At 35.0% G+C, this 69,174-nt stretch overlaps 1 protein-coding gene and 1 pseudogene across 2 annotated transcripts; both read left to right on the top strand.

Annotated features, from left to right (window-relative positions):
* Positions 1 to 14,366: 14,366 nt before the first annotated feature.
* LOC131155058 (ABC transporter C family member 5) lies at positions 14,367 to 35,655 on the top strand. 2 transcript variants are annotated; one of them, XM_058107967.1, is made up of 13 exons: positions 14,373 to 14,822; positions 14,997 to 15,083; positions 15,179 to 17,300; positions 17,393 to 17,713; positions 17,793 to 17,879; positions 20,470 to 21,165; positions 21,293 to 21,457; positions 27,491 to 27,785; positions 28,351 to 28,565; positions 32,961 to 33,266; positions 33,715 to 33,778; positions 33,872 to 34,111; positions 34,995 to 35,655. In XM_058107967.1, exons 3-13 carry the CDS (start codon positions 15,195 to 15,197, stop codon positions 35,105 to 35,107), a joined length of 4,608 nt encoding a protein of 1,535 aa, XP_057963950.1. In that variant the 5' UTR covers positions 14,373 to 14,822; positions 14,997 to 15,083; positions 15,179 to 15,194; the 3' UTR covers positions 35,108 to 35,655. The 2 variants fall into 2 exon arrangements, with proteins under 2 accessions (XP_057963949.1, XP_057963950.1); XM_058107966.1 differs by having other exon boundaries at positions 14,367 to 14,822; positions 14,997 to 17,300.
* A 1,566-nt stretch (positions 35,656 to 37,221) lies between these two features.
* LOC131155954 (peroxidase 52-like) lies at positions 37,222 to 38,378 on the top strand (annotated as a pseudogene).
* The last annotated feature ends 30,796 nt before the right edge of the window (positions 38,379 to 69,174 follow it).

The raw sequence follows: 69,174 nt of genomic DNA, 5'->3' as shown, positions 1-69,174 counted from the left end.
TGAGTGGTTGCTCAAGGCGAAGACGTAGGCCAAGTCGGTTGAACCTTGTAAAAACTGTGTCTTCTCTCTTCCCTTTACTCTTTACTTTCAGCACTATATTTAAATTGTGTATATTGCATCTATAGGTTGGATAACATTGCACACAATGAGTTCAGTCGTATATTGCATCTCTCTTCCCTTTTCTCTAAAATCCTTGAGTGGATGTAGTTTGGGTGTTTATTGGTGGTTTATCTGGTTTATTGGATGTATAGGCTTAAAAATTTGAATATCATAATTATTATGGGAATTTAGTTGATTGACTTGGGAGTATATGAGTAATTTTAGAGTTTTGAAATCACAAACGCCGTAGGCGTGAGATAAAAAAATAGTAAACATGTCTTAGTTAGTCAAGTAAGGGAAATATGTTATGCCTGTTAACATAAAGATTTTTATCAGTAAAATATTTTATATACAATTAAATGTTATTGGGTTATGATTTTTTAAATTAATTCATAATATGAGAATGCGGGTTTGAAATTATGCGATTTTAGGACAAATACTATAGCTTATAAATCATTTTTATAAAGTAGAAAAATACAGATTATAGTACATAAGATTTATTTATTTAATTGCGTGACATGAGAAATATTAGCCTAACGTAGAGTTTCATACAACTTTTACAGAATTGTGATTTACAATATTTTAGTGATATGATTCACAATTATTATAGAAAGTGATTTACAATTATTACAGAGATAAGATTTATAGTTATTAAAGTGCTATGATTTTTACAGAGGTTACAGAACCATGATTATACAGTATTTTCCATAGCCATGATTATACATTGTTTTACATAATCATGAGATATAGATTATAGAACCATGACACATAGAAATACAGTTTATACAGAAATACAGTTATTATAGCATCATGGTTAATACATGTAATTGCAGAATCATGGTTAATACAGTTGATACAGAATAATGACAAAAATGGATAGATATTATATAGAAATAGTATTACATAGTTTTAGACCCTGATGGACCAGAGCAGCTTACAGAGTACGGTATCGTAGCTATCGCAGTATAGTTAGTGCAACCATACATCTTAGATAGAGTATGGTGTTGGATGCCAATTGTGTCCAAGGAGAGTAGAGGGCTCCCTGGCATCTGGACCGGGTGGAGCAGGCCTTTCGTGCTATAGATATACATAGTTTGACTAGCACTGGTAAGCCAGCCAGTGTTTAGTCCAGCCTACAGACCACACAACCCTGTCATGAGGGGTTAAATCATGACATACAATTATCCATCTAGGGAAGTGTTCATAGTTATGTACATATATAGTTTCTACGAAAAATAGAAATTACATATTATAGATAGAAGTATGATTGAATAGATAATTTAGAAATTCTGTATTTTAAATGACATAGGTGTGGGTTATTGTATAGATAATTTTAAATGATATCTCATTTATAGTTTAATTAAAGGTTATGTTATGCGTATAATCTCTTCTACCACACACTGGTAATAACATATTTCTCCTTACTGAAAGGTGTCTCACCGTAGTATAGCATTTCAGGCAACCCAGAGAGACGAGCAGGGCAGACTCAGTGATAGAGAAGGCAACTGAATTGACCTAGATGGTGAGTTTTGGGCTGCATAGTAGGGTTAAGCAGCCCTCAACATTTTGGAATTTTTGGGAAGGTTGTATATGTATATATATAAGTGGATCTGTTAGTATTCTGGTATTGTGTAATTTGGTTTATGGTTTGGATATTTATGTTTTTCGCTGCATAGGTAGTATGCATGGAATGCACAGGTTACCACGACACCCACTTTGGGCCCATGATGATGATATGATTATATTTATAGAATATCAGAGTTATGTTATATAGCTTGTCAGTGTTTATAAAAAAATTGATATGAATTTCGGGGTCGTTACAAGTTAGGTATTAGAGCCTAGGTTGCAAGGTTCTGTAGACTTTATTGTACAACGGAAAACAATACCAAAGTATAGGAATGAAATATGGATAAGGGAAGAAATGAGTAGATTAGGATTTTGGAAAAGTTAATGTGAGGGATTAAGATGAGAATTTAGGGTTTTATCTTGCATTTTAGAGGCAGGAATTTTGGGGTGGTTTCTGTGATTATCCTAGGGTGATGATTTTAGGAAAACCATAGTAAACTATCATCGATTCCTATTTCCGAATGGTAAGATTGAACCTTAAATAAGTTAATGAGTGGTATAAGGATATTTTAGTTAGATTAATGTAAGAGTGTATTATGAAATCTGAATTCTCAGATTATTCTTGTATTATTGTGGGATGGACCCAGGAAATAGCAGTGCACACGGCGGTGGTGGTAGCGGTGTAAGGCCATCTAGTATGAGAGGCAATGACTCTGAACAGGTGCTGTGAAGTGTAGCATAGCAAGTAATGCATAAATCCCTCGGAACAGCAGAGAACATGGCTGCCCACTGACTGATCGGGGTTGCACCATCCAGTAGTTCACTGACATGAATCCTCCAGCGTTTTCAGGAGGAGCTAATCCTGCAGTTGTCAAAAAATGGATATAGGAGATTGAGAAAACACTGTTGGTGCTACACTGTACCAATGAACAGAGGGTCATATATGCTACATGTAACAACCTGCTTAACTTACCATATAATTAATCACATTTATAGACACCCTGATACCACTAACCAAACACAAAATGAAGTCAATCCAAACCCGTGGGTAACGGGGAGACACCTGCCATACACAGTAAAAACTTAGGCAGCAGTAAACATAAATTTCAAGCACTCAACCATATAATACAATATACCAGAGTTTCTACATTCCACCATATACTGTTTAAATAGATAGTTTTCAAAATCACCAAAAGGTGAACTAGAATCTCATACCAAAAACCAATTGATCCTATCTCAAAACTTACCCTTCTAGCGGGGTAATAAAACTGTCTCAAAGGCGGGCTTGCTCTGCTGGTCTCTGAGTTCCTTGAAATAGTTTAAGCTGGGGTGAGACGCCTCTCATTAAGGAGAATAAACTAAATACAATTGTGTGGCAATATAAATATTTACGTGTTATAATAAACATACAGTACATGTCACATGCTTGGAAAACTGATAATATCATAGCTGAATAAACATATCATTTCGTGAATATACTAATTCATACTACATTTCTCTATTCATAAAATCATTTGATATAACTAGTAATTTTGAAATTTACCCAGGATGCATAGCTAGCTGATGTCATGTATTATCCACCATTACAGGTTATGCAGCCCGAAGGCGGGATTCGACAATGGTTGGCTGATCACTGCCGAGTAAAAAATGTCTATAAGTACGATGGGCACGCCACACCTTGGTCCAGACTGCTAGGTGGACAGAACAACTCTACATTGAAAACCACATCGACTATCCATCTCCCACCCCTTCTACTAGCAGGGGCGGTTAACACAAGTCTGAACTGAACTGAACTATATAGCTACGGTACCGTACTCCTGAAAATGATCTGAACTATCATCCGGGTTCTGATAACATATAATACATGATAATATATTATTTAACGTAAATAGATTGATAGGATTTTCTGATTTTTGTAATAACATAAATAAATACGGCCTTGTGCCGATTATATTCATAACTGCGGCCTTGCGTCGAAAACATACATAATCCATGACCTTGCACCGAGCATAACATACATACTGATATGAGTAAATGAATAATTTATCTTGATTCTGAAATCATAATGTACTGCATTATCTTGTTATTTTTTAAAATCACTGAAAAATACTTTATTTGTAAAATTGACTTAACATAATACAATATGCATAAAATAATATTCATGCCACACATTACTGAGTAAAATCATAAATTCTATTCTAAAATCATATTTCCTGGCATTTCATGCTAAAAATATACATTCTTGTATAATAACAGTATTTTCCCAAATATGCATTTTCTTAATAATTCATATATATACATGCTTTTTGAAGATAAATCTATTAATAAATAATAATAATTTTTATGAAAAAATTATTGCTTTAGTTTATTCCTTACCTAACTACTGAAAAGCCCCTACAGTATCTAGTCCTACACCCGCAGAGTTCCCCGTTCAACACCCTGAAAACAATATCTTCCTAAACAAAACTTCAATATTTCTCCGAGTTCTACATTTCCTACAACAGTAAGAAAGCCAAATATTGAATAAAAAGTCTCACCTTGAATTTGGGATGAAATCCAAATTAATCCCACCAATGATCCACTCCAGTAGACTTGAAGAGAACTTTCCCAGGAGTGTCATGGTGGCCTCGAATCATCGAACCATCAAGAATTCGGCCCAAAATCTTAGAGAGAAGGGGGAAGGAGCGAATAGGAGAGAGAGAGAGAGAGAGAGAGAGAGAGGGGTTTATGTGTGATTTCTGTAGAAAAATTCGAGTTTAGGCCATTTATACACCTGCACTCGTCGACGAGCCACGTATGCCCCGAAGGAAGTTCGTCGACAAGCACTTATTCCTCATCGACGAAATTCAGAGCTGAGAAATAATCTCTGGGTATCTTCTCATCGACGAGACACGTCCTCGTCGATGATCCCAGTAGGCCTCTTCGTTAACGAACATGCTGTGTTCGTCGACGAGACCCTTGTTATATTTCAAATTTAATTTCCTTTTCTCTCCTTCTCCTATTATTAAATTACGATAATTATTCAGGTCTTTACACTACATATAAGTTGACAGGTGCAGCTAAGAGAAGGTGGACAGCTGTGAAGTTGCTTGAGGAACAGAGACTCGTACCAGTGGCCATGACTTGGAATCGATTCAAAGAGATGCTCTTTGATCGTTATTATCCTGCCACTGTTAGAGAAGTTAAAGTAGCAGAATTTCTGAATCTGACACAGGGGCAACTAATGGTCCAACAATATGCAACAAAGTTTATTGAGGTGTCACATTTTGCTCCCTACATCATCCCAGATGAGGCTAAGAAGGCGAGAATGTTTGAGAGGGGCTTGAGGTAGGAAATCTATAAACAAGTGGCAGTTCTAAAGGTGCAGGATTTCTCCGAATTGGTGGATAGGGCCACTGTGGTAGAGAAGAGTAGCTAGAGGGATGTGGGGACATCGAGTCAGAGAAAGAGGCCCATGCCTCTGAGATTCCAAGTAGGGTCCAGTTGAAGCCCTTGGAGGGGAGACAAATATGGTAGAGCTCAGAGGTAGGAGAGGGGAGATCATGGGTACTAGGGTGAGCTGGCATACCCTATTTGCCCCATATGTGATAGAAGACATATGGGAGAATGTCGGTTGGGAAACAATGTTTGCTATAAATGTGGAAGACTCGGACATATAGCACAGGAATGTCGTTGGCCACCGAACAGTGCACCAGCCCCTAGACAGATCCGAGGACATAACCAGGCATCCAGGGGTGGTGGCCAGTAGAGGAACACAGCCTCGGCGAGGGTATATGCGTTGATGTCGGGAGATGCTGAGGCTGCAGGAGACGTCGTGACAGGTATTATTATTGCTTTATCATATAAAGCTATTTTTTTATTTGACTCAGGTGCCACCCATTCATTCATGTCATTGGGATATGTGTTGATTGGAGTTGAGACACAGCAGCTAAATAATGATTTGCCATAGTTTGTGTCAACCATTTAGGCCAGGAGGCTACTCCAGGATGGTTGTCAAAGGTATGTAGCTTATATAAAAGAGATGCCAGAGGAAGAATTGAAACTTGTTGATATTTTGGTAGTTAAGGAATTTTCAGATGTATTTCTAGAAGAGTTACCTGGTTTACCACCAGATCGGGAAATTGAATTTGCCATGGATTTACTTCCAAGAACAGCACCGATATCTAAAGCACCCTGTAAAATGGCCCCAGTCGAGTTAAAGGAGCTGAAAGACCAGTTGTAGGAGTTATTAGATAAATAATTTATCATACCTAGTGTGTCGCCCTAGGGAGCTTCAATGTTGTTTGTAAACAAGAAAGACGGAATGCTAATGATGTGCATCGATTTTAGGGAGATAAATAAAGTGATGATCAAGAATAAGCATCCTCTTCCTAGAATTGATGATTTATTTGATCAGTTATAGGGAACCCAGGTATACTCCAATATTGATCTTCGGTTAAGATACCATCAAGTGAAAATTAAAGCAGAGGATATTCCAAAGACAGCATTCAGGACCAGATATGACCACTACGAGTTTCTAGTTATGTCATTTGGTTTGACTAATGCACTAGCAGCGTTATAGATTTAATGAATCAAGTATTCCATCAGTACTTGGATCAGTTTGTTGTTGCCTTTATTGATATATGTTGGTCTATTCAAAGAGTTTTAAAGAGCACGAAGATCATCTGAGACTAGTAGTACAGATACTGAGAGAAAAGAAGTTATTCACTAAGTTCAAGAAATGTGATTTTGGTTGAGGCAGGTCACTTTCCTCAGACATGTGATCTCCGGGGATGGCATATCAGTAGATCCAAGAAAGATAGAAGCGGTGGTGAATTGGGTGAGACCAGGAAATGTTCAGGAGATCAGAAGTTTCCTAGGTCTGGCGGGGTACTACCGATGTTTTGTGGATGATTTTTCTAGATTATCGAGTCCACTCACATGGCTTACAAGGAAAAATGTGAAGTTTGAATGGACTAATGAGTGTGAGCAGAGATTCCAGGAGTTGAAATAGTGGCTTGTCACTGCACCGGTGTTATCTATTCAATTAAGAGAGGATGGATTTGTTATATACAGTGATGCATCCCAGAAGGGACTTGGGTGTGTGTTGATACAGCACGGGAGGGTTATTGCATACGCTTCTCGACAACTTAAGAAGTATGAAAGGAACTTCTCGGTACATGATTTGGAGTTGGCTACAGTGGTGTACGCTTTAAAGATCTAGAGACATTATTTATATGGTAGAAAATATGAGATCTTTACTGATCATAAAAGTCTGAAATACTTTTTCACCTAGAAGGAGTTAAATATGAGGCAGAGGAGATGACTGGAATTTATTAAGGATTACGACTGCACCATCAGTTACCACTCGGGGAAAGCAAACGTGGTGGTTGATGCTTTGAGTTAGAAATTAGTGGGAGCAACACTATCAGCAATGATGATTTAGCATCCGATTCAGATGGATTTGGAGAGGCTCAGTGTGGAGTTGGTAGAGGGTGAGCACTAGGCATTTATTGCCAACTTGGTACTACAACCTACCTTGCAAGAGAGGATTAAAGCTGCTCAAAGGAATGATGCAGAATTATATGAAAATTGGATTTTAGATTATTATTATTATTATTATTATTATTATTATTATTATTATTATTATTATTATTATTATGAGTTGATTAAACTGGAATTTGTGAGCGTAGAGATTTTATAATAATTGTTATTTCAAAGATTAACTGATTAAATTGAGAATTTGGATGCCGAAATACTATTTATGATTTTTTTGAATTATTTAGGCATATGGAAATGATGATTTTTGGTTATTATATTATGGTTTAATGCTTAAATCGTGTGGCATGAGATTAATATTTTTTTTTAAATAAATGGGTTGTGAGCTATGGTGCATTTAACTAATATGCTATGGTGTTGTGTTGTTATTCATTTAAATTGCAGTATAACATTGGCACGAGTGAGGAGTTCGTTATATTGTACATGTTATAAATCGCATTATAACATTGGTAGGATTTGAGGAGGTCGTTATATTGTCATTTATATAGATGGGGTAAGGCGTTGGCAAGCATGAGGAGGTCGTCTTACTATTTTTACTATGAATAGGGATGTGTGTGTTGTGATTGTGGAAGTGTGTGAAGTAAGAACATGGGGGGAACGATGGGGAGGGATGCCCTAAGAACCACGGGTTGTGAAGTAAATGTGTATTTTCAATTATGGGTGTGAGTGCATGAATGTGGATTAAATGTATGGTAAATGTGGATGTGTTGTGGTGTATGTGTATGCAGATTTTGTGGTATGATTGATGTTGAATGTGTGTGATTATAGTTACAAGTGTCCTTACTATTGCTGTTAATTAATAAATGAGTATATTTTGCATACACTAAAACTCATGTTGTCACACACTAATAATAATTTATTTCATCCTTACTGAGAAGTGTCTCACCCCAATATACAACTCATTTTTCAAGACCTTCATGTCATCGAGCTTAGTGAGCTTAGGGCAAGGTTGGTTAGCGTGGTGTAGTGTGAGTGTTTGTAAAAACTTTAAAGCCTTTAAATTTATGTTGTTTTAAAATTCTAGTTATGTAATATGGACAGATGGGAATTCCTTTTTGGTTGTTTAATATAATACTCTAGTATTTTATTTGAGAATGTTTAATTATATTCCGCTGCTTAAGAAATATTTATGGTATCAGAGATAGGTGAATGGAACACATAACACCCCGGACCCACTTGGCGAGTTTGGGGCGTTATAGCATCCCTCCTACAAGGCATGGGAGGAGGATCATTTTGACGCCTTTAAAGAGCGTTAGTGTGTGCATACATTATAATTACAGTGGCATGTTGATCCTAGAAGCATTTTGTGGATTCAACGAGTGGGGTTCTATCTACTGTACTAGATTCAATACATTCGGCTTGACCACCACTTAATTAGCGTATTATTGGAGCGTTGGAGGCCTGAAACATACATATTTCATTTTCCCTATGGCGAGGTGACAATAACACTGTAAGATGTCGCCATCATTACGCAATTAACTATAGATGGTGACACTGTTATAGGGACAATACGACAGGATTGGGACATGCTGTGCGTTAAACTACTTGGATGCGAACCCCCACTAGCTGGAGCAGATGATCTGGCATGTCCCTATCTATCTCATGAATGGACAATGACCTACCCAATCTTTTTGATAATGCATCGGAGGAGCGAGTAATGTAGTACACTTGAGCATACATACTACAATCCATGTGCGGCTTGTTGTTCGTGAACAAGTCACAATACTATGTGTCATTGATGTTCCTACCTCTTCTCAGCGACTTGGAGAGGACATTCATGTATATCTGGGGTAGCGCTGCACTTGCATTGTTGTACAAAGATATGTCATTTAGGGGTGCAATTAGTTGGAGGTCTGCTGTTCCTCTTGCAAGTTTGGGCATGGGAGCGCATGCATTTTCTTGCTCCAATTAGACTTGGCCTGCCATATCTTCCTACTGATGCCAACGATGGCCAATTTCCACTTGTGGTCAAGTTAGAATGTGTTTTACTTTCCATAAATTTAAAATATTTAAGTGTAATGTTGTATAAATATAATATATTGCAGATGGATGAGTGGAAAGTGGAGGATGAAGGAGAATAAATAGGAGACGGCGTGGGGGGAGATGGGGCACACGGGTAGCTAAGGGGGAGGGGGGGTAAGCAAACACGAGTTGCATGGTTTGGTAAATGCATGTCAAAATCGACTTTCCAAATATCGATTTTGACTTGAATTAATTATGCATGTGCGGAAGCAAATGGATGGGGTGAAGCCACGTCAAGAGCAAACCGATTTTCCAAAAGTCGGTTTTGCCACTTTAATGTTTTTTTTTTTTTTTCCGTACTGCACGCAGGACAACAGTCTAATTCGCAGAAATCGACATAGAAATTCGATTCTCGCACTTTTACATTTTTTTTTTCCTTTGGTTTTTCGTGCGCTGACTAGCACATTGTCAGCACGTGTCTCGTCCAACTCAAAACCGACTTTCCAAAAGTTGGTTCTGTATTTTAATTTATTTATTTTTTTAAAATGCCCAACCAACCAACTTTCCAAAAATCAACTGAGTTTATTTGCGTAAAATTTTCCCCAACCGTACATATTTGTATTTTTTTTTCACTTAATAATTTCGTAAAAAACTCGAAATATGAATGCCGGAAAACCATGGTGGCTTGAAGACCACAAAGTATTTGCAATGTTTTTCATGTGGTGTTCCGACGGACAGCGGGTCCAAGCCCAAGATGTGAACAGGGGACTAATGGCTCAACTTAGGAGTCAATAACATTGAAAGGTTGTTAGATGTTTTGTCATGCAAAACCGTACTTCACTGTTTCATGCCAAAGCTATATGGTGGACATTGCGAGGGAGGCTTGAGCGGTAGCTGGGTTTTGTTTTGTTGAGACTTCTTTTGAGAAATGAGCTGATATGTAAGTACCTTTTTTCTGACTTGAATTTATTGAATACTGACATTAAATATTGAATTGAAAAATAATAAAAATTATAAATAAGTATTGAAACAATGTAATAAGTATTTTTTTTTTTTTTGGGTACGTCCCGGGTGTCCACTACCGTCAACGACGTCCGTTTTACGGTCCGTCGCACCGGCCTGTGACTAATCCCACGCCCTGTAATATGACCTACACACCACAGAGGGATAAATTCAGGCGCTCAGCCGCAGGAATCGAACCCGGGGTGGGAAGATCCCTGACCTCGTGAAAGGCAACCCCTGGAGTCCGCCCTGCCAACTGAGCTCAGCCCTGGGGGCTTGTAATAAGTATTTATTGTTAGTACTTATGGAATAACTAACATTTGGATATGTGACATCACTTTTATTGCAGTAAGTATTGCTTGTGGTAGCAAAAAAAAGAAAAAAGAAAAAAGAGTTGGTTGAAATATAATAATACATTATGGTATATGAGAAAATGATATATAATTATTAAATTATGTTAACATTTTAAATTAATAAATTTTAATAGTTTATTTATAAAATAAATCAATATTTATGCTAATTAATATTTTAAATAATATCTAGTTAATCTTTTCATTTAACAAGTGGTGCGCGGAGAAAGAGGCTCGCAAAGGCAGAGGAGGAGGAGATGATGGTGGAGGTAAAGGCAGCAATGAAGGAAGAAGCAATGTGAGGTAGAGAGGCGAAGACAATGATGTGTGCTTGAGCGAGACAGAGAGGTGAGTCTCGAAGAGTGGTAAAAAAAAACGAACAAGAAAATTATCAGTAGTTACTTATAAAATAGTTTTAAAAAATACAATACAGAAATGCTAGACTTATTTTCTATATATCACCTTTTTTATTTACCCACAACTTGGTCGGTGTTGTACTATATTATATGGTACAACTATTTAAAGTTGTGAATAAGAAAAAAATGTGATATTTCTTTTTATAAATTAAATAATAATTTTTAATAAAATTATTTACTTTAAATGATAAACAGTATAAAGATTTTTTTAAACCGTCTGAGATAGAAGTCAACATATTCACTTTTTCCTTTAAAAAGTAGTTTGAAAATTTTAAAATTTATTATCCCTTTTACTTCCTTCTTAGGGTGGGTGGTGGGGTGCAAAGGCAAGGTTCGAATTGTCTTAGAATTTTTATATTATAATAAGAGAGGATAAAGTCGTTAAGGCACTGATATGCTCTAAATATATCAGTTTATAAAAGGAAGTCAAAACCCAACAATCACTACCAAAATCCAATCATTTGATAAGAGCAATTAGTTCTAATCCAATAATGGAATGAGAGATCCATGCTAGCGCCTTAAACGCCTAGAATGATCCATGCTAGCGCTTTAAACTTCCGGAGTGATCCACGCTCCCACATCATGATGACGGATCACCCCAAGGGTCAAACCTCGCCACTATTAAAAAGGGTGATGCAAACAAGTCAAGGTAAGTAATTCTTAATCCAATCTTATTGTTGCATTCAACATCTTGGAAGCATTCCCTGACTTAGGCATCGAAGTGACCCCCCGGGTCCTCCAAGCCTGCTTTGTTTTCATCCTTTTCAGGTCATCGGAAGTTGGAAGAGCAACGGCCGATTAACCAACTAGGGGTGTGTAATCGGCCGATTCGACCAATTTAACCAATTAATCGAATTAACCAAAAAAATTTGGTTAACTATTCATCATAATCAAACCAATCGAACTATCCTTCTTACCCAAACTTTACCCGATTGAATGGAATTTTTGGTTAATTCGGTTAACCGAATCAAATCATAAGTCATTATGAGAAAAAATATGCTTGTGTGCTTTCAATATTTAATTATTAATTATATAATAATTATGAAATCAAAATTATAAATTATATAATTTATATTTAATTATTTATTAATTATATAATTCGGTTAAATCGGTTAACTGAAATATAATTTCTCCATAACTGAACCGAAAACCGAGAAAGTGATTTTATCGAAATATAAAATCGAACAAATTAAAAATTAACCGAACCAAATCGATCGAATTTGGTCAATTATTTCGATTAATTCAGTTTTCACGGAATTATTTAAACCCCTAGATACAGCTTGAATGATGAAGCATTATGCATCAAATATTAGAAAAAGCCGAATATATGCATGTATCATGCATGGTAGTATTCCCATAAACTAGTTAAGGCATGTTTGGATACTCATGATTGAACATTAAATTTGAATTAGTAATATATCATATTAATATGATAAAAAATATTTTAAATTCAACTTATTACATAATTCATGATTAATCATTTACTCACTCTCATGATAGACAAATATCATTTATGCTCGTTAAACACCGTCTACTGATAAGAATGAATAGGGAACGTTAAGAGGAATTAAATTCGATTAGATTATTCAATTTGTTTTTTAAGCGAACAGTATTAGTCACTTTAGTTTGATCAGGGGACAAGGGTTCAAACTCTAAAGAACCTCGACTACTCCAAATTATCGGTCATTATCACTGAAAACATAAAAATATCATAAGCACATTTACGTAAACCCCTTTTTTGCATCCTTTCATAAACGAAAGAATGTTTGATTATTGTAAAAAGTATTATAATATATTCTTGTAAATTAAATATGCTATTTTATTTTTTTTAGTAATGATAAAGAAAATGGTAAAGCAATATATATATATATAGTCAATTTTTTGTCACATAAAATACATTAATTTTAATTATATAGAATGATGAATGTAAACCATAATAGAATGAGTAAATCTAGGAAAAAAACATGTAACGGGGAAGAAGATAGATGAAATGGAATCATACCCTAAGTAAGAAATTTTATTTCAAATAAGAGAATCCGTGTTAAGTTTTTTTTTGTAAGAAACCTATTTTGATGAAGGCGCATGTTTTTATGCTACTTTAAATTATAACTTGCTATACATATTTAATTAAATTAATTATTTTATTTTTAAAAATCATATTTATAAATCCCAAATAATAAACACATGAGAGTGTAGGACTCTAATTATCCGAGAATTTAAAATTTGTAATCAGCTTCCTCCTAATTTCCTCAATTGCATTTCATTTTCAGTTTACAATTCATTTTGGGAGACGTAAGAGAGTTTGTAATGCTCCTGTGACTAGCGATCTTCTCATATTCAGTGGACCATGCACCTTGTCTCTTGTTGTACCATTGTAAGGTAGAGAGAGAAAGCGGAAGAGAGAGAGAGAGAGAGAGAGTGAGAGGGTAAATCTTTAGGGACAAGCTATAAGATTAGGCTAGGAAAAATTTACAGGGACCTCTCCTCTATGTATTCGTATGTTTGTTTTTTTAATTATACACTTATAAAAAATATATATATTTTTTTGATACGCTTGATTTCCTGAACTTACATGTCAAACTAACCCTACGCCCACGCCTACCGTGTTCACAGTCAACACCTAAGAAGTAAATCCGAATGTGCAGTACAAATAGTAGGGTTCGAACTCTAGATCTATCATTGCAAACGATCTTTTAGGAACAAGTCCTTACCATTTGACCATATGTCTGAGCGCAAAATATGCATCTTTTTTATATTAATGAATGTAGCATTAATTTATCATAAATATATAATTAAAAAAAGGGCCCACGGAGGATAAGGGGAGGGGGTAGGAAGCTGCATGAGACAAACATAAAGGGGCAATTTTGGTATTTTGCCAACTTGGCTGAAAAGCAGGGCTTTGGGGTACAATCTAAGGAGGGGTCAAATCACAAATTATAAAATAATCATAAACCCTAGAAAAGCTTTCATTGTGCAATCTTACTCATGCTACTAATTTGGAATCCAGCCAGTGGCCGGCCGGCCACTCATCACCAACACCAGTCTCTTAGACTCTCAACTTAAACCATTACCATTATGCAAAGGGGCCTTTTTTTTAGGTTTCTAAACAATTGCCATTGCCCCATCATAAACTAAACTTGAATAAAATTGAGTTCGTTGAACTCGAATCATATTCAAATATAATTGAGCTAAATCGAAATGTAGAGCAAATTGAATTTAAATAATTTTTAATTAAATTTGACCTATTTATATTCTTATATCGATTTGGTCTATAGTGAATTTTACTAACAAAAAAAAATATAATTTATGATAAATAAGAGTGTTATATTCGATCTATTAAATGAAAGATGGTCCAATATAAAAAAATTTGACTAATTTTTACAATTTACTGTGTTGGCTTAGCATAAAATAATATTCTCAGAGTTTGAACCCCACAAAAAATAATATTCTTGAGGTTACCCTTGCATTCCATTTTGCTCTCTATATGAGTTTCATGGCAAGGAAATGGGATGGCAGCGTCCGAAAGTGGGTAGCGGGCAACTCCTCCATCTGACCAACTTCCCATTGCCTCCTTCCCCTCTCAATTTCAACAGAGAGAATGAAACACAAAGCTACAACTATAGAAGAAGATCGGCTATAAAAAGTAAAGAGCATTTATATTAGGCGAGAGGAGGGAGATTGGATCTCTCTCTCTCGTTTCTACTAAAGACGTTTACAGCTCTTTCAGTAATTTTGCGTCTCTGTTATCGCCCATTCCTACAAATGGCAGCTTAGCTTTTGCTTATCTGTTATTCTCTGAGAAGCAGCTTCTGCTACTACTCTTCGCTTTCACAGGGCTGCCTTGGCAATCTTCACCGGCGCACTAAAAGATTTCTCAGGGAATACCCAGGTCAGTTTTTGGGATTTTCTGAGATGGGTTTTCTTCGGATTTCGATTTTTCTGTGTCCTTTGTCTGGTTCTGTTCTATTCACATGGCTTTCGCGCACTCTCTCTCTTCGTGTTCCGTGTTGCTTTCGTTTATGATAAATTTTTTTTTTTGTTTTCATGTGCAATGCGTCTGCAGATTATCTCTCTACAGGAAACCATTTGTTATCTCTCTGCGACCTGTCTCCATTTTCGCCCATTCGCACACACCGCCATTCGCTGCATGGTGAAATGCCCTTTACACCATTCGATCCCTATTGCTTAGAACTTCATACTTTTCATCGACTACCAATATTAATATTCAATCTTCTTCACACCCAGAAGATCATTACCAATAATGGGTATCGCCCTTTTGTTCAGTAGAACTTCCTCTCCATCGGCTTCTTCATCTTCGGGAATGAACGTGCTTTTGAGTGCATTCCAAGGTTTGCCAATATTGGAGCTTTCATCAATTTGCATCAATTTGATACTATTTCTCGTCTTTCTGTTTATCATCTCGGCGCGGCAGATATTCACATGTGTAGGCCGACCTCGAATCCTGAAGAACAACTCGGCCGCGGATTCGGTCCCAATTCAGCACAGTGTCGATGGGGAAATTCGGATTGTAGAAATCGGTAATGGGTTCAAGGTTTCTGTTTTCTGCTGCTTTTATATTTTGTTCTTGCACGTACTGGTATTAGGGTTTGATGGGGTTCGGTTAATAAGAGAGGCTGTAGCAGGGAAAGTTGTGGATTGGATCTTTATTTGCTTGCCTGCTTCTCAAGGTTTAGCTTGGTTTGTATTGAGCTTTTTGGCTCTCCATTGTAAATTCAAAGTTTCTGAGAAATTCCCATTGTTGTTGAGGTTGTGGTGGTTTGTGTCGTTTGTCGTTTGTTTGTGTGCTTTGTATGTTGATGGGAAAGGATTCTTGATAGAAGGTTCAAAACACCTGAATTCTCATGTTTTGGTGAATTTTGCCGCCACCCCTGCCCTTGGCTTCCTTTGTTTTGTTGCAATTAGGGGTGTTACTGGTGTACAAATTTGTAGAAACTCTGATCTTCAGGAGCCATTGTTGCTTGAAGATGAAGCGGGGTGTCTTAAGGTTACCCCTTATGGTGAAGCTGGGCTTTACAGTTTGACCACACTATCCTGGCTGAATCCCCTTCTTTCCATTGGTGCCAAGAGACCACTTGAGCTGAGGGACATTCCTCTTCTTGCTCCGAAAGATCGTTCAAAAACCAATTATAAGATTTTGAATTCGAAATGGGAGAAATTGAAGGCTGAAAATCCTTTGAAGCAGCCCTCTTTAGCATGGGCAATCCTCAAATCATTCTGGAGGGAGGCAGCTTGTAATGCCATTTTTGCCGGCATGAATACTCTCGTTTCATATGTGGGTCCGTACATGATTAGCTACTTTGTGGATTACTTGGGAGGAAAGGAGACCTTCCCCCATGAGGGATATATTCTTGCTGGAATATTTTTTACAGCAAAGCTGGTGGAGACTATAGTAACCCGGCAGTGGTATCTTGGGGTTGACATCTTGGGCATGCATGTGAGATCAGCCCTAACGGCAATGGTGTATCGGAAGGGACTTAAGCTCTCAAGCTCAGCCAGGCAAAGTCATACCAGTGGAGAGATTGTTAACTACATGGCAGTTGATGTCCAAAGAGTGGGGGACTACTCCTGGTATCTCCATGACATATGGATGCTTCCTCTGCAAATCATTCTTGCCCTTGCAATACTGTATAAAAATGTTGGAATTGCTTCTATTGCAACATTAATTGCCACTATTATCTCCATTGTTGCAACTGTCCCATTGGCAAAGGTGCAAGAGGATTATCAGGACAAATTAATGGCGGCCAAGGATGAGAGGATGAGGAAGACTTCTGAGTGTCTGAGAAACATGAGGATTCTCAAGTTACAAGCATGGGAGGATAGATATCGAGTGAAGCTGGAGGAGATGCGATTTGTGGAGTTCAAGTGGCTTCGAAAAGCCCTTTACTCTCAGGCTTTTATTACATTCATATTCTGGAGCTCCCCCATTTTTGTTGCAGCCATTACATTTGGCACTTGCATATTGTTGGGTGGTCAGCTCACTGCAGGAAGTGTTCTTTCTGCTCTGGCCACTTTCAGGATCCTCCAAGAACCACTGAGGAATTTCCCTGATTTGGTGTCAATGATGGCTCAAACAAAAGTTTCTCTTGATCGAATTGCTGGGTTTCTCCTGGAGGAAGAGTTGCCGGAAGATGCAACCATTGTTCTGCCACGAGGCATTACGAATATGGCAATAGAAATCAGAGATGGTGAGTTCTGCTGGGATCCTTCTTCTTTGAGGCCAACATTATCTGGTATAAAACTGAAGGTGGAAAGGGGCATGCGTGTGGCTGTTTGTGGTATGGTTGGTTCAGGGAAGTCAAGCTTACTTTCCTGCATCCTTGGAGAAATTCCAAAAATCTCTGGTGAAGTAGGTTTTTATTGACCTATGGCTTCATTTTCTATCCCATGTTCTCTTCTTTTTCTTGGTTATGAAATTCATTTTTTTTTTTATGAATTCAGGTCAGAGTTTGTGGTTCTGCTGCTTATGTGTCTCAGTCAGCTTGGATACAGTCTGGAAATCTGGAAGAAAATATTCTTTTTGGCAGCCCAATGGACAAGACCAAGTACAAGAATGTTATTCATGCTTGTTCATTGAAAAAAGATTTGGAACTCTTTTCACATGGGGATCAGACCATCATTGGAGATAGAGGAATAAATCTGAGTGGTGGTCAGAAGCAAAGGGTGCAGCTTGCGAGGGCACTCTATCAAGATGCGGACATTTATTTACTTGATGATCCCTTCAGTGCTGTAGATGCACACACTGGTTCAGAACTATTTAAGGTTGGTGTAACTTAACTTATCATCAATCTTGTGGTTTGAATGAAGAGGTTCTGGCTAATTGTATTTCATAAAACGGCAGGAGTACATATTGACGGCACTAGCAACGAAGACTGTGATTTTTGTAACTCACCAAGTTGAATTTCTGCCAGCGGCTGATATGATTCTGGTATGGAAATTTATTTTCATTTTTCTTCTATATGACACTCATGCAATAAAAGATCTAATAGATTGATGTCTTAGGCTTTGTGTTATATATGAATTAGCAATGTGGCTACACTCAAATTACTTTTATTTTCATATAAAATTGTAAACTCAATTTGTCATTTTTTTTTTTATAGAAACAGAAACTTTATTTTGACAAGAAATAATATACAAGATGGACAAGACATCCTCCTAAACAATAAACAAAAGAGGAAAAAAATTCAAATATAAACTAGAAATAAAGAACAAAATAAAGCTAGTAAAGCCACACAATCTTTCTGTATGTCAGACAATTGCACACTCCTGAAGCAACCAGATGAAAAGATCCACAAAGAATAAAAAAAATATTGTTCCAGATTGAAATCTACAGAGGAGACCTGATCTTGAAAATTATGACCATTTCTGTCCAGCCAAATCACCATCAGGACAGCGAAAACAGTGCACCACCAGAGTTTCCTCCCCTCCTTGTGCTCCCAAATCCTTTGAAGTAGAAACTCCTCCAAAGAACTACAGCGTATCCAACACTATTCAGACAAAAAAGAAAACTTCTTGTGTAAAGATCATTGAACAATGAAAAAAAAACATAAGCATGTGCGGCGTGCCTCATTACTAGTGTAGCCCATGATACACATATCAGAAAACAGAACCTTATTAAGGCCTCTAATCTGTGACAGATTGTTGGTGACTATTAAGAATGGCCATCAACACAAAAGCCTTAACCTTAGAAGGAACTTTAGCTTTCAACAAGTGACTGGTAAGACAAATAGATTTTGAGGATTGAAAAAGATGAGAATAGAAAGAATTAAATGAAAAAATGTCTTAAGAATCCATTTTCCAAATCCTGACATCCTGCTACAATAAATATAATGAAAAAACTCCAATAGTGCAGGAGGTAAAGAAAGCTCCTCTACCTCTCTATCATTCGGATTTCTGCAAAAATTGAAGTCCCATGAAATAAAGTCACTCTCAACAACCATAAAAGAAGAGAGAGGCATATCATGACAGAAAGATAGATGAGAGAATGAAGGAAAAGCAACTGAAAGGCACTGGTCCTCAAGCTGAAAATCCTCCCAAAAAGGCGATCTAAACCACCATTTCCCACTAAATTCAGTAGAAGGAAAGAAAAGGGGACCACTTGTGAAACGAATTTGGATGGGCTTTCGTGAGCAACTCAACATTAGCATCCCACCCATTTGCTTGCAAGCCAAATTTGCTCTTGGTTACTTTATGACACAGAATTAGTTTTCAAAGGAAAATTTTGTAATTGTTTACTGAGTTACCCTCAAGAGCAATGTTCTTAAACTCCAAATTAGCAAGACCCCAAGCCCCACTCACTTTTAGACCTCCTTATAATATTCCACCTCACAATGTCATCTTGCCTTTCATCCATCCATGACTGAAGAAAATCCCTCATAGTCATCTGCAACATAACTGCTTGTATCTGGGCCCCACTCACTTTTAGACCTCCTTATAATATTCCACCTCACAATGTCATCTTGCCTTTCATCCATCCATGACTGAAGAAAATCCCTCATAGTCATCTGCAACATAACTGCTTGTATCTGGGTTTTAAAAAATAAAGAAAATAAAAGGGAATCAACGAAATTCAAGTGAGGATTAAGTTTATACATCCCTCCAAAGAAAGAGGACCCTTCCACCTATATAGATCCGTAGAAATCTTATCCACCATCGGATCGCAAAATCTCTGTGTTCGGGAGCTTAGATTTCCGGCCTTGGATTTGGATTTGTGAGGATTTGGACAGAATGCTGCACAAAATAATATTGAGTTTTGTCCAAATCCATACAAATTCAAATCCAAAGTTTGAAATCCATGTTTGCAGACACAACCTAAAGGAAAGTCCTAATTCCTAAATAAGATATAGACTGTTCTTAGCAACCCAGAGCCCACAAGCGTGGCAAGCTAAAGTCACCTCCGCTCTCAAATAAAGAGCTCCTAGACGACATTTACCCAAGTTAACCTTAGGTCCCAAAACTAGCTGAAAAACCTGCAGAATGGAAAGAATGTCACAGGAGGAAGAACTATTATTAGACAAAAAATAAAATTGCATCATCTACAAACAGCAAGTGCAAAACAACTACAGATCCCTTCCCATTGCCATACCTTGAGCATAACATCTATCAAAGACTGTCCCAATTTTATTGAAAATTCTCCCAATTCGATGAAATTTTGGTCGCATTTGGAGAGTGATGCAAACCTGTTGGTGACTAACAATGTTGGCAACATTATAACAGTTTCTAATATGGGAATTCAGAAGTTCATTTACCATCAATTAAGGAATTAAATGTGTTCTGTATTGTTAAAAATTGGGATATTTTGGTTGAAATTCTAAACCATGTTGTTCCTAATCCTCCCAGATTTAATCAATTCTTCTTGGTTTTGAACTTTCTTTACTAACACCATCATCTTTAGTTACATGCTTCTAAGACTTGCGAATCCATTTTTTAGGACGATTCCATCATCCATCACAAGGCAGGAAAATGATATTGTAATTTTGTAATAAATCCTCTCTAATACTTGCTATCAAATTTTGCAGGTTCTCAAGGAAGGCCATATCATACAGGCTGGAAAATATGATGATCTTTTACAAGCAGGAACTGATTTTAAAACTTTAGTCTCAGCTCACCAGGAAGCAATTGAGGCTATGGATATTCCAAATCACTCATCAGAAGATATAGATGAGAGTCTGCCTCTCAATGATGCTGCTATTTTTAGTAAAAATTGTGACAATAGTGGAAATAATATTGAAAGTTTGGCAAAGGAAGTGCAAGAGGGTGTATCATCTTCAGACCAGAAAGCAATTAAAGAGAAAAAAAAGGCAAAGCGTTCAAGGAAAAAGCAGCTTGTTCAGGAAGAGGAAAGGGAAAGAGGAAGAGTCAACATGAAGATTTACTTATCATATATGGCTGCAGCATACAAAGGCATGTTGATCCCACTCATTATTCTTGCGCAAACATTGTTTCAGGTGCTTCAAATAGCTAGTAATTGGTGGATGGCTTGGGCAAATCCGCAAACTGAAGGGGATCATCCTAAAACAAGTGAAATGGTTCTTCTTGTTGTTTATATGGCTCTTGCTTTTGGGAGCTCTTGGTTTATATTTGTTAGGGCTGTTTTGGTAGCTACATTTGGTCTCGCAGCTGCGCAAAAATTGTTTTTAAAGATGCTTAAGTGTGTATTTCAAGCACCTATGTCTTTCTTTGACTCTACTCCAGCTGGGCGGATCTTGAATCGTGTAAGTACCTAAAAATTCTCTTCAAGTTGTCCTTGCCATTTTACTTGATATTGTTGTTTTGAGTTTTTTAATTCTTCTGTCTTTGCTGCACAGTATGTAATGTTATGGATTTTTTTTGATCTACCAGGTCTCTGTTGATCAGAGTGTTGTGGATCTTGATATTCCTTTCAGACTTGGTGGGTTTGCTTCAACAACAATACAGCTTCTTGGTATTGTTGGTGTAATGACAAAAGTTACTTGGCAAGTGTTGCTTCTTGTTGTTCCAATGGCCATCGCTTGCTTGTGGATGCAGGTGAATAATCATGGAACTTTTTTATCTTTTCTTAATCAGCGTCTACAACTTTCAAAAATTTATTCTTTGCATGTGCATTTCTGTTAAGGCCTGATATACATTGTTGGCTCACAACCTGACAGCTTAAGCTTTTAGGTAAAGTGGTATTCTAACATGGTATCAGAGCCAAATAGCCTGGAGGACCTGGGTTCTAGTCTTGTTGCCCACGTTTATTGTTTGTTTGTTAAGAATTATCTTATTCTCTGTAATGGGTGTCGTTTATCATTTGTTTCTCTCTCCACATACTGTTGGCTACACATGCGGGGGGGAGTGTTAAGGCCTGATATGCATTGTTGGGCCACAACCTAGGAAACACGGATACTTCAAAAGAGGGGATGTGTTGGTATTGGATACAGATACAGCTCCATTATGGCCGGATATGTGTCCAACACATATCCATAATTCTTTTTATAATTTTTTTATTTTTTCGAACAAGTCTGGATATGTCAGGACACATGCAGATACATTTGGATATGTGCGGGACACATTTTCGCTAGGAAATGCAGCAAACCAAAAAACAAAAACAAAAAAAAAGACAGAAAATATCAGATTCAGAAGGATCAAGAAGACAAACACTAACTTCTACTGTATTCTAGCTCTAGCTTGCGACCTTTAAACCTCCCTCCCAGCCTCCATCGCTGAACATCGCAGCCTAGAAGGAGAAGACAAACACGAACAACTTCTGAACTAGTGAACCCTACTTGCAACCTTCGAACCTCCCTCCCGGCCTTATGGCTGGCACATGCTTGACAATTTCAGAATAGCGCAACCTGCCCACCGACGCAAGTCCCTAATCGTTCTCTATCTCTCTCACTCTGCCTGTCAAAGGAGATGCAGAATGATCTGGGGAAACTATCTTGGTCTTTCATTGACCAAAATATCCCTGTTCCTGCAGTTAAATACTTCATTGCTATTGACCATAATACCCTTAACTTGGGGGCCTCAAGAGAAGACCAACCTAGTGCATGCAATGTCATGGATCTGAACCTTTGGATCTTTATATGCATGAATAATTCTCTATATACCTGAATATATATATATATATATATATATATATATTTGTGTGTGTGTGTGTGTGTGTGTGTGTGTGTGTACATGTTATTACCTTACATACATATTATTAACATTGGCAATATTTTTTGCTTAAAACGAAAAACATGCCTAAATATACATATTTTTTTAATATTAATTAATTAATGTATCCTGACCATATCGTATCCTTGTTTTTACAAAATTGCCGCATTGCTGTACCCATATCTCGTATTAGTATCGGTGCTTCCTAGCTGCCAACTTGACATTTTAAACTTTTAGGTAAAGTATTATTCTAACAATTTCCACATAAAAAGGAAAAAAAAGAAAAAAAAAAAAGTCAAGAGCATGCAAAATCCCCCACTGTGTGTGTGTGGACACACGTGTGGGTTTGTGGGTGCATGGGTGGTGGGGTTGTGTAAAATGTAACTAGACAATTTTTTTTTTTTACTTAAGAATAATGTGGAACTCTATACTAAAAATAAAAGAAACGTTCTTGTTTTTTTTTTTTTCTCCCATATATTCCAACAATATCTTACACCAATAAGAAACTGTTAGAATCATATGATTGGAAATTAAGGTTAAATGTAATTGTATGCACACGTAAAACTATCCGGAATTTTCTCCACCACTTTCTTTTTCACCTTCCCATAGGAACCCACAATTTTACATGGAAGTTGCAACCTCATGTATAATTAACTTAACTTCTCCCTTTCTCTCTTTGCTCTTGTTCCAAGATCCCACTGTCTCAATTATTTTATAATTTTTTTTCTTTTGTTTTTGTTTTTGCTTTTGTTTTTGCAGAGGTAGTGTGGTTCCATTTGCTAGCAAAATGAAAGAAACTCTGATAGCATGTCCGGATGTCCCTATGAAAAAGTTGGCTGTTGACTTGTCATATGAAAAATGACTAAACAGTGCTGCCCTTAAATCCTTGTTGTAGGAACACTTCTGTGAATGAATCATCTCTGCTGGCTGTGTTGGACACAAGTGCTTCAAAACACTCCTCAAACATGCATCTAGCATTCTTAAAATGCATTCACAATTTCAAAATATAATTTTGATTTCTATCACTTATTTGACATTTTCTTCAACACTCTTTTTGACAGGCAAAAGAAACATTAGGATATGAATTTTCTTTTGTTATTGACAAATAATGTAAATGAAAAAAAAAAGTAAAAAAGAAAGCATTATTGGTCTTGTGTAATATATCTAGTTATCTATTTTACAATTGAAAAGTGTGCTGAGGGTTTCTAATGGAGTGAGACCACAAAAAGAAGAATATACAAATATATGGTGTCTTTTGGTTATGTGCACCTTTAATTTTTGTCTTGAACAATTTGGCCTTGTTGGGTACCATTTGTAACCTACTTACATAGTTACATGTCACTTCTAATAAAAACATGTCTATTGGTAACTATGTAGGTTACATTTAGATTGTAGAATGCCTATTCTTTGGAATAGATTAGTTTTAATAGATTAGTTACAATTAGTTGTATAAGAAATTATGTTGTCACTATAACAAATAAAAATGTGAAACTATTTATAAGTCTATAATAAGGAATAACTATTCCTAAATTTTACAATGGGGATGACTATTCTTTTCTTATTATATCTTGAATGAAATAATTATGAATATACAAGGAATAGCTATTCCTTTTATTTCCAAATTTTAAACTATGTTCCATCTTATTCCAAGAATAGCTATTCCGTTGAACCAAACAAGCCAATGGTGTTTTGCATGAGAAAAGGTGCTTGTAGTTTCGAGTACTAAAGTTGTTGAGAAATTCTTGTGACCATTAAAAGAGTGATTGCTGGGTATTTCATTGGAGTAAGAAGTGGGAGAAGAAGAATATAAATACACAAGCACACATTTATATTATATGTTTTTTCCTGGCTCTATGCAGCTCAAAATTTTTTTTTTCTTGAATTTAATTGGCCTTGCTTGGTACCATTTGCAAATGCTTACATTACATATCACTTATGATAAACATCTATAACTAACTAAATAGTGCTTTGTGTGAAGAAAGTGCCGTTAGTTCCAAGTAGGGGTGTAATTAGTTCAAAACAGATTGGTTTCAGCCAAAACCAATAATCGAACTGAAATTTTCGATTTCCAATAGTATAAAAGTGATACCAAACCGGAAACTGTGGTTTGGTTAAAATAATAACCGACAGTTCAGCAGTTCGGTTCGGTTCCTTGTCAGTTAATGCAAAATTTTAAGTTACTCTGGGCTCTGGCTGGCATGCTTACTGCCCTTTAAAGTAGAATTTTTAGCTTTGAAAATTTGGTTCTAAATTTTGGGCTGCTAGCATAATACTTATTGAAAGGAAGAAGGGGGGGGGGGGGTAAGGTTCTTGAATTTGGTTTGCATCCAATGTGGGAAAAAGGCCTCTGCACTGTATTATTGCAGGGGAGAAGGCAGAGCGATGCTACGGCTTGGAAGCAAGCAACCAGAAGCGCAAGAATGGAGGTGGTGGCGGCGAGGTCGTACCGCCCAAGAGGAAACTGGTGAAGTGAATGATGCTTGGACATATCATCTGCTTCACAGCCTCTACGCTGATCAATTTCAGTGGCCAGTCAGAAGAAGGATCTGTCAAGAACAATGCCACCATAACCATGCCCAAGAACTAACTAAGATCCAACATCTACTTGACAAAATCCAGTTGTAAACTCGCAAACTAAGCACTCTGCACATGCATCAGTTCAGTTGTATTTGCATTTCTTTTCTATATAAATTTCTATAGTAGAGGCTTAAAGCCAACTTGATCTTTAGAAGTTCTTACTTCTGAGTTGAGAAGTATGGAACATACCCTTGTCCCACATCGTTTATAGAGGAAAAAATAGCTCTCACCCACATTTATAGATACCCCATCCCTATTTCAAAACATTATTTGAATCTAATCTAAATGGATTTGAAGTTAATGATAAGCAATTTCAGTAAATATAATTGTAATTTTTAGAATTTACAAAGAAACAGAAATAATGAGTGTTTGGAACATAATATAGGAAATTGAAATAATATATATTAATTTTTTTCTTTTTTTATTTTTATTTTTTTGGTTTGTTTCATTTTAAAATGAAAACCGAGACTGAAACCTAAAACTGAATTTAAAAATTCATCAAACCAAAGCTGAAAAACTGAACCGACATATCAAATGGTTCGGTCCTGATCTGATTTTCAATTTCTCTGTAACTCTGATTTTCAATTTCTCTGTAATTTTTGTACACCCACAGTTCCAAGTACACATCAATAACTGCTTAAATACTAGTTATTTTTTTTTTTTCCCAAGTAGTTGAGTGTTGCTTACGACTTTTAAAGTGATATAGTATCCACTTCTAAGTTAGCACTGCTCATATAAGTTTTACGTATTAAATATATGTAATATAATGTTCTGTATTTCAGAATATAATTCTTTCATATTACATTGCATATATACTATATGATAATATCATTATGTTATTATAATAATATATAATATGCATAGTTGTCAAATCAAGATTTGAATCATGGAACAAAATTCCAATTTCAGGAATCAAGAATTCAGAATTGAATCAAATTGTAAGATTTGGTACAAATTTCCAAAATCAATTCCAAGTGACATGCACATATTGATATACCAACAAGAAGCAAAATAGTACAATACATTTAAAATTTGACAGTAAAAAATTGTATTTCATGTGTATGCTTTCCCTAAACAATGAAATTAATAAAGAACTTTTGGTGTTTATCAACAATTTAAAAAAAAATCATGTTACATGCACATTCTTTCTGTAATTAAAATGAAAAGAATGAACTTAAAGAATTGATAAAAATGAACAAACTTCTAAAAAAATGAGTCTTGACAACACAACAAACCATGACTACTAACCTTAGCCAATGAGTGTTCTCCTCCATCTTCTCAATGGCAGAACAACTGCACTGCTCCAGGAGTAAAGAATGGTTTTGTGAAGGTAACGTAAGACCTAAAGTTCTAATTTTCCTCTTTTCTAGCACTGAACTGACGCAGACAATGGTAGGTAATCCTGTAAAAATAAAAGCCATAAAAAAATAAATGTTATTGGGGTTCTAAACCAGTCTGATCATGGGCCTAGAATCGTTTGAATTGATGGATTCAGACTGATTTGTTATATTTATGGGATGAATCAATAGATTTGGCAATGATTTGGTTGTTTTTTGATTCACTTGTAAGATTCAAATTGATTTGGTATGGAATAGATAAGAATCGTATGAACCAAATTGTGAATCTTAATATGCTAACAACTATAATAATATGTAATATATTTCACATATATGGTATTTATATTATTAGATATTATTCATATTTTTAATCCATGATAATATATATAGATATATATACATATATATATATATTTTCTTTGTTGCGTGTTGATTAGCAATTAAAATATAAATGTATGACAAAATGCTCCTTTTTGCCTCTCTAGTAGTTGTGGCTAATTATAATTTTCCAGTTTTTTCTTTTTTCTAGTTCAATATTTATTATGAAATTGTATAAAATAGTGTTCTACCTTTTATAATATTTGTCATGTCTGTTTATTCTTTTGGTTTTGCACTTGGCTTCCCTGTGTTCGGTATATGTTGAAAGTGGTGGTAAAAAAAGACTGTACAAGGATAATTAAGTTATAAATAGCATAATGAAGGTAGTCCTTGTTTCTCAAAAAGAAGAGTTTTTTTGGAAGACAACTGAAAAAAGAGAAGAAAAGAAAAGAAATAAACTTGCCCCAGGTTGCTACCTCCTCTCCGCCCCCAAGTTTTGTTGTTAGATGCTGCAATGTTAATCTTCTACTGTTTAAATTAGCTACTTTAAATTGTTTGGACTTCCAGCTAATGGCTTAAGAATGCCCCCCTCACTCTCCCCCCTGGAGGGGGGGGGGGGGGGGGCAGCATGCTCTTGGGGCTGCATTGAAAGGGTTTTGAACAATTTGTGTTATTTACCTGAATGCAGAAATATTATATGGCTTCATCAAGGGAACTGGTTCGCATTGTTAGCATCCAGAAATCTCCTGTTATCCATCTCTTTGGTGAATCAATTGCTGGAGCAGCCACAATTAGAGGATTTGGGCAAGAAAAGCGGTTCATGAAGAGAAACCTTTATCTTCTTGATTGTTTTGCTCGCCCATTCTTCTGCAGTCTTGCAGCTATTGAATGGCTCTGCCTGCGGATGGAGTTACTCTCAACCTTTGTATTTGCTTTCTGTATGATTTTACTTGTGAGCTTCCCGCATGGAAGTATTGATCCAAGTAAGTACATCTTTCCTCCTTTAATGGGAAATTTTAATTATTTTCTCAAAGGATCATAAATTAGTCAACAATGATCGACTCTTGACTAGTAAACTGTAATGATGACTGGCTAAGTGGCTGAACAATAAAAAGTTGATAGTTTGCACAATGGAATCAATATGTGTTGTAATTTAATTTTTCTGTCATGTGGTCTCTGCGGTATAATACCACTAACCTGATTCAAGTAGCCATAAAATGGACATATTGTTGGAATTTGTTATGCAGAACCATAGCTTTGATTGTCCGTTTAATAAGTTGCACAATGGGTACAGCGTCGGACTAGAACAGATGACATTAAGGTGATGTGTTGTAAAAATATAAGGATGCCCATTCACACATGCACTGCATATCTTTAGAGATCCAGAATAGCAAACAGGATCCCAAATGATTGATCCAGGACCAGGCTTAGTTGATGGTAGGACTGAATGATTGATTTAATGTGATCAACAGTATAGAGGAGAACTGCAATTTGTTAATTTCAGAAATTTCAGTGCTTTTACTAATCATGGTTGCTTCTACTTCACAGGCATGGCCGGACTTGCTGTGACATATGGCCTTAATTTGAATGCACGCCTGTCACGGTGGATACTCAGCTTTTGCAAGCTCGAGAACAAAATAATTTCCATTGAAAGGATTCATCAATATTGCCACATCACAGGTGAAGCTCCAGCAATTATTGAAAATGCTCGCCCTCGAGCCTCATGGCCTGAAAATGGTACAATTGAATTGATTGATCTTAAGGTATGCATTTCAGCTTGATCAACCTTGTGTATGAATTCATTTTTTTTAATTGAAAACAAAATTTATTAGAAAGGAATGGAGGGTATACAAGGGGCAAGGAGGGTTCCTCTGAAGAAAAATGAAACACCTAATGAATAAGGCTGTTAAACCATATCAGGGTATGCAAGAGTGCTGGGCATGTGAATAGGTTAGTAACATGAAAGAGGATACAGCGCAGTTTTTATGAAATCATCTGATGGGGGAAGAAGAATGTGAGGACTTCATCTGTGCAGACTAGGGTAACTGGCAGAGTTAATGGCGAGTATGGGAGGCTGGCTGAAGTGTCTGTCTACTCAGTGGGAGAAGGATGCGGTCATGATCTGACCTGGAAACAGCCATTAGAGAATGATGCTGAGGGGTTTTTGACGAAGAATGGTGATGGATGGGAGGTGGATTTTAAGAGTAAAGGTGTTGATGTGGGGGACAAGGTTACTAAGAAGGGTAGGACATGAGAAAATATTAGTAGTAACAAGGTTTATGTTGCTGAGGAGGCTACTGTGGGTATGGGAAAAGGTTATGATTCCAAGCAAGGGGATTCTCATGGGAGAACAAAAAAAAATCTTCAGTATAAATGTGGAAGGAAGTTTGTGTATTGTGGAATTTTTGAGTGGTCTGAATGGGGATATAAATGGGAGGGGTAGTAAAGGAAAGGAGAAGAAAAAGTGGGATGATGTATCGGAGAGCGATAGTGTTGACACTAGTTAGTATGATCATGATAGTGGTCTGTTCCTGGATGAATTTTGTGAACAATATAGTCTATGGTTCTGATTCATCTGATTTTCTTGGGAATTTATGTTGTGTTCCTCCATCACCGATGGAAGGTCTGGAGGGTACTCCTATTTATGAGGATGATGGGATGGGCAATAAACAGCTGTGTCTACTTCGGGGGAGGAGATAGATGGGAAGGACCTAGAAGCTCAGCTACTGCTGGATAAGATAGGCATGTGATGTCTGATCCGGGAGGTTATGAAGTATGGTTCGATAGGAGTAAAAGAAAGACGAAAAAAGGGCAACGGGAATGAGCTAATCTGCCATGTTCTGTAAACTATGACATAAAGGAGTTAAAAGAGGAGTTTCTTAAATAGTTTCCTTTTTTCTGATTTTTTAGTCATTTATTTTATTCCAATTTTGTTTTATTTTTTTTTAAAGAAATCCTTGGGGATTTCTTGTCTTCTTATAGTTTATAATATTTCTCCTTTCTTAATACTTTATTTATTTATATTTTTTTGCTTATAAAAAAAATGATGCTCACAAATTGTCTCCACAATTCACATTTAGAGTGGCTGTTTCCAAGAGTGTATCACATTATCTTCCAGTTTGAGTTACACCTTACCATTTGATCAAGGCTCGCCCTCAGGCTCTACCACTAAGATGAAGGGGAAAAAAGACAATTATTTGAAAGCCAATAACCACTGGCTGTGGAGTGCAGACACTTTCCTGCAAAGTATTCCCGAGGGTTAAAACTCTCTTTTAGCTGAAAAATCAGCCTTGCCAATTCCTCATACACAATCAATTTTCTCATGTTTCCATATTATTGATTTTCTCAACTTGGAGTAGGAGCACGTATGCACGGAACCCATGGAATGATTATTCACTGAAATTATGACCTCACAGGCTCATAGTAATCCCCTTCCACAAGTACTTAAGAAATTTGTGAATTTACACTCAAATAGATCTCCAAGGAGAGCAAGGAGTTAACTTAGTGAGTCTGCCTCTTTTTTCTAGATTAGATAAAATAAAGGTTATCAAGGTTATTAAAATGGTGATCCTACATAAGATCGCTAAGATGGTTTGAGGGTTGGATCATAGAATCGGATCAAGGATTGTAAGATTCTACTAAATACATAAATAAATATGAAAAATGCATTTGTAGGCTGTTTTTTTTTCAAAAACTTATATGATGTATAACCTACAAAATTGGCTAGCAAGTGTTGAAGACTCAATAAATTACCAGTGTCTATGGTAGGGCCCTTATATTGCAATGAAGAAAGGATGAAGTGTTCAAAATGTTGCATTCCTAATTTAATCAAACCGGCTTATAATAAAAATGAAATGATTACTTATAAAAAAAATGAGAACTTTATTTTAAACAAAAATTAGCCAAAAAATAACCAGACATGATACAACATGAATATCCACTTTCCATTTCAAATTTTTTTTTTAACAAAAGAAGATATTTTTTTTATAAGAGAAGAATTTACATTAAGGGGGAAAAGACTTGCCTTCAAAAATCTTCAATAATCCAGAAAAAAAATAAACTAAACAAAAAAACTGGAAAAAACGAAAATCACAGCACAAGATTCCTCCATTCTCGCTGAACCTCAGAAAAAGTAACTCCATTAAAGAAACGAAGCCAACACACGATAAAGAGGCCAGGAACCTTCTCCCAAACCAGCTGCCATTTTTTTCCCTGAAAAAAATCCATGCCTTGCACTCCAACCATAATCCCCAAAACACTGCAAAAATAATTCTTACCAAACAAATTCTAAATTATCAAGCTAGTTTGTATCTTAAATGTCAGCATCCAGCCACCATTTGTCTCATTGGAATTACTAAGACTATCATCAATGAGTAGACAATGACTTAATTAAGGTCATCATTAAAATTATGGCTATCATTATTACTATTATAGTTAGATGCATCAATGTATTGATTTATCAATCTCCATTCTTAATGTTTAAAGTTTGCATCACTTAATAATCACCAATGAACCAAAAAAATAAATTTTTGAGTCATAATTTTGCTAAAATAAATAAACCAATCACTTTCTAAGGGCTTGTTTGGTATTGTTGCTGTTTTCTATTTCTGTTTTTCCACAGTGAAGAAACAAATTATAAAAACATGTTTGTTATGTTGTCAATTTTTTGTTTTTGTTGCCGGTTTTCAGTTATTTGCAAAAAAACTGAAAATTAAATTTTATGGTTTTCAGTTGTTTTGACAGCTTATTGTCAGAAATTTTAATATCCAGAAATAGTTATTTTTTTAGATTAAATTATTCATTTTATACACTTTTAAATTAAAATCAAAATTAAAATCAAAATTAAATGATCCTATGAATTTAAATATAATTAAAATAAAAATATACATAAATTTCAAAAAGTAGTAATAAATTTAATTACAAAATACTTTTACTATTTTTCAATTGTCATGTCCAATCAAAATTTTATTGTAAAGTAAAATTTGAAAGTAGAACAATTAAAGTAAAATAATTATAATAAATTTTATTTTTATTATATTAATTTTTTAATGTATATTATTTGTCATTTTCTTAAAAGAAGAAAATGAGCATTTTTTAATTAATTTTTAATTTGTATTAGTTTTATAAATGTTAACTGAACAGGTTGCTGTTTTCTAGTTTTTAGTTTTTGTTTTTTGGTTTTTGGTTTTCGTTTCTAATTTTTGTTTCTCTAATTTTTGACAGTGATACCGCACAACCCCTAACTTGCCCCTTTCATTTATAAGTTATATAGGGCAAAATCTCTGCCGACATGAAAAAAAATTAAGAATAGATTTTAAAAATATGAAAGAAGGTTGGATCTAAGGATCCTACGACAAAGTTACTACGATCCCATCAACCTCTCCAATCCCACTGATCCTATGCCTGAAGAAGAAACACTGCCAATTCTATTTGCATTAGAAAGAAAAATGCCTCTTATTCTGAGAAAACAAGACCATGCCTCTTATTCTGAGGAAACAAGACCATAGGGAAGCTACAATCCCGGTCTTATCCAACATGTTGCAGCAAGCAACAAATGGACTACATGTATTCTCAATGACTCTTCTATTATCCTTCCCATTTATCAAAAAATGATAGCATTTAAATTGGGTTGAGTGGGAAAAAAAGGATCCATGTAGCTCTCTAAATAGTTCCGTTGAAGGTTTAGCTGCTTTTGTTGTTCCAGATAGCTTAGATATTTCCTGAGATTTAGCTCTTCCTGAACTGCTTTCCTCTACACAGGCACAGGTCACAAACTTCTTGCGCAAATCACATGATATAAATGTATGCAATCGATATGCCAGGAATTGCTCTTTCATGCTGGCTTTATTAGATGGTTTGCTGTAGAAACTCTTATTTCAGCTGCATATTGTTCTGTTTCTTTCCTCACAAATGTCTTTTAGTTCAAGACTTCAAGGAGAGTTTCTTTTCTGATTACCAAGCTAATTTCTTTTTTTTATTTTAAAAGAAAGTTTTCCCAAAAAAAGATAAATTTTATTTGACAGGGAAGTTTTAATTTCTAATTTCAAAATGTGTTCTACTTATTAAGCTTCAGAAAGGATACTAAGAACATCAATTAACTATTAATTTTCGCAATTCAGGCTATAAAATTTTCTGCTGACTATACTTTTGTTTTGAAGGTTCGATACAAGGAGAATCTTCCTGTGGTTCTTCATGGTGTAACCTGCACATTTCCTGGTGGTAAGAAGATTGGTATTGTTGGCCGTACTGGAAGTGGTAAATCTACCTTAATACAGGCACTATTTAGGTTGATTGAACCTGCGGGTGGGAGGATTGCCATAGATGACATTGACATTTCAACAATTGGTCTCCATGACCTTCGTAGTCGTCTGGGTATCATACCTCAAGATCCTACTTTATTCGAAGGGACCGTAAGGGGAAATCTGGATCCCCTTGATGAGCATTCAGACCATGAAATTTGGCAGGTTAAATTCATTTGCATTCCCTTTTTTTCATGCTGTAGCTGTTCACATGCATTGTGGCAAATTTCTCTCAATTGTTAAATATTTCAAAATTCTAAATGTAGGGTCTCAAACTATAACCCATCTTGATAATTAATCAAGTTTTGAATTGCCAAAACCTTTTTCAGATCTCGTGAATGATTCCATAGTTGAAGTTATGTTTGAGTCTCTTTGAAAGCATTAATTCTGTTTCCTCTTTCATTATTTTTGAACTTTTTATCAATTACTTCACAATCACAGGTTTCTGCAAAATTATTTCAAGTCACTGGTTTCCTTGCCCTTTTTGCAATTTTTGCCAACGGACTTCCATATCTGAAAATTTTCTGTGGGCTGAATAATTTCTTCTGTCTCCATGACTGTTTTTACACCATGGTTTCGGTTCCACCGAACCTTATATTTTTTTGTGGCACAGGCTCTTGATAAGTCTCAGCTTGGAGAGATAATCCGCCAAAAATCAGGAAAGCTTGATACACCAGGTATGCATGATTCATATTTGGATGTTAACTTTACCTGCCTTTGATTTGTGTGTTTGATCTAATCAACTGTTGCAATTGATGTGAAATTGGTAGTTCTGGAGAATGGAGATAATTGGAGTGTGGGTCAGCGGCAACTTGTTTCCCTTGGCCGGGCTTTGCTCAAACAAGCAAAAATACTAGTTCTTGATGAAGCAACAGCCTCAGTAGATACGGCCACAGATAATCTTATTCAGAAGATAATCCGAACAGAGTTTAGGGACTGCACTGTATGTACCATTGCACATCGTATTCCAACTGTCATTGACAGTGACCTGGTTCTGGTCCTCAGTGATGGTGCGTACCATATTACTTATGCTTGTTTCTATAATTTGAGTGCATAAAGATAATATTTAGAGGGCTCCAACTAAAAATTTTCAAGTGATATATCTTGGCATTGTTCTGGATTCAGTATACCTCAAAAACATAAGAATTTTAATGGCAAGAAGGTGGGGAGATGGGGATTGTGGCCTGTAGTTCTACTCTTAATTTGGATTGAAAGGGGGCTTGGGTGGTGGGTGGGGGGTGGGGGGGGGGGTCGGTGGGATTTGAGAAACATTATAGTTTTTGTTCATTGCTCTAAGATCCGTCTACAAATTTCAGAGCACTAAAATGGGATGGAAAGAAAGGGGGTGTGACCTGTAAGACATAAATAAGGGGCATTGTTGTCTTTGTGTTCATACCATTATCGGGAAAATGAAGGAAGGTTTAGCTACAATTCTAAGTATTCTCCTTTCTTTCCCATTTTATCAGTAATTTAACAGAGCATTTGCATTATGCTTATGGTTATTTACTAGATCTTTTGTTGTACGCTTTTTCATTTGGTTGATGGAATATTGTACTTGTGAGTTCTCCTCCATGATTCAAAATTTTAATATCTTAAAAAGAAAAAAACTAAAATATGTCAGAACCTTACTTTTGGTTTTACTTGTATGGTTATACCTCATTGATGACAGAATTAGATAATACAGCAAGCAAAAATAAATAAATAAATAAAAGACAAAAAGTCTGATCACTCATCTCATGGTATATATATGTTCTTTATTCTTGTACGGATAAAAGTAGCATGCTTTGAAGTTGAATGCACAAGAATAATGACTTTCACCAATTTTTTTAATACCATGCAACAGTTTGGTCCCATAGAGGATTTCATAAGTACTGGTCTTGCCTTGTTTTGCAGGTCGAGTAGCAGAGTTTGATACTCCAGCACGACTATTAGAGGACAAGTCATCCATGTTTCTAAAGTTGGTATCTGAATATTCCTCCAGATCAAGTGGCATACCAGATTTTTGATTATATGGCATGCCCATAAACCTTTTATTTAGAAGCAACAAGAGCAGTGGACAAAGGAAAACCAATTGGCTGATGCTGGTCCTCTTGCTTCTGCTGCTGCTGCTGCGGCTGCTGCATTCGGAAAGTTGAAAAATAAAAAATGTGGGAGGAAATGCACAATTGACAGCATGTTATCAAACTGAAACCCCCATAAAAGGGTTGTGGTTTCTGCGTCAAGTGATCACGAGATGATTCTTCTCCATTTTAAGCAGCATTGGCGAATGCATGAATTGTCAGCAACACTCTGTAACTGAAAATAAGTTGGGTCGGTGGTGTTTGAAATAATTACATGAGCAGAAGAAATGGGTGGCTAATTTGTATTTGTCCATGTGCAATAAAAATGGTTTTTTCTGCTTTTATAGTCCTTTAGGAATCTGTAGAGCATTAGACAGTCTATGCTTATTTCCACTGTTTCTAAATTTTCCTAAATCTGTGAAATAGTTTGAATTGAAGCCCCTATTCTTTATATATAGAAAGAATAAAAACTAGTCATGGTTTGTTTGTAGTCACTCTTATGTTTTTTCAGTTCCTTTTGCAGCGTGAGGTATCCAAATCTTCTTTCCATCCATCCCGGAAGATGGGTATATACTCTCATTGCATTGTACTTTTCAGGCAACCGCATAGGAGGACCAACTTGGCTGTACAAATTCCTGTCCTGGCACATGATAGCTCCTTCATGCTACCACGCGCCAGCTTTGATGCTTAGATTCTCTTTTGATTCTCGAATCTTTGTAATGGTTACCAAACCTTTAGTTGAAGAGATTCAAGCATTCATTGGTATTGATCTTGGGTCCTTGACTGATAGATTAGAAAGAGAGCAAAACAAAATTAACTCAGTAGTACTGTGGATCAGACCTACTTGAAAGTGAAGTGGAAGGACTTGTTCAAGAAAAATGGGGTTGAGAACATTGAGGGAGATGAAGCTTACAGTACTGTGCATCTCAGAAGAGGAAGGAACCGTGCTTGTGGATCCTCCAGCCTACACCTTCTCCAATGATGAAACTCATTGCACAAATCCTTGGTAAGCCTCCAACCTTCACCTATATTGGACTGTCCTTGAAAAGATTTGAAAGAATATGAATGGGTTTTAGATCTTCACTCTTGCATCTAGGGCGTACATGTTAAAATTGGCAAGCATAGAAGATGAGGATAATGGACCTTGTTTCATTGGCAATAATTCTTGTCAGCATTGAATTCTATTTGGGTTAATTTTGGACACTGCACTGAAAACTAAAAGTATTAATCTTGATTCTCTTCTTTGCTCATTTTTTGCCATTTGGAGGCTCTTTTAAACCATTTTTGGCTTTTTCAGGTGATCCTAAACAGTTAATAATTTGAAACAATTCAAAATGGTACAAATCAAGAAAATCTCCATCTTTTAGGATTTTTTCCTACTAAGTTTAGCCTTGTTGATTTTTATTTTTATTTTTTAAGAATTTTTGAATTTTTTCTTGGTTTTTATTTGAAATTTTATTTATTTATTTTGGTCAGTTAATTTTAAAAAATAAAAATAAAAAGTAATTAATTGGCCCATGCGTATGCGGCCCACCCGCGTGTGTGCATGTGGATGTGCATGACTCTGCCAAAGATGGGCACACCTAATCGTGGAGTTTTTTATTTCCAAATTTAAATTTATTTTAATTAAAAATATTTGAGAAAAGTTCGGTGAAACTTTATTTCTAGGATTGACGCATCCAGAAAAACACCGGATGGTCTAGCGTTTTTTTAAAGAAAAGGCGCTGAATCATCAGCATCTTTTAATAAAAGACATTACTCCAAATAGTATTTTTTGCACGGGATAATACTAAGTATTCTCTTTTCGAAAAGTTATGTAGGGGGCCTTTCTCTGTACTTGTCCATGTGTGTTTGTTTTCTTAATGTTAGACATGTAGCAAATTGTTCCTAAATTCATCACATTGTCCAAAAATTAATTTATTACATTCTGGAACAGCAGTTCTCAGATTACTGTGCGCAGTAGTACTTATCTATATTGGTTCTGTTGATATATATATATATATATATATATAGGAAGAGTTCAATTATTAATTAAATTTCATCATCGATCAATAGAGATCATGGGGGCAACTTATAATTATTATGGTGGCAATAACTCACTGATCCACCATGCTTTCTCTTCGCTGCTGCTGCTGTTTTGTCCGTCCCTCCAAATAGTCCACAGTAAGCTCTCTCCACATTACTACTTAACCTGCCCACAAGCCCCCTCCATTGTTCAGTCTGTGGTGGTCTCCGCCATTCAGAAGGATGCACGTATGGGCGCCTCTCTCCTCCGCTTGCATTTCCATGACTGTTTTGTAAATGTGAGCGTGATCCACTATCATCTCTCAGTGTCCGTTTAAATCACCTGCATTCACATTAATTGATTATGCATTAGTGCCCATGTGCATGTTCATATACATAAAATTGAGCTTAGAACTTACTAATCAATTTGCATTTAGCAACAAATGAAATTAATTAAAGAGTGTGATGGATCGATTTTATTGAATGACACGGACAAGTTCATAGGGAAGCAAACCGCGACTCCTAATAACCATTCGGTCAGAGGGTTCGATGTTGTGGATGATATAAAAGCTCAGTTAGAAAAGGCATGCCCGGGTGTGGTGTTTATGCTGATATTCTTTCTTTTTTTATAATGTGATAACTCCAACCACCAACGAGCCCTTTGGACTCCCTGGTGCAGCACTAATCCCCCCGGAGTAAGGCCCCCCCAAGGTGCCCCTCATGATTAAGCCGGATACGGTTTACAGCTTCTTTGTCACCAAGTCGGCCATTCGTTCGATTCTTCATCTCAAGACACATGTTGGGATCGATTCCCATGTGTAGCTGGACCAATCACCAAGTGCATCAATTGGGACTCGAACTCGCGATCCTCTGCAAACTTTTCTCAGCGCTTACCATTGCTCCATGGCCGTTGGGGCGTCTTGTGCTGATATTCTTGCCATAGCTGCTCGTGTCTCAGTTGTTTACGCAAGCTCCATGCATGCTCTATCATTTTCCCAAAGAAAAAGAGAAAATAATGAAGTGCTTAAGTTATAAACTCAATGGAAAGATTTTTATTGGCCATCGTGGACAGTGCGATTGGGAAGAAGAGATTCTACCACAGCCTGTAGAAGTGCTGTCAACACCTCCATCCCCGCTCCTACTTTTAAGCTTTTCTACACAAGGTCTTGCACTAAAGGAGCTGGTGGCTCTTTCAGGTATCCACACACCTTAATATACCAAAGGGTAGGTTTCATTGTCTGAGCAGTGTAATTTGTTACCCGCTAGTAATAGGCACGCACTATATGCATGCTTCACTGTTTCTCTATTTTTTAATATTTATAGAAAATTATAAAATAATAATAATAAATTAAATAATATAAAGATATTTTGAAAATTGAATGAAAATGTTAAAGAGAAGAAAAACTACTTTCCAATTTTTTAGAAATGGTTAAAGGTGGATTATAAGGGTATTTTTGAAAAGAGGTTTAAAGTAGAAGGAAAACTACTTCTTAATTTTTAGGAATGAATTATAATGTGTTTTTTACACTTACACTCCTCCGCTTGGAACTTGGAAAATGAGAGGGAATCCACTTTTTCATGTTTGGTTATCAAGAAAAATAAGAAAGAAAACAAAAGATATACCGAATCAATTAATAAAATTTAATTTTACGCATCCCTAACATTTGATTTTTCTTAATTTTTAATTATATTAGAATAAATTTTGCTTTTTAATATTATTTGTTACAAAGATAAAATATAGTAGAAAATAAGTTTCGTTCGTATTTTCTTTTCCTTTCCTTTTCCCCATCAAATCTTTAATCTAAATGGACCATAAGTATATAAGGTTAATTTTGGATTTTAAAAAGATGACACCAATTAGGAGAATTCCCTTTATAATAGTATAGAAGAAAAGAGGAATTACACCAATCGAATAGAGTAGTGAATATTAGAATATGGGTGAGGATTATCCCAAAATTTAACCCGAAATCATCACCTTTTTTTTAAATCTCTAATACTAGTAAGGGGATTCACCTTTCTTTCTAGGTCTAGTTTTCAGACTACCCAAAATACCCCTATAACTACCAATAATTCTCCCAAAATACCCCTATAACCACCCCAAATTGCTCTTATAATTAATCATAACTGCTCTTCTAATCAAATTCAATCACCCTTTAATCCCTATTCATTTTCTCTACAAATACTTCTTCAAAATAAGTATAAAATTTTAGAAAAAGCCATAGCACATGCACTCCTAGGGCCAGTTAAAAAAAAAAAAAGTCTAGTCCTATACCTTAAACAAAAAGAAAAGTGCGCAAGACTAAAGAAATTCTTAAACATATCTTCTTATGTTTTCACCGATGGACTGTGCATGACTTGGATAAACCAGTTTCTCCAGCTTTGTTAAGCTTGATCCTATTAAAAAGCAAAAAAGAACATACCAAACAAAATAATATTTAGACATACATAAAGAATATGTTAGATTACCACTTTACCTAAAAATTTAAGCTATTAGGTTGTGGTTCCTACACATGCAGCCCGACTGCATGAGGAGAGATAAACACATAATAAATTTTTAATTACCATAGAATAAATACAGGTGACGAGACTAGAACCTAGGACCCCTTGATAACTTTGTTTTGATATCATGTTAGATTATCACTTTAACTAAAAGTTTAAACTGTTTGGTTGTGGGCTAACAATATATATTAACTTCAACAGACTAGAATATCTAACACAAAAGCTGAGAATTTAGGTATACTCCCAAGAGGGGGGGGTGAATTAGGTTTTTAAAATTTTTTTATAACTTTGTTTCACACATTTCTTAGTTTAAGTATTAACCTAGCAAATTGATTTTTAGCAATCACACAAACACAATAATATTAATCAACAATCCTTACAAGTTCAGTCAACAATCCTTTGAACAATCCAAATTCAATCTTTTATGAATGAATGATGTTAAATATCAGTTTGATAAAAAAAAAATCAAAACTTTAATATTCAGAATTAGAATTTTCTTCAACAATAAATGGTGACAATTTCAAGATAATTTTAGAAGGTTGATTTTATAAAACCTGCAACTTTCTTTCAATTAATTTAAGAAAATCAACTTCAGTTGTGATATTCAAAAATCAATATTCAAATTTACTTTGAGCTTGTCAAACCAACCAATGATAACCAATATGTTCCTTGATTTTAAGTATGAACCAAAATCAGTTTTTCAGCAACTTCCAATATAAAACAAGTTCTTAATAAACATACACGCAGATTATAATCTTGCAATAAAGTAAGGAGATTAGGGAAGAAGAGCTGAAGACCAGATTTTTTACAAGGTTCGGCTAGAAGCCTATGTCCTTGCCCCAAGCAACACGCTGTGAGGATTTTCCTTTCCAACTTCTTTACCAGGTGAAGTTACAACCTCTCTCCCTTAAAGGTGGAGTTTGCCTCTCTAACGAGAATCCCCTCTCGTTAGGCAATGATCCAACAATCCTGAATCGTCAAGAAAACAAGAAATAAGAATAAACTTTATTCGTACAATTGAAACTCTCAGTTAGAGGAGATTTGTACAATTGAAAAATAATATACTTCAATAATAATCAATAGAAGAGTGAAGCTCAGTAGAATATCACTAGGGTTCTGATTTGAATTGAAATTCTCAGTAAAAAAGATCATAAAACAGTGGGTTGTTTCAGCAAAAACACAACAATACTTCAGAAAATATTTTAGCAGGAGAACTTTGAATTTGTGATTTGTATGTGCTTGATTGCTTGTATATAATTTGTGAAAATAAAATGTATTTATAGAGTAGTAAAGTTACTTTATGTTTTACCCAAGTTACTTGCAGTATTTCCCAAGTAATCTCTAAGTTTAGAGCCCAAAAAATCAAATTTGGAAATTTTTCAAATGCTATTTAAAAGTTAAAACACGAACTTCGACTATGCCTGAGATCAATCACCTGAGCCTTTTAAGTTCAATGTATTTTGAAAACACAGTGTTGGGTCAGTCAACTGAACTTTAAAGGTCATTCACCTGTCTCGGTTATGTTTGCTTTCGTAAAAAGCACATAAAAATGTTAGTCGCCTAATGATGATTCATCAATGGCCTATCCTGCTTTCAGCTTAAGTGATTTTTCAAATTTTGATTTTAAAACTTTAATTGGATCTTGGAAAAACATAAGTAAGACTTTAAAACATTTTCCATGATTTTGAAATAAGGTCTCTAAGTCACTTAAACTTTCCTAAGAGCTTCATGCATCAACATTGAATTTGCAAAGTACTTACATGAGATTTATATATATAATAACTCTATCTTAAGAACAAAGTCTTCATTCTTTGGTTTGCTTTCTATATCCAGCTTGAAGCTTTCTAACTTCAATATACTTTGACATCTATCATAGCTCATTGCCTTGAGTATAAACTTCATCCATTTTCTTTAAACACATGAACTCAATCTCATAAGCTCTTTTTGAAGACTTGATAGATACTTAAACAAACATATTAAGTACACCCTTGATTTTTTATCATCAAAACAAGATTCTAAACCTTGTTAGGCCAACAAAAACATACAACAAAGAAAAAAACAAGATTTCAATAAAAAGAATCACACATGCGGAGATAAAATAAGAAACAGAAGAATTTATATCCAAACATTCTAAAACTTACTAATTCAAAAATAACACACTATTACAACTGGAAAGTTTTTGGACAAGGGGAAAGCATGTGAATCCATTTTAAAAGCCCTAAGTTTCAATGATCAATAGTTTGCAAGTCAATGTTAATTGTACTTGTTGGGGATGTGGCTCATACTCTAAGTGGAATGCATATATCGAGAAAAAGCACCTTGAAGCAAGGGACCAAGAGAGAGATGCAGGGTGCAGCCATAAGGGCAAATCGTCAACAGTTTGGGGTGTAACTGTCAACGGTTTCAGGAAGTGCTGCATGGTGTTCTTCTCTGCTTCAAACCTTCGACTGTTTCACTCATGGACATTACAGATTTTCAAATCTGAGATTAGTAGATTGGGCTAATAGGAGAAATTTCCTTCGAAGGATTACTACAGAAGTGTTTGAGAACAACTATAGGTCTTCTATACGCATTAGATTGTTATATAATGACTATTATGTAACCCTAGATGATATTAGGCTTGTAAGCTTCATTGTTCATAGTGAAAGCAGTTGCTACTCCTGTGGACATAGGCAAATTGTTGAACCACGTAAATTCCTATGTATTGATTGTTGCTTTCATTCATTTTCATTGTTGAGTGGTTGTTAGGTTCGTATAGGTCATCATCGAGTGTGGGCTTGCTTGTTCCATTGATTATTCGTAATAGTTTGTGTGAGTCTTCCACTGCGCACATTCGGCACCAACAATTGGTTTTTGAGGTCTGATTGTTGAGAATAACAATCGGTATCAGACCCGAGTGATTATTGGTGTGGTGAAGAACAAGTGGTATCAGTGTTATTGGTTCTTAATGGCTGAGATTTCTTCTACAAGGTTCGACGTTGGTAAGTTCGATGGAATGGGGAACTTCGAGCTATCGTAGAGGAGGGTGAAAGACTTGCTAGTGCAGCAAGGGATGGTGAAGGTTCTATACAGAAAGAAGCCAAAAAAGCATGGACGATGCAAGTTGGAAGGAGCTAGAAGTGAAGACTGTGTTCACTATCAGGTTATGTCTGGCTGATGACGCGTTGTATCACGTCATGGATGAGGACTTGCCAGCAGCGGTTTAGCTAAAACTCGAGCACTAGTACATGTCCAAGTCATTGACGAACAATCTGCATCTTAAGAAAAAGTTATATTGGCAGAGTTCAGACTTGAATCAGCATATCAACACATTTAATGTAAAGACTCGAAAATTATAATTATTAAATAATAGAGAGAAAGGGAAATTTTTTAAGGACAAAGCAAGGTTCATCGACGAACACCCTAGTTTCGTCAACGAACATTCGTGGATGAAGTTTAGTGTTTCATAAATGAAGAGATACCGAGAGGGGGTGATTCAAACTCATTAGTTCGTCAACGAGTTCTTTACCTTCATTGACGAACTCCCTTCTTTGGTTCATCGATGAGTACACATGGCTCGTCAACGAAACAACGTGTCAAGCCACCTATAAATACATGGAAATCAGGTTTTCAGCGAAAGATTCACTCTCTCTCTCTCTCTCTCTCTCTCTCTCTCTCTCTCTCTCTCTCTCTCTCTCTCTTTCTCTTATTTTTCTCCCTCTACCCTCGGTTTCTCCTCCTTCTCTCTACAAATTTGGTCCCATTTTTTCCCTATTTCAGCGATTAGAAGCTGCCACGATGATCCTAGGGAGATTCTCTACAACTTAACCGGAGCAGAATTTTGATTTATGAAGTTTGGGCATTATTCCAAAATCAGGGTAAGTAGGTTGTTTAAGGGTTTAGTAGTTATCAGGCTTTTCTAAACCCAGATTTTAGGTTAGATGGAAATAAATTGGTGTTTGGGTTGATTAAGTTAGGGTGTTGTGGTTGCAGGGTTTGGGTTTCCAATCACCTCAGGCATGGGTTGAGAATCCCAGCAGGTGCTTTCCCAGGAACTCAGGTAATATTGATAAATAATTAATAGTTCAGAAATTTGATGAATAAAAGATAAATGTGAGCCTGGGGAAAAGATAGATATGATTGTTATTTTAAGATGGGTTAATTGAATTAGGAAATGTATATTATTACAAGGTTATGTGTTTGGCGCAGCGGGCATAGGAATATAATTGGAGTTAGATCTCCTAACCAATTAGGTAAGGGAAATATACTATGCTAGTAAATTCAGAAATTTTATCAGTAAATTATAGTATTTGATTATGAGATACAAAGTATAAATTATACAGTTATACAAATTTTAGTATATGAGTTCTATTTATTAATTGTGTGGCTTGAGTCAGTATTTGTTAAGTACAGTATTTATACAATTTTCAGAATATCATGATCTACAGTACTTATGTATAGAAATATGTTTTACCAGATTTACAGAATTATGATTTACAGTATATACACAAACAAATATTTTACAATATTCACAAAATACCATGATTCATAGAATTACAAAACCATAACACTCAGATATTACAGTTTATTCAGTTCAGATATTACAGACATACATATCAGTTTATTTTACCCCTAAACTGGCAATACATACCGGAGGATCACTCTTAACCAACATTATGTCGAGTCTTTCCAGATCCATAATGATCGGATACTGAATCTCCTTAGCTGCCCACTAGTCCCACAGACTTCTGGCTCAACACATTAGCTACCACGTTTGCTTTTCCTGGGTGGTAATTGATAGTACAATCAAAATCTTTAATAAGCTCCAACCACCTTCTCTACCTCATGTTTAGTTCCTTCTGAGTGGAAAAGTACTTTAAACTCTTATGGTCGGAGAAGATTTCGCATCGCTCGCCATACAGGTAATGCCTCCAAATCTTCAATACATGTATTGCTGCAACCAATTCAAGATCATGGGTAGAGTAGTTCTTTTCATACTCTTTAAACTGCCTGTAAGCATATGCTACCCCCCTAGCATGCTGCATCAATATACAGCCAAGTCCCTTCAAGGACGCATTACTGTAGATAACATAACCCTCACCCCTAACGGGATGATCAACATCGGTGTCGTGACAAGCCTTTGCTTCAATTCCTGGAAACTCTGCTTACAACTGTCATCCCATTCAAACCTGACATTCTTCTTAATCCCTCAACGAAACGACAATAATAACCAGCCAACCCCAAGAAACTCCTGATCTCCTGGACATTCCTCGGTCTAGCCCAATTCACTACCGCATCAATTTTACTAGGATCCATAGAGATTCCATCCCTTGAGATGACATGCCCCAAAAAACACAACCTTCTGGAGCCATAATTTATATTTGCTGAACTTGGCATACAACTTCTTTTCCTTGAGCGTCTGTAAGACCTACCTCAAATGCATCTCATGCTCCTCATAACTCCTCGAATAGACCAGTACATCATCGATAAAAACAACAAGAAATTGATCTAAATATTAGTGAAAAATTATATTCATCAAATCCATAAATATTGCAAGAGCATTCGTCAAACCAAAAGGCATAACTAGAAACTCATAATACCCATACCTGGTCCTGAAGGCCGTCTTCGATACATCTTCTGCCCTAACCTTCACTTGATGATAACTTGACCTGAGATAAATCTTAGAATATACCCGTGTACCCTAGAGCTGGTCAAATAAATCATCTATACGAGGTAGAGGATACTTATTCTTGATTGTCACCTTATTAATTTCCCTATAACCTATACACATCCTTATGGTCCCATATTTCTTCTTCTCAAATAACACTGGAGCTCCCCACGGAGATACACTAGGTTGTATAAAACCCTTATCAAGCAAATCCTGCAACTGATTCTTAAATTCTGCCAACTCTACTGGTGCCATTCGGTAAGGTGCTTTAAAGATTAGCGTTGTACCTAGAAGCAAATCAATAGAAAAATTTACCTTGTGATCAAGTGGTAAGCCTGGTAGCTCATCTGGAAACACATCTATAAACTCTTTTTCTGCTAGCGTACTAGTGAGCTTCAATTCATTCCCTTTCATTTCCTTCACAAAGGTCACAAACCCCTAACAACCACTTAGGAGCAGTCTCCTCGCCTGCATAGCTGAAACTAACTGAGGCGAGGTTTGCACTTGTGACCCTATAAACCTGAATTCTAGTCTTTCTGGAGGCCTGAATATCACTTCTCTTGAACAATAATCTATACTGGCAAAGTTAGCTGCTAACCAATCCAAGCTGAATATTACACCAAACTCGTGCATGTCCAGCACTATCAAATCAACAGGCAAGACCTTCCCCTAGATATCAACTGGACAGCCTCGGAGCACCCAATTATACCTCACTACTGACCCAGTCGGTGTAGTTACTAACAGTTCAATGTCTAATAACTGTGTTTCTACCCCACATAATCTAGTGCACTCCATAGACACGAACAAGTGTGTGGCTCCTGAATCAAATAATATAATAACTATAAATGAAAGCATGCTAACCATACCTATCACCACGTCGCCGGTTGTCTCAGCATCACCTGGAGTCAAGCAAAAACTCTAGCTGGAGCCATATTCCTCTGCTGGCCTCCACGTGGCGCCTCATAGCCTCCCCAAGCAAGTCTAAGAGCGGGAGCAGCTCTAATCTGAGCTTGACAATCTCTCATCATATATCCTAGATCCCCACATCTGTAATAGATACCTCGCTCGGCATGACACTCACCCAAGTGTCTCTTCCCACAAGTTAGGCAAGCCGAAAACAACTGCATACCCTCAAAACCACGATTTCCTAACTCCTGCCTCCAATCCCTATAGTAGCCACCTCTCTTCCACCAACCCCGATTGAACCCTTGCTAAGAACTAGAAGGCATGGATCTCTTCCTTTGTCTCTACTCCTTAACCTCCAATCATTCTCCAGCTTTTGCCATAGTTGCCTTGTTTACCAGCTCAGCAAAATCTTGTAATTTCAATATTGACACTTGCTTATATAATTCTCTCCTCATACCTCTTTCAAAATGGCTTACCTTCTTTGTCTCTTCTGGAATAATGTACGAGACAAAGCGAGATAACTCAATGAACCTCGCCGCATACTACCGTATTGTCTGTCCCTACTTTAGATTCAGGAACTCCTCAATCTTGGCTTCTTGGACGAGGCTGAAAAATATCTATCGAAAAATATCTCCTTAAATCGCTCCTATGTCATCTCTATAGGCACTGTCCTCTGTTGCTCTAAGAGTTTCACTATCATCCACCATCTCTTGGCCTCTCCAGTAAGTTTATACATAACAAACAACACCCTCTGCTCCTCGGTACACTGTAGTACTGCAAATATTTTTTTAATCTCCTGCATCTAGTTTTTAGCGATTGTAGGATCAATTCCTCCTGAGAAAATCGAAGGATTCATCTTAATAAACTTCTCAATCGAACTGTCATGGCTTGCAAATGGACCACCCTGCTCTCTAGAGTTTCTAGCAATTTCATCCATGACTTACTGAGCCACGCTACACAGTACTGCATTTGAATCACCACCCGCAGCGCCTGAGGACCTAGCACCCTCATTACCACTAGCATGGGTGCTACTACCTCCAGGTTCCATCCTGAAAAGACAATAAACTTATCTTAGGACCCTATTATCATAATATACCATCTAGTTAGTATATTATATCCTTATCTAATTCATTATCCCTGATCTTAATTCAAGGTTCAATCCTGCAACCTAGATACCTAACCCGTCAATAGTTTACCATGACTTTCCTAAAATCGTCACCCTAGGAAAGACACACAAACCATCACAGAAGTCTTGCATCTATACTACAAACCAAATCTCAAATTCCCTTATCATATTTTCTGGTATTATTACTGCTGCATTCTAGAGTCTACATAACCTAGCATACTAGGCTCTGATACCAAACTGTAACGACCCGCCTAATTTACTACATTATCAACCATATTAAATATCATTAACTTAAAACATAATAAAGTCAACCCGAACCTGTGGGTAACGGGGATACAACTATCAAACACAGCGGAAAGCTAAGCAGCAGTAAACATAAATTTCAACCACTCAACCATATAACACAATACACTAGAGTACCCACATTCCACCATATACTGTTTAAATATATAATCCTCAAAATCACCAAAAGATGAAACTAGGTTCTAATACCAAAAACCAGCTGATCCTAACTCAAAACTTACCCTCCTAGTGGGGAAGTAAAAACTGCCTCAACAGTGGGCTCGGTCCGCCTGTCGTTCTGGGTTCCCTGAAATGGTTTAAGCTAGGGTGAGACACCTCTCAGTAAGGAAAATGAACTAAATATAGATGTGTGACAACATGAATATTTACGTGCTATAATAAATATACTGTACATGTCATATGCTTAGAAACACTGATAATAACATAATTGAATAAACATACAATTTCATGGTTTATCAAATCATATTGTATTTCACTGTTTATAAAATCATTTGATATAACTAGTAATTCTGAAATTTACCCACGATGAATAGCTAACTGATGTCATGTATTACCCCCCATGACGGGTTGTGCAGCCCAAAGGAGGGACCTGACAATGGCTGGCCGACCACAGCCGAGTGAAAAATGTCTATAAGTACGATGGGCCCGCCACACCTTGCTCCGGACTACTAAGTGGGCGTCTACAACTCTACACTGAAAGTCACATCGACTATCCATCTCCCACCCCCTCTACTAGCAGGGGCGGTTAGTACAAATCTGAACTAAACTGAACTGTATAGCTACGGTACTGTGCTCTTGATAACTGATTTGAACTATCATCCGGGTTCTGATAACATATAATACATGATAATATACTGTTTTAACATAAATAGATTGATAGCATTTTCTGATATTCTGTAATAACATAAATAATTACGCCCTTACACTGATTACATTTATAACTGCGGTCTTGCGCAGAAAATATGCATAACTGTGGCCTTACACAGACTATCAATCACAGCCTTGTGCCGAACATATCGTATAGACTGAACTGAATAAATGTACTATTTATCATATATTCTGAAATCATAGTTTACCGTATTATCATGTTATTCCTGAAAATAACTGAAACATGCTTTTTTTATAAAATTGATTTAACATAATACAATATGTGTAAAATAATATTCATGCCACACATTTCTGAATAAAATCATGAATTCTGTTTTGAAATTATATTTCCTGACATTTCATACTAAAAATACAAATTCCTGTGTAACAGCAGTATTTTCCCAAATATACATTTTCACAAATATGCTTATATATAATACATGCTTTCTGAACATAAACCTTCTATTAAATAATAATAATTTTTATGAAAAATTACTACTTCAGTTTACTCCCTTACCTGACTACTAAAAAGCTCATATAGTGTTTAGTCCTACACCCGCAGGGTTCCCCATTCAACACCTTGAAAATAACATCTCCCTAAACAAAACTTTAGTATTTCTTCAAGTACTACATTTTCTACAACTGTGGGAAAGCCAAATACTAAATAAAAAGTCTTATTCTAAATTTGGGATGGAGTTCAAGTTAGTTCCACCAACGATCCACTCCAGCAGACTTGAAGAGAACTATCCCAAGAGTGTTGTGGCGGCCTCGGATTGTCAAACCGGCAAGAAATTAGCTCAAAATCTTAGAGAGAAGGGGGAGGTGATGAACAAGAGAGAGAGAGAGAGAGAGGGGGAGAGAGAGGAAGATTTTTCGCATGATTTATGCAGAGAAAATCAATTTTAGGCTATTTATACACTTACACTCATCAACAAGCCACTTCACTTCGTCGACGAGGCCACGAAGGAAGTTCGTCGACGAATGGCTATTCCTCATCGATGAAATTCAGAGCTGAAAATAGTCTCTCAATAACTTCTCATCATCGAGACACGTGTCCCCATCGACGATCCCCTCAAGCGTGTTCATCGATGAACGTGTTGCATTCGTCGATGAGACCCCTCTTACATTTCAAATTCAATTTCCTTTTCTTTCCTCCTTCTATTATTTAATTAGTATAATTCCTTCGGGTCTCTACAGTGTGAGTCTTCCGATGAGCACATTCAGAACTGAAAATTAGTTTTTGAGGGCTAATTGTTTAGAACAACAATCGTTATCAGACCCGAGTGATTGTTGGTATGGTAAAGAACATTGCTCAACTTTGTGCTCAATTCTCCAGGGCATTCAGTCAAAATTATTTTTGATGAAATATCAAGAGAAAGAGAAAAAGGTCACAACATATGTTCTTTTCCTCAGAAAAGGGTTCTTGTCAAAATCCAATGCAAATGCATCATCCAGTGACATATTGAGATAAGGAAGTATCTGGGAGGCTTCAACTAAGTACAAAGATTCTCCATTGTTTAAGAAGCCTGTTTAGATAAAAGACTTGCTGATTATGTAGTGCAGGGACAAAAGCAAGGCAGAAATTAAGTTGAAGTAGTGGGATTTGGGTGAGCAATTTCAGTGCTCAAAGGCCAACCTTTTCTAGAAAATTAAGGGAAGGAATGCCACTTGGTAGAAGATGATCTGGAAGAATGCTTGTGCTTCCAAACACTCATTTGTTCTTTGGTTGGCTGCCAAAGGGAAGCTGTTGACTAGTCACAAATTCAGTGTGGAAGGGATGGATAAAACCTGTGTGTTCTGTGGCACTGAGTTGGAAGCACTTCATCATTTGTTCTTCAAGTGTAGAATCTCATGCATTGTGTGGGACTTCATTAGGAGTTGGATGAGTTTGACTAGGGCCATGACTACAATTAAAGCTAGTCTCAAATGGCTCCACAAGGAAGCCAATGGCACTGGAGTGCAAGCAATGGCCAAGAGAGCTTGTCTGGCCATCACAATTTATTGTTTGACACTTTTGCAACAAGAGGAGATTTGAAGGCATTGTCACCCAGCCAGATGCTATTATAAAAGTGATTCAGGCTCACACTTTTAGAATAATGTTTGATAAATTTCCCTTCCTTTGTACTTGAGTGTTAGTTACTTTGACTTTATGCCCCTGGGAATGCCCAGGTTTTAATGTAATTGAGTTGTAGTTATTTGCCCCTGGGGTGTCCCGGGTTGAGTTGTATTTGCTGTTCATTGGTTGTGCATGAGCTTTGGGCTCCTTTCCTAGGTATGCCCAGAGTAGTTGTACATATCCATGTTGGTCTATAATTATAATTTTTTGATAAAAAAATAATTTTACAAAAATAAAGCTTGTTTTCTTTAAAATATGAACATCCCCATTACTTCGCCATTGTTGCTATGCTTTGAAGAGATTCCTTTGGTTTCCCTTGTCTTCAACAGGAAATGAAAAAGAAGCCAAAACAAAAGTATCATTCTCCCTTGTCTCTTGATTTTCTTGTTTTCTGATCTTTCTCTTCTGTCTACTTCTCAAAATTTAATCAAACAAGATTTCTGTTGAGGATACTTTGCCTTAATCTAAGGCTTGCCATATGTAACATTAAATTGATCCCTAATTCTAGGAGAATATTACGTATATACTTTCCATTCATTTGCCCTCTAATTAATATGTAATTGAAATGTAATTATTACATGCAATATGTAATTCAATATAAATAGACAATATTCACCACTTTACAAGTGTGGTGGTTTCTAAACACTTTTATGGTATCAGTGCTCTTTTGGATTAGCCTCCCATGATCCTACCTCCCTTCCCATGGCTGTTGAACCCTCCTACACTCTTCTCCCTTTCAACACCTTAATCCACATGGTTACAATCAAACTTTCCTCCTCCAACTATCTCCTATGGAAGAATCAATTGCTTCCCCTTTTAAAGAGCCAAGAACTAATCAGCCATGTGGATGGAAATCCTGAGCCCCCACCCCATTTTGACCCTGCGGATTCTAAAACACCAAACATCAAGCATGTGGCATGGAAAAATACATACCAACATCTTCTTGGCCTTCTATTGTCCTCCCTCACTGAGGAGGCCATGACTAAAGTCGTGGGTCTCTCCACCTCATGCAAGGTTTGGGTTGCCTTAGAGAACACCTTTAGTCATTGCTCTAAGGCTTGTGAAATTTGTCTCAAGAATGATTTGCAACTAATGAAATGCTAGGTCTGTTTCGAAAAGATTTGTAGGCATTACTTGAACGGTGAGAGATGTGAGATATTCTTCAATCACAAAAGTTTAAAGATCCTTTTCACTCAAAAGGAGCCGAACATAAGATAGAGAAGGTGGTTGGAATTCATTAAAGATTATGACTGCACTATTAGTTACCACCCAGGGAAAGCAAACGTGGTAGCTGATGCTTTGAGCAAGAAATCAATAGGACCAGCACTGGCAGCTATGGAGGTTCAGCATTCGATTCAGATGGATCTGGAGAGACTCGGTGTAGAGTTGATAGAGAGTGATTCTTAGGCTTTTATTGTCATCTTGGTAGTGCAGCCCACTTTACAAGAAGGAACTAAGACAGTGCAGAGAGATGACGCAGAATTAGTAGAGCTGATAGCCAAGGTGCAGGATGGACAGAGAGATGAATTCAATATTTCTAATGACGGGGCCTTGAGGTTCCGTTACAGGTTATGCGTGCTTGCAGATTTGGACATCAAGTGGATGATTTTAGAGGAGGCTCACAGGTCCTTGTGCATGGTTCATCCAGGTAGTACTAAAATATGTAAGGATCTGCGAGAGTTTTACTAGTGGAGCAACATAAAAAGGGAAATTGTCGAGTTTGTACAACAGTGTTTGACGTGTCAACAAGTAAAAGCTGAGCACCAGAGGCCGGCGGGCTAGTTGCAGCCACTTTTCATCCCAGAGTGGAAGTGAGGTCATGTATTTATGGACTTTGTAACAGGTTTGCCATCGACACCGCATGGTCAGAATGATATTTGGGTGGTCGTTGATAGATTGACAAAGATCGCTCACTTTATTCCTATTAAAGTCAACTATTCCATGGACAAACTGGCAGAGATTTATGTTCAAGAGATAGTCCATTATCATGGTGTGCCAGTATCTATAGTGTTAGACCAAGACCCACATTTCACGTCATGATTTTGGAGGAGCTTGTAAGAGGCTCTCGAGTCTTAGTTATCTTTCAGCACGACATTTCATCCTCAGATGGACGGCTAGACTTAGAGGGTAATTTAGATATTAGAAGATATGTTGCAGGCATGCGTGTTAGATTTTGGGGGTAGTTGGACTCAGTATATGCCACTGGTAGAGTTCGCATACAATAACAGCTATCAGGCTAGCATTAGAATGGCACCTTATGAAGCGCTCTATGGTAGGAGATATCATTTTCCTCTATACTGGGATGAGTTAGGGGATAACAGCTATCAGGCTAGCATTAGAATGGCACCTTATGAAGCGCTCTATGGTAGGAGATGTCATTTTCCTCTATACTGGGATGAGTTAGGGGAGTAGGGAGTTTTGGGGCCAGAGTTAGTGCAGCAGGCATATGACAAAGTTCGTCTCATGAGAGACAGAATCAGTGCAACTCAAAGTTGGCAGAAGAGTTACACTGATACTCACCACAGGAAACTGGAGTTTGATATTGGAGATCACGTGTTTTTGAAAATAGCTCCATTAAAGGGAATTATAAGATTTGGAAGGAAGGGTAAGCTTAGCCCTAGGTTTATTGGCCTGTTTGAGATTCTTGAGAGAGTGGGGTCAATTGCCTATAGGCTAGCCTTACCACCCGTTTTGTCCAGAATACATGAGGTGTTTCATATCTCCATGTTGAGGATATACGTCACAGATCCCTCCCATGTGATCAACTATGGTGAGATAGAGCTCGGGGATACTCTGGCATATAAGGAGATACCAGTGCAGATTTTGGGCAGGAAAGAATAGGAATTGCGTAATAAGAAGATTCCTTTAATAAAAGTCTTATGGAAAAATCATGCGATAGAGAAAGCTTCATAGGAACTTGAGGAGCAGACACGACAAAACTACCTGTATCTTTTCAGCGAGGATCAGTAGTAATCAGGAAAAGTTGCTGATAAATATGTAAAATTTCTTTTATGCAGGTTAGTTAGATGTAATAATTTTATGGTAGTAGATAGTATTTTTGTTATGGGAGAATTTTATTTTATGTGTATTGTAATCTCCTAGAACCCTGAATGTAACCACGATATTCCTCCACCATAAGTGAGGGTAAGTAATTAAATAAGTAGCCTATTTTATTTAAAAGATGGTATGAATACAGATAGTAAATTTTGATGATGAAATTTTTATAAGGAAGGGAGAATGTAGGGACCCAAAGAATTATAGTAATTTTATGATAACAGAAAGGAGAGAAATGAGAATTTTTAAAAGGTCACTATAGGGTCTTGTGGACGAACAGGCTTCTTGGGATCGTCAACGTGGACACATGTCTCGTCGACGAGAAAGTACTGAGAGGGTTGTTTTCAGGGCCTAAATTTCGTCAACGATGTATAAGTGTTCATCGACGAACTTTTTTTTAGGCTTCGTCGACAAAGTGACGTGTCTCATCAACGAAGGTTGGTGTATGAATTGAACCAAATCCGATTTTCTGCAGGCAAAATTCAGCCAAACCCATTTCTTTCTCTCCCACTTCGGCTCCCTCACCTCAGCCGATTCGACGATTGGAAGCCACCGCATCACTCCTGGGAAGATTCTCTGCACATCTACTGGAGTGATTTATTGGTTAGGCTAACTTGGGAATCATCCCAAATTTTGGGTAAGTTAATTAATTTTAGTTTTATTAGGTTTTTGGTGTTTCTGGCTTGATAAGAATATGTTAGGTAAGATAATACTGAGGTTTTTTTGGGAAAATATCAATTTCAAGGTGTTGAGCTAGGGACCACACGGGTGTGATTTTGGAGTAATTTGTAGGTTTTTTTTTATACGTCAGGTAAGAAGATAAACTAAGTCAGTATTTTCATGAAATTATTTATTAATATTCAACTTTTATTTTCAAAGAAATTATGTATGTTATAGAACTGATTTGGGAAATACTACTATTAATTGGAAAATGATTTTAATATAGTTTAGCAGGGAATATAATTCCGTACAGATTTTATGAATAGAATAATATTCACTTTTGTGTGGCATGAGTATGAAATTATTTAATTTTAAGTAATATTAGAATACTATGTTTTTAGAATTAGCATGTTATCACTGTATTTAGGAAGATATTAAAAATGGTACAGGAACTATGTTTAAAGTATGATATTGAAACAATACAGGGTTTTCAAAATAGGTATGTTAAAATATATGTCGGCATAAGGGCCGTGGTTTTTATGATATGATATGTCGGCATAAGAGTCATGGTTTTATATGATATGCCGACGTAAGGGCCATGGTTTTTTATGATATGCTATGCCAACATAAGGGTCGTTGTTTACATGTTTTACTATGCTAGTGTAAGAGCCAGGGTTTATACGTTTTGATAAGCAAAAATTCATGAAAATATTATTATGACAAATATTATTGTGAAACAGCTATTTATTATTATTTGAGATTTACTATATGTTATCAGAACCTGATTGGCTTGGTTTAGGCTTTCACGAAGCATGGTACCGTAGTTATATGATCACGATCATGTATATGTTAGTGCTACCACTTGTCGTAAATGGCAATGGGAGATCGGCAGTCGATGTGGTTTTATGGTAGTGCAGGTGTCCCTCTAGTGTCCAAACTAGGAGAGGCAGACTCATCGTACTTACAGACTTGTGTTGATCTAGTGTGGTTGGCCAGCCATTGCTAGGTCTCGCCTTACGGCCGCACAACCTAGTGATGTGGGGGTAAGAACATGACATCAGCCAGCTATCCATCCAGAGTGTTATTTCACGTACAATTATATGAGATAATTTTCATGTATAGAAATTCAGTATGTAATATCATGTTATGATAAAATTGTGTTTTCTTGATATGATACAAACAGTTTCATCAATTGTAATTTATGTACTGTTATACGTACAACACGAAAATACTCATGTTGCCACACACTGATATTAGTTTATTTTTGTTACTGAGAGATGTCTCACCCCAGCTATATAAACATTTCAGGAGTCCCAAATAGAAAAGTGGATAGAGCTCCGCAGCATTAGAGTTTGACTGTTCTACCCTATCTGAAAGGGTAAGTCATTTTGCTAGGGTCTAACAGATTTTTGGGTGGTGACCCTAGGGCACTTTTTTGATATTTTGGGATGTGTGTATGTATATGAAATTTTTAGTAAAACTCTGGTATTATGTTGGATGAATGATTTGATATGTATATGATTTTACGTTTTCCGCTGCTTAGGTATCAGTGTTGTATTTTAGGTCTATTCCTGGTACCCATGGGTCCAGATTGATTATATTTTATCAGGTTTATTAAAAAAAATTATGGTAAAATAGGCAAGTTGTTACAACTTGGATGTATATTGGATTTAAATTTAATGATTGTGTTGTAAAAGTTATGATATGGGATTCTTAACTCTTTCCTGTCCTATTTTTAGGATGGATCCTAGGGATGAGGATGTAGGGGCTGAAGGAAGAGATGACTTGGAGACTTCGAGTGAATAGGATATCGATACCTCTATGATGCTAAGAGGTATAGCCCGATGGATCAAGGTAGAAATGAGAAAGGATTCTAGAGAACATAACTGCCCAACTACAGATAAGGGCAGTAGTATCAAGGAGTTTATGAGGTTGAACCCTCCTTCTTTTAAGGGAGGACCTAATCCAATGACTGCGGAAAACTAGGTTCAACAAATAGAAGAGATACTGGAGGTATTCAGCTGCACGGACGAGCAGAAGGTCTGTTATGCCGCATTTAAGATGACCACAAATGCAAAACGTTAGTAGCTTTTTGTGAAGCTATTGAGAAACAGAGATTAGTAAAGATAGCTCTAACGTGGGAGAGATTCAAAGAGCTATTCTTTGATAGGTATTTCCTTTCATCTATTAGAGATGAAAAGATTGAAGAATTTACTAATCTGACACAAGAGAATATAACAGTCGGAGAATATGCAGCCAAGTTTGTTGAATTATCACGTGTTGCTCTGTTCCTGATTCCGAATAAGGTAAGGAAGGCCAAGAAATTTGAAAAAGGCCCGAGGTGCAGAATTTATGAGCTGGTGGTGGGGTTTCAAGTTCAAAATTTCTCAAATTTAGTTGATAAGGCGTTGTTGTTAGAAAAAAAAAGCATCCAGAATAGTATAGAGCCTTCAGAGCAGAAGAAGAGGCCTATACCATCTAGTTTTCAGGCTGAGGTCAGTCAGGAATCGGGAAAGAAAGGGAAAGATACAATGAACTCGAGACAGGAAAAGGAGAACAGGGTTATCTGGTTATCAAGGTAATCAGTCCTACCACGTATGCCAGACATGTAACAAGAAGCATAGGGGAGAATGCTAGTTTCAGACTCCTACCTATTTCAGGTGCCATAAAATAGGGCATGTTAAGAAGACTTGTCGGGAACCGTTGCCCGTAGTACCTACACATACCCAGGATCGAGGGAAGCAACATATACCACTAGGTAGAGGTGGACCAGCACGTATTTATACAATGGTCCTGGATAAGGCAGATAATGCCAAGGGGGCAAGTATGACTTTATGTTTAAGATAATGATGATTTTATTTAATTATTGATGATGCAAAAATTTATTTGGGAGATATATTTACTGAATTGTATAAGGTATAGTAAATCGTAAAATTATGGAAATGAAATATTAGGTAACGAATTTTGAGGACGAAATTCTTTTTAGGAGGGGAGAATGTAGTGATCCTAAAATAAATAAATAAATAAAATTAAAAAAATTAATTAAATAATTAAGTTAATTAAATAATTATTATTATTTAAATTATATAATATAATATATTAATACAATATATTATATTATAATATAAGAATATATATATATGTATGTAGTTAAGTAACTTCAGCTTCAGGAAGAAGAAATTTTGTTTTAAAACAGAGAAGAGCTGCGCCCCCCCATCGTCTCTCCTCCATCTTTCTCTCTCTCTCTCTCTCCTTATTTTTCAGCGGATATTCGACTAATCGGGAAATAGAAGGTACCGTTGGGTTTCTAACTCCGCCATAGACATTTCTACTGGAGCGGATTTGTCATGGGAGCGACATAGGCACCATTCCTGGGGTAAGATAATTTTTCCCTATTTTCTCAATTTCTCCTTAAATCTACCATTAAATCGAAGATCAGGCACCACCACAAGGTTCTCGTAGCGATCGTCATCATTTTGGCGGGAGTAAATTTCTGATTTGGGTTTCCTAAGCCCCACTCCAAAGCGAGAGTGAGATTTGAGAAATTAAGTAAATTGGTTATATTTGAAAGTATAATTATTTATTTGAAATTTATCAGCCTAGGAAATATTAAAATAATATTTTATTTAGGATTGATTTAATGGAACTAGGATTTTTTATTCAGAGCTCGGATGAGCGTCGCAGATATCTTTTCGGGATTCTTGTTGGCATAGTTCAAGAAACCAGGTAAAGGGGAATATCTATATATATTAAACCAATTTTTTATGAATTAATTGGGAAATGAAATATGTTATGAATATACGTGTATATGTTTTTGTATGAGTTTAAAATGTCAACCGTTTAAATTATGTTTTCTGAGCCGAGGGTTGTTTTATTAGATACGTATATGTGAAATTGAACTAATGAAAGTGAAGGATATTTTCAAGATAATTATGTAAGAGATGAAAGGTATATTTTCAGCATATAAATATTAAACGTAGGTTGACTTATTTTACAGGAAATATATATAAATTTTGTTACTAAATAGTGTGGCATGAGTAAATAGGAATTCTGTATGGAAATATGTTATATGTATGAGATGTAGGATATACAGGAAATGAACTGAGTATGAAAATGTTATATGAAACATGCTGCATGTGAGTGTTAATGCAACCATGTAAAATAGCTGAAAGGTACTGAGTAAAACAACTGAAAAATGTAGGGTAAAACAGCTGAAAGATGTTGGGTAAAATAGCTGAAAAATGTTAGGTAAAACAGCTGAAAGATGCTGGGTAAAATAGCTGAAAGATGCTGGGTATGTTATCAAATGAAATGAAAATGAAAATGAATGAAACGGAAATGAAATATGAAATGTGAACAATGTAAAATGGGAAAGAGTCATGTAAAATGAAACGCTACTAAATGACAAAACTGAAAACATGAACAAATATCAATTACAAAATAATGATAGACAGAATAATGTATTATGATATTATTAGTATTTATACTAGTAGAACATGTTACGTTTGGGCGGGGAAAACTCTTTGCCTGAGGGCTTGCTGAGAAAGGCGAGTGCCCTGATAAGTATCATATGTAGCAGTAGGCTGTATAATGTACTAGGGCAGAGGGAAACTACTTGTATGAGCGAGTAAATTTTCGTATTCTCAGGGACCTTCGCTGGTAAACTTTTGTTTGAACTGTGTGAGTACGAGATTAATCTATCACTTGAAGACTTACTGAGTAAGGTCAGTGCCCTGGTTTAGTTGTGACCTTTGGGTTGCCTAATGTATCAAAGCAGAGGGGTGCTACTTGTATGGACGGGTAATCATCCCTATCCTTAGGTAATCCCGTGGGTAAAATACCTTGCATGTGTTTAAATTGGATTAGAAAATGATTTCAGAAATTATGTTAATGATTTGCGAATGATGAATAATATGTTATATAGTTTTAATGTATTGTTTCTTTCCTTACTGAGATGTGTCTCACCCGAATATGAACTTATCTTTTTCAGGACCTCCACGAGATCGAGCTGAGAGAGCTCGAGTTGTTATAAAATATTTGAGAAAAATGGTGTAATTTTGATGATATTTTGGGATGTATATATTTTATGTTTTAAGTCTTCTGAGAAATGGATGGTTGTGAATATTGGAATTTGTAGATTATGTTTTTTGAGATATATGTATATGTGGATACAAGTGGATGTATGGTTTGTTTTGAATGTAGTAAGATGTAGAAAACTCTAGTATTATAGTTTTGGAAGATTATATTTATATTTTTCGCTACATAAGTAATATTAGAATGTCGGTTAGTAGGTAAATGAATAGATTAGTAGCACCCTGGGCCCACTTAGAGGGTTGGGGCGTTACACAAACTATGACTTTTGATTCCCTATGGTCAATCTATGGTTTATCTGAGCATATAATTCATATCATGCAGATGCATAAATTTATTACAGACTAAAATATAAAAATAAATGCAATACAAATGAAACATTATGCCTTCTTCCTCCTTTGCTCTTTGACTCCATAGAATACGTCTGATTTGTGTTTTAAGACCTGTCTTGACTTCCATATTCTCTTGATCTTATGTGTGACCTGAATAATACTTATTCACGCACTAAAACACACATACAAAAAACACTTATATCTGTCAGTATCAAAACAGAGATCGGATTCAAAAAGCTAACAAAATTTATTGATTGCTTGAAATATAGAAGGGATTATGTCAATTTTTTGTAATTTATACTTAACTATGTTACTTCATTGTTGAATTTTTTATTTTTTTTGGAAGTTCACTCTATTTTTAAATTATGTAATAAATGTCAATTAATAATTAAAAAACATTAATTTAATTACTATTAGCAATTAGAAAAATAAATTACAAACTTATGAGGAGGCTTCAAAATATTAAGGAGAGTTTTCAAAATACTAACCATTTTATTTATTGTCTTATAAATTAATTCATTTATTAATAAGGATTATAGAAATAAATAAGTCAATCAATTTTAAATATTAAATTCATTATTAATAGAAATTTAAAATTATTCTAAAATTTTAAAATTAAAAATTAATACATTTATTAATGATTACTATAATATTTAATTCAGCTATTAATAGGGACTATAAAAAAATATTAATTTACTTATTATATTAATATTTTTGAGAAATAAATTGCAAAATTATAAGCAAATTTTATGGAACGTTTTTATTAAGCAGAATCCACGAAAATAATTTGATTGTACTTTATGGATATTTTAAGATGGTTCTAAATTGCTTTATGAATTCCATGGAAATTATCATTTATAATATTCCTATATTATCATTAAATTTTTTGGATGCTTGAGATATGAGAAGGATCATGTCAACTTTTTGTGATTTATACTTAACTAAGTAACTTCATTGTTGAATTTTTTGTTTTTTAAAAGTTCATAATAATTTTTAAATAATACAATCACTGTCAATTAGTAATTACTAAAATATTAATTTAATTATTATTAGCAGTTACAAAAATAAATTATAAACTTATGGAGAAGTTTCAAAAATTAAGGAGGATTTTCAAAATATTAATCTTTTTATTTATTGTCTTATAAATTAATTCATTTATTTATAAGGATTATAGAAATAAATAACTCAATTAATATTAAATTATAAATTCATTATTAATATCAGTTAAATTTAGCTTAAAATTTTAAATTAAAAATCAATATATTTATTAATGATTACTATAATAATTAAGTTAGTTATTAATAGATATTATTAAAAGTATTAATTTAATGATTATATTAATGTTTTAAAAATAATTTACAAAATTATAAGCATGTTTTATGAAATGATTTCATTGTATAAGCTTTAATGAGAATCATTAAATTAAACCTAAGTCATAAAAATTATTTGATTGTATTTTGATACAAAATTTTTAAATGAATTTCATGAAAATTATCTCTTTATAATATCACTATATTATTTTCGAATTTATTAAATGTTTGAGATACAAAATTGATGATGCTAAATTTATGTAATTTATACTTAGGTAATTTTATTGTTGATTTTTTGTGTTTTTTTTTTTTTTTTTGTTTAAGTCAATGTTGTACTTGAATTATGCAATTAACGTCAATTAGTAATTAATGAAAAACCAATTCAATTACTCTTAGCAGTAAACAATTAATTATAAACTTATGAAAGTTTTTAAAATGTTAATTATTTTATTTATGGATAGTTTTTAAGATATTAACCATTTTATTTATTTTATTATAAATTAATTTACTTTTAAATATAGTTATAGAGATTATTAACTATTAATAGTAGTTAAAAATTAAAATATAAATTCAAATTACATAAAAATTATGGAACAATTTTCTTAGAAAAAGCATTGAAAAAGATCATCAAAGTAAACGTAGCACACGAAAATTATTTGAATATGATGTAAATATATTTTGACTTTGGTGCTAAATCTTTAAATTAATGAATGTTATGAAATTTTGATTTTATAAGATTCCCATATCATAGTCAAATTCAATGAATACATGAGATAAAATTGATAATGTCGAGCTTTTATAATCTATACTTACTAACTTTGGTATTGATTTATTTTTTAAAAAGTTCTCGTTATTTTTGAGTTATGTGATTGATATCAACTCTTATGAGTTAAAAAATTATGAAATACCTATTGTCAAAATTTTTTATTTTAATACTCAATTCTTAGTTTTATGGCTTAAAAATCATAGTTGAACTTTGTTTTTTGTCTAAGTCATGTAATTAATTATAGGGTATCAAAATCAAAAATTCTTTGACAGCATGTTTTCAATAATTTTTTAACTCATAAGAGTTGGTATAAATAATATATTCAAAAACAACATGAACTTTCAAAAAAAAAGAATCAGTGATGAAGTTAATGTTAGGATCGGAGGAGCCCATGGGTGGGCTTGATACACATGGATGAACACCAACTTGACCCCAAAGCTTAAGCCTATTAGGTCTTGGGCCCAACGATGTATATAAACACCCATCATCCACTTTAATTTTTCAATGTGGGACAAGCTCACAAGTGGAATTCTCAACAATTTCCCTCACTTGTGAGTTCCAACCACTCCCCCTTGAACTGAAATCATCTCCCTTTTGGGAGTAAGCCTAATTCTCCAACAGTTACTTAAGTGGGTCTTACCATTAGCGCCTTACGTGTCTCGGACTGCATTCCATGTACCTCCAAACCAATCCTACCTCCCACGTCTTGACCCTATTCGAATCCATTTCAAGCCTAGATGATCATTATTGGCCTCGATCACACACTTGATCCTTCAATTGTTAGCACATCAGGAGAATTAGTTTCACGTCTCGACTTTTACGTTGTTGCTGACCCAGAGTTACGAACCGTCAGCTTTGATACCACTTGTTAAGACCGGAAGAACCCATTGGTGGGCTTGATACACATGGGTGAACACCAACTTGACCCAAAAGTTTAAGCCTATTAGGTCTTGGGTCCAACCATATATATAAACACTCATCATCCACTCTAATTTTCCAATGTGGGATAAGCTCACAAGTGGAATTCGTAACAGTTAATAAGTATAAATTATAAAAATTCGATATTTTTATTTTTATAGCTCAAATATTCATTAACTTGACTATGATATAAGAATATTACAAAATTATTTTTTTGTGGAGTTTATTAATTTAACAATTTAGCACCAAAGTCAAAATATTTCTATATTATACTCAAATAATTTTCATGTTTTAAGTTTACTTTAATGATTTTGTTCTATGCTTTTTCTAAGAAAAATGTCTCATAAAACCTCCTTATAATTTTGCAATTTTTTATTAATTTGATAATATAGTTGAATTAATATTTTTCATTATCTCTATTTATATATTTTGTAATTAAATTTGTGATTTGATTTTTAACTACTATTAATAATGATTTAATATTTCATAGTGATTGACATAATAATTTTTATACTTGTAGTTAATAAATGAATTAATTTATAAGAAAATAAATAAAATAATTAATTGTAACATTCTCAAACTTCTCACCATTTTTTTTTTTATATAATAACAAATCACTCCAATATTTGAATATAATGAGCTCCCCTACGCAACAGAAAACATAATTCACATAACCACATATACATATATATATATATATATAATACTAAAATTCAATATTTTCAACCATAACTACATAATGCCTCTCTCTCTCTAGTGTCAACTACCCCAAAAATACAAAACCCTACACCAAACTTACCCTATAACTAAGGTGACCAAGTGATCTCTATCCGCGAACCTGATCTGCTTGCCTAACTAGCTCACCTGAAAAATGTTAAAGTAATGGAGTGAATCAACGTTCAGTAAGTGGAAATATGTTATTACTAGTGTGTGGTGATCGAGTCATAAAAATTATTACATTAAAATATATAAAACTGTATGATCTGGAAAATTTGCAAAACACATGTATAGTAACTTAAAACATTTGCATCATCTAAACTTTTATCATTCATACTACTATATCATACTATATGCAACAAAAGCGGTAAAACTGTATACACATAAATAATTGTGCTCTTTCCCTAAGACTCTGTATGTTATGATTTGACCTCTCATGACAAGATTGTGCAGCCCGTAGGTGGGACTTAACTTGGTCGGCCCTCCAGGTAAGTCAGTATACTCTACACTACCTCAGCCTGGCCAAACTGCATACTCTCCTAAGTGCGGGACTCGTTACTACCTCATCAAACCAACCCCCTCAACCCAGCAAACTGGGGAGCTGCATACACTTTGAGCACAGTTGACGGTACCCACACACTATATGAGATATGTGGTTGCACTCTATCTGTATTAGCAACGGTACCATACTCTGTATTCTATATTTGTACTGTATCTGTCTGTAATCTTTTCACAGGGATCTAATACTATATATATACATACTATACTCCTTATATTGTTTTCATTATATTTCCAAAATAACTATAACACTATATTGTTGTACTGTAAATACTGTAATATTTGTAGCATCTTGATGCTATAACTGTGTAATCTCTCCGTACTTTCTTTCTATATAATCTGTATGTACTTCCTTTCTATTCTATATAATCTAAGTGTTATGGCATTTAGGAAAACATAACTTTCTATATACACTGTATATATTGTTCCGAATAAATATCTGTATACTAATATATATATATATATATATATATATATATATATATATATAACTGTCTATGTAATCATCTGAAATAAACTGTATATGTGTACAAATTTTGTCTATATAAAATCTGCAATTATCTAACTATATTTGTATAACTTGAAATACTGAAAAACTACATAAAACTCCATATCAATATCATATACTCAGGCCACACATGCTTTAAAAATTCATATCATGTATAATATCTGGAATATATGCATACATATATAAAATTTCTGATAACGTAAGTAAATCTCCTAACATAGCATATTTTCCTTACTTTATCTCTGAAAAGCCCCTACTGTACTCTAGCCTGATACCCGCAAGGTTCTTAGCTCAACATCTTGAAAACAATATCCCCTATAACAAAACATCAGTATTTTCTTACCTACAACATTTCATATAATTGAGGGAAAGACAAATACCAAATAAAATGTCTTACCCTGAGATTGGAACGAAATCCAAACCAACTCCACCAATGATCAACTCCAGCAGACTTGCAGAGAACTTCGTTAGAAGTATCGTGAAGGCTTCAAATTATCGATCTGACGTAAAACTGACCCAAAATTGAAGAGAGAAGGGGTGGAAGACGTTTTAGAGAGAGGGGAGGAGTTTCTTGCGCTGATTTTTCATCAAAAATCTGGGTTTTCACTATTTATAGAGTCGGATTCATCGACGAGATATGTCACCTCTTTGACGAGTCTTTTAATAATTTCGTCGACAAACTTCCCCCCCTCGTCGACAAATTTCAGACTGTCCAAAAACCCTTCTCGGTATCTTCTCATCGATGAGGCGTGGCTTCATCGATAAGGTCCCCTTATGCGTTCATCGACGAATTCTCTGTGTTCGTCAATGAGGCTCTATGTAAGAATTCTAGGTTATTATCTCCAAAGTGCAATGTCGTTAACGAACGCTTCCTACTGCCACTTTCTATTTCTGTTTCCATTTCCCTTCCTCTTTATTATTTAAAAACCATTATTTTTCAAGTCGTTACATTAATATCTTAAAAACCCTCCTATAAATAAAATAATTAACATTTTAAAACTTCCACAAGTTTATAATTTGATTTTTTAATTGCTAATGGTAATTATTCTATTAATTACTTATTGACATTAATTGCATAATTCAAATACAATATGAACTTCCAAAAAAAAACATACACACACACACATAAAATTCAATAATGAAATTAGCTAGGAACAAATTTTAAAAATTTTACATCATCCATTTTATATCTCAAACATTTAAATTCAACTATAATATAAAGATATTATAAAGAGAAAATTTTTGTGAAATTCATTTAACAATTTAGCACCAAAATATAGTCAAATAATTTTTATGAGGTAGGTTTAATTTAACAATCCTCATCTATGCTTCTCTAGTGAAATCGTTTCATTAAAGCTCCTAATTTTTTAATTTAATTTTTTTATAATTTATATTAATAACTAAATTAATGATTATAGTAATCATTAATGAATTAATTAATTTTTTAATTTAATTTTTAAATGCTATTAATAATGAATTCACAATTTAATAGTGCTCGAGTTATTATTTCTAATCCCTTATTAATAAATTAATTGTTTTACAACAAAATAAATAAAATGATTAATATTTTGAAAACTCACCTTAATATTTTGAAACCTCCCCATAAGTTTATAATTTATTTTTTGTAACCACTAATAGTAATTAAATTAATATTTTATTAATTGCTAATTGGCATTGATTGCATAATTTAAAAAAAAGTATGAACTCTCAAAACATACAAAATTCAACAATGAAGTTACATAGTTAAATATATATTACAAAAAATTGGCATAATCCTTTTTATATCTCAAACATGTAATCATTTAATTATAATATAGGGATATTACACATTACTCTCAACTAATTTTTATCGGTTATTTTTAATTTAATGATCCTCCTCTATGCTTCTCCATAGAATCGTTTCATAAAAATTTCTTATAATTTTTAGTTTACTTCTTAAATCGTGAATTAGTATTTTTCATAATCTCTATGAATCAATGAACTAATAATTTTAATAATCATTAATAGATGTATTACTTTTTAATTTAAATATGCATTTTAATTTTTAAACTGACATTAATAATGAATTGATAATTTAATAATGATTGAATTAATATTTTCCATAAATCTTCCATGGATAAAATGAATAGTATTTTCACTATAACTTCCTAAAAATTTATAATTTAATTTGTAACCGCAAATAGTAATTGAATTATTTTATTTAATAGAAAATATAATAATTAATATTTTAAATATTGTCTTTAATTTTAACTAATTACTATTAAAAATCACTTTGTAAGTTTGTACTGTAATTTTTTAATTGATTATAATGAGGTAATGTTTTTTTGTAATCCCTATTAATAAACAAATTAATAAATTAATAATAATTTCATAATAAATCATAATAACTTATTTATATAATAATAAATAAATAGATTAATTATTAAATAAATTTTATTAATATAATTTTAAGAAATATTATTAGTATCACTCCATAACTATTTAATTGTAAAAGGCACATCCGATTTTATACTTAATATTATATTTAAATGAATGTCATTAAATTTGTACATAGCACGATATTTTTGCTAGTTATCAAAACTGTAACAATTTAAAAAAAATAAATACTAACCCAAATCATTGATCATCTATTTTCTCACTCATATTAAATAACAAAATTAAATATAAATGCAATATTCTTTGAATTTTCTTTTCTTCCTCTTTACATTTCTTTGCTTGCAAACACCTCAATATATTTTTTGAAAGCTACATAAATAAATCAAAAACATGTCATTTAAAAAAACATAATGATCAAAATCATTGAATTTTCATTTTTTTTTATTGAGACCGTTACTAAAACAAATAACAATTTGAGTCAAAATTAAATAAAACATATAAAAATTGAATAAATAAAAATTAAATAAAATTAAGTAAAAATAAATCAATTAATGTTGCATGCAAGACAATAATAATATCATCTTTGTGAAGAAATAGAATGAGTTGTACATCAATATATCATATTACTAAAAATTATGCATGAAAAACACCCAACTAAGGAAAGATCAAACCAATCATCCATTATTCATAAACCACCCAATAATATAAAAATAATGCTATAATTTGGAAACATAGAAAATAAAAACATTATTAAAACCTGAAATACATTTTTCCTAATCTTTTCAGTAAAAATATTTAAGGAAATAAACAAGACTGGTCTACGTGTGTGTGTGTGTGTGTGAGTGTGTATTATATCCTATATTCAACCATGCCATATAAAAAGGTTGTCAAATTCACATTAAAGCTTTTGAGAAATAGTTAGTGAGACATTACATAATTATAAATTGACGTATTATTAATGTCTCCTAAATCTTACTTTGCAATCGTTGTGTCTTTGCATTGATGCAGCTCTTGAGAGCAAATATTGATATTGTGGGGTTAGGTCTAGATTCAAAATTGACATTTTGGATTCTTTTTCAAGTAACTTTATTTAGGATATTATAGTCGGGATTAGAGGACAAACATACACCAAAGCGGTAAGGAAGATCAAGTTTGCAGGTGCTCAACAATATTTGCTTCGGAATTAGATGGTATCAATAGTTATTTTTTTTATCAAACAAATTTTACCCCAAATGAAAAAAAAATAAAGAGAAAAATACAAACATTTCATTGGGCAGTCAACTAGTCCCTTAGGGTGGTCGACCAGCCTTCCCTTTTTTTCCTAGTCATTGGCGTCACCCGCAGGCAATCAATAGACTTGTCAAGGTAGATGATCAGTTCAGTCAAAATTTAAAATTTTGACATGTTTTCAGGTGATTGGTTGGAGGTTCTAGATCAACACTATGTCCCATTGATGCAACATGTCAACCTCTGACATTGACAATTAATGGTTGCTAGTTATTGATATTTGTTTTTGAATTTGAATTTTTAAAATTCAAATTTGAAAAAGGTATTTCCCCCCTTTACATTAAAGGTCTATAAAAGGATCTTTTATGACAGACTTTAGGGCATGTTCAAGTTGGGGCAAGATGAGGGGTTTATAACAAATTTGTGGGTTTTAAGGGGATTTTCATTTGAAGGAGAGAAAGAGGAAAAACTTTAATCCTCTTGGTTTGCAAGGGACTTTGGTGGTGAGATTCGAAGTGAGGGTTGAGGGGCCTTCCACTTGATTTACTTAGGGTTATTCTTTAAAGAAATCAATGTTTAATCCTTCATTTCATGCATTTACATTCTTTATATTGATTTTGGCATGTGGAAGCATAATTGTGTTTTCTTGAATCATATGATTTGTACTTCATAATTTTTTCTTCTTTCGTATGTAAAAAATGAATGTTGGGGATAATATAACATATTTCTAATGTGATTGCATAAGAAAAAGCATGTCAAAATGTCAAAATTTTTCATTTATATTGAAGTTCATGTTTAGACGGTCAATCGGCCTCTCCTTCATTTGTAAATGTAGCTATTAGTAACAGGAGATCAATGATGGTCGGGTCAAAAAATCAGTAAGACAAAGTTAGTGTTATTCCTTTCGAAACACATTACTCGTACTCGAAAACGTAGTTTATTGAGAATCACGAGTTTTATGGAAGGTAAATATCCAGTTACGTATTTGGATGCACCTTTGATTTCTGGAAAATTGTCTTCCAGGATCT

This window comes from Malania oleifera, chromosome 5 (assembly GCF_029873635.1).
Source record: "Malania oleifera isolate guangnan ecotype guangnan chromosome 5, ASM2987363v1, whole genome shotgun sequence".
Lineage (NCBI taxonomy): Eukaryota > Viridiplantae > Streptophyta > Magnoliopsida > Santalales > Ximeniaceae > Malania > Malania oleifera.
The sequence above is the reverse complement of the archived record's forward strand: the minus strand, read 5'-3'. Positions and strand labels throughout refer to the sequence as shown.

What these genes read in the sequence shown, in the direction of transcription:
- LOC131155058 (XM_058107966.1), top strand. Translation starts at nt 15,195, where the DNA reads ATGGGTATCGCCCTTTTGTTCAGTAGAACTTCCTCTCCATCGGCTTCT. An exon ending in TTGAATTGATTGATCTTAAG is followed by an intron (nt 28,566 to 32,960) that starts GTATGCATTTCA and finishes TTTGTTTTGAAG; the next exon opens with GTTCGATACAAGGAGAATCT. An exon ending in GGTTCTGGTCCTCAGTGATG is followed by an intron (nt 34,112 to 34,994) that starts GTGCGTACCATA and finishes CTTGTTTTGCAG; the next exon opens with GTCGAGTAGCAGAGTTTGAT.